The sequence below is a fragment of the Phyllostomus discolor genome, chromosome 2, assembly GCF_004126475.2.
Source record: "Phyllostomus discolor isolate MPI-MPIP mPhyDis1 chromosome 2, mPhyDis1.pri.v3, whole genome shotgun sequence".
Lineage (NCBI taxonomy): Eukaryota > Metazoa > Chordata > Mammalia > Chiroptera > Phyllostomidae > Phyllostomus > Phyllostomus discolor.
In genome coordinates this window covers 7482866-7552421 of record NC_040904.2, presented here as the reverse complement: position 1 = coordinate 7552421, position 69556 = coordinate 7482866, and the positions used below count along the sequence as shown (strand labels likewise).

General features: G+C 56.0%; 1 protein-coding gene across 4 annotated transcripts; it reads left to right on the top strand.

The window, feature by feature from the left end:
- Positions 1 to 18195: 18195 nt before the first annotated feature.
- On the top strand, positions 18196 to 68646 carry TMPRSS2 (transmembrane serine protease 2). Of its 4 annotated transcripts, none has more exons than XM_036017451.1 (14): positions 18196 to 18339; positions 42813 to 42883; positions 45622 to 45844; positions 50276 to 50362; positions 51106 to 51225; positions 55434 to 55560; positions 57081 to 57191; positions 60203 to 60246; positions 61100 to 61271; positions 62535 to 62710; positions 63125 to 63220; positions 65203 to 65345; positions 65864 to 66016; positions 67564 to 68646. In XM_036017451.1, the coding sequence occupies exons 1-14, from the start codon at positions 18282 to 18284 to the stop codon at positions 67573 to 67575; spliced, it is 1593 nt and encodes a 530-aa protein (XP_035873344.1). In that variant the 5' UTR covers positions 18196 to 18281; the 3' UTR covers positions 67576 to 68646. The 4 variants fall into 4 exon arrangements, with proteins under 4 accessions (XP_035873344.1, XP_035873345.1, XP_028360492.1 ...); XM_036017452.1 differs by lacking the exon at positions 18196 to 18339 and adding an exon at positions 32331 to 32420; XM_028504691.2 differs by lacking the exon at positions 18196 to 18339 and adding an exon at positions 33981 to 34175.
- Positions 68647 to 69556: the final 910 nt, after the last annotated feature.

Here is a 69556-nt window from a genome sequence, read left to right as displayed (position 1 = left end):
GGGGCCTAACTTCAAAGATGCGTTGACGGCTGCTTGGGAGACGACCACCAATGTTGAGCAACGAACATCAGTCTGGCTGCGTTTTCGGACCGAACACCGCAGGTCTCAGCAGCGACCTGTGCATCACATTCTGGGGCTGCGGGGTGGGATCTATGGCAGAACCAGGGGGAGAGGAAGGGGGAATGGGGGGATGGACAACAGGTGGGCTTTGCACCGGCGTGCCGGGTGTTAGGGGCCACTGCAGCTGCAGGAAGCCCAGGTACCTTGTTCTAGAGCTGTCAGGATGAGAGGCCCCTGACCCGAGGAAGGCGCGGTGGGAACGCGGTGAGGAAGTTAATGCTACCCTGAGAATCCAGCAAACACCATTTGAAGAGAAAGCTTTAAAACAACACCCCCCCTTGCCCCCAAACCCCAGATTTAACAACCAGGAAGCATGCAGGCATTTGGGGAACCACACTTAGCCCTAGCTTCCAGGAACAAGGGGTTCATAAACACACCAGTCACCCCGGAAACCACTTTGCTGAACCCCGGGGGGAGAAAGCTAGGAAGGCGTCCAGAGGGCAAGTGCATTGTAGGCATTCCGCGATCCTGCAGCTGGGACTCGAGTGTGTTTGGCAAGACACTGGACTGGGAGGGGTGGAGGTGACCAGGGCCAGAGCCCCGCCCCCGCCCAGGTCGGGCTGCAAGCTCCCGCACCCAGTCCCGCCCCGCCACTGCCCGACCGCAGGCCACGAGCTGTGCGCCGGAGACAAGGAAATGGGCACGGTTACGTGTGCCACTTCACAGACGAGCGTACCCTCCTGCTGGAAGCATGTATCAAGTCTAAGCTCAAAGAGAAGATGCATAAAAGTGAAGAATTTTTATTCTGGGAGAGAGAAAGAGGAGGAGGAGCTGAACAAGAAGGAGGTGGAGGAGGAGGAGGGGAGCAGAGGGGGTGGGGGGCACTGTGTGCATCTCCAAGATCTCGGTGCTGCCTGCCCATCTTCCCCCGCCGCCGCCCAGCTCTCCTACCGTCTCAGTGATACTTGCTCACACCCTCTTCCTCCTGCCGCCTCGGTGGACAGTGCCCACCACCTACAGGATTCTCCGTTTTGGAGGCTCTCACCTGTCCCCCTTCCGTGGGCCCTCCTCGTAGCCCTGCGGTTCCCTCCGGTTCTCCCGGGATCTCGCTCCCGCCTTCCCGTCAGCTTCTGGACGCAGCATTGCCGACTGCATCCGCTCGCTGTCCCCTGCTCTTCTTCGTGGTTTGCCGGTTTGGCGTCTGGAGCTCAGCGGAAGCTGCAGGAGAGTGAAAACCTAAGAACGCCTTCCTTCAAGAGCACTTTCTCTCTGCTTATTGGGGTGCCCACAACCCGCCCAGGGCTCATTCTGGCTACCACAAGTGGAGGCCCCCAACCCCAGCCTCTGGCCCTCCCTTATCCACACTGCTTGGGGGACAGTGAGGGGACAGTGCGGTGAGGCTGCTATGGACCTGGGTCACCTTCCTGTCCTCCCCCCAGAACCATAATCCTGGCCAGATAGACCAATGGAAGCCACTGATCTGGGAGAGGTGTGTGTGCGTGTGTGTGCATATGTTTATACATGTGAGAAAGAGAGAGAGAGCGAGCGCTATAAACCCATTACCTTCCTGAGAAACAAGAGGCATGCTTACAGCCCTGCCAAATTCTATTCTAGAAAATTCCTGAGAAGTGTGAGTGGTTCTGCCCCAGGCAAAAGGTCAAGTCCCTTTACCAGCAAGAGGAAATGGGGACTCTCCATGCCTCAGCGGGGCCACACGCCTGGGCTTTGGACACAGGGCGTGGGCTTGTCGGCTCAGGACGTCAGCGCACCGCAGGCCTCCTGTGCTGCTCCCGGCAGCCCCCAGACTGTGTGGGGAGCTGCTCTCGCCTCGCACCCGAGCACGGAGGAGCGTGACCAGCAGAAGTCGGGGAGGAGTGTGGCGGAGCCAAAAGGAAACAGAGTGAAGCCCCCGGACTGAAGGGGAGGGGCTGGTCCTGTCTCAGAGCCGGGCCTGGGCAAGCCAGTGGCCATCGTGTGCCTCAGTTTCCCCACACGCAAAAGGAGGGAGTCAACCCAGTCCAACACTCACGGAGGCACACGAACACGCCGGCTCTCCCTGCGGCGCCCTGCACGCTGCCTCCCCGGCCCGGGGCTGGATGGCCTTTCCCGGTGACAGCCGTCTCCACGGCGAGTGAGTCTGCGCCAGCAGAGCCTCCGCACTCGGGAAGTGTTCCAGGAAAAAAACGGCGCATTACGGTTTCTGGTTCCCTTGGCGGTCATCGGCGGCAGGGCGGATTTCAGCGCGTGGGAGGAGTGGCCCTCGCCCGGCGGACGTCGGTGTCAGGAGACGCCCCCTGCCGGAGGAGCTGGGGGCCTGCAGGAGGCGGGGAGCAGGCCTGCAGGGGGCGGGGCGGTGCTCCTCCCAGTGGGACTCCGGCGCAAAATGCAGATTCCAGGCCCTGCCCCAGACCCACTGGCGCCCTGTGAGGGTGGGCCCGGGGCACCTGCAATTCGCACCGCACACGTGCGGGGTTTTCCGTGCATATGAAGCGTGGAAAACCCCGAGAGGCCGGGCAGCAGTGTCTGGTTTATAAAAGGAGACACCCGAGTCCTTCCAAAGTTGGCCAGCTTTTATTTGAGGGAAGGGTCTCCCCACAGCCCAAAAATGCCCTGGGCGTAGAGGGTGGGCCCTGTGGGTGAACGCCTGGGTTTGAGGGCCCCCATCGACAACCCCTTCCCACGAGCCTGCCTTCCGGGCCGCTCGGTGTCATCGCTGGATTCCTTAGGCAGTGACGTGCGCGGCGCCGGTTCCCAGCAGGGTCACTTGAGTCGGAGTTCGAGTTTCAGCGCAGAAATGCTGCCTTCCTCGTCCCAGTCCCAGACTTGTTTACGTCGGGGCAGGAGGCTGCGGGTGCTCTGCATATGTGTCGAAATACATTAAAATGAAATTTCTTGGACAAAGGCCACTAGACTTCCACGGAAGCCCCAGGCAACCCCCTTATCTTCCGTGACTAAATTAGCGCTGAAGGAAGTAACCCCACCAACTAATAAGCCTATTTGTTCCAAGTCCTCCAACTAAGATAAGGGTTCCGGGCCGCCGCCACCCTCGAGATGTGAAAGCGAAAGTAGACCCCAAGTAAACACAAGTAGGCGATTCTTTAAGTTATCTGCAAATTCTCTAGATATTTCCCACGCATTCAGAAAAGATTCATTTGGCTAATGCGTGAATTCTTTGTCTAACATCGTGGTAAAGACGAGCCCTATTTGTACCTTTTAAAGGCCCCAACCCGTGATGTCTAAGAGGCTCCCAGGACTCTGTCAGGCTCGAGGCTCCTGTCGTGTCTGCTTCTCCTGGTGTCCTTGGCACGGACAACCCCTGACGCCGTGGTTCCCAAGCTGGGCTGCCCCTGGGGAAATCTGAAAGCTCCTGTCACCAAGCACTTCTTCCCTGTGGATTAAAGCAGGACTTCAGGAAGGGAGCCCCGTGGAATGGAGTGAACCAACCAAAATTCAGATTGCCCCGTAAGTCCCTCCCCTGAACCAATAACATTATTGCAGAGGGGTCCCCCCCCAACCCCCGCACCAAACAATGGTTAATGACATGAGCTGCCGTAGGTTGCCGATTTGTGTGCTCTTGGTAAAATCTCCTGGTTCTGTTTTCCATCCACCTGAAGTGATTAGGTAGAAGAGTGATTTCAACTCTGGTCAGGCATCGGAATGACCGAGGGAGACGAGAAAGAATGGACCCTTGGCTCTGGAATGTGGCCTGGGCACTGGTGGTTTAAAACTTTCCCCGGGGCCTTCGCCAGTGTGGCTCCATGGGTTGGGTGTCGTCCTGCAAGGTGAGGGGTCACCAGTCCCGTTCCGGGTCAGAGCACATGCCTGGGGTGTGGGTTCAGGCCCTGGTCAGTTGGGGTACCTGCGGGAGACAAACCATCAATGTTTCTCTTCCACTCTTTCTCCCTTCCTTCCTCTCTCTCTAAAAGTGAGTGAATAAGCCCTGGCTGGCGTAGCTCAGTGGATTGAGTGCGGGCTGCAAACCAAAGTGTCGTAGGTTCGATTCCCAGCCGGGGTACATGCCTGGGTTGCAGGCCATAACCCCCAGCAACCGCACATTGATGTTTCTCTCTCTCTCTATCTCTCTCCCTTCCCTCTCTAAAAAATAAATAAATAAAATATTAAAAAAATAAAAATAAATAAAAATAAAAGTGAGTGAATAAAATATTTGCAAATAAGTAAGCAAATAAATAAAATGTCCCCGGGTGATTTAGTGAGCATCAGGGTTGAGAACCCCTGGTTCTGTGGTTCTTTCATCAAAGTCTGTGTGACGCTCTTCAGTGTTTTTGAGTCCAAAGAGCTTCTCGCGCACTCAATCTTGATCAGAGTCCGGCTGTTGACAGCATTCTGGGCCAAAAGACATGCTCCTCTGCCTTCCTAGAGCTTTCACTCACCACCTTCCGTCGGGGGTTGAGACGCCTAACGATTGTTTCTTTGTGTAGGCTACCTGCCTTCCCTCTCCGGAAGCCTCTAGATTTTCCTTGTTTTGGGGGCTCTGCATTTTTACCGCCAGGCGTCTGACTGTGAGCTTATTTTTAAGTAGATTGCTGGCCCCTCCGTGTTCCTTTCCTATTTGGAAAATCATGTCTTTCTTCAGTTTTGAAAAATCACTTGCTATTATAATTTGGATATTCCCTCCACGTTCCCCTAAGTTCTCCAGCCCTGGAACTCCTGTGAGATGGACGTTGGAGTGTCTCCTTCTATTCTCCGTATTATTGATGTCTCTTTTGTATTTTTCATTTCTTTATCTCTCTGTCCTGTCAGCGCTAATTCTGTGGTACAGTCTCCCATTTCTCTAATTTTCTCTTTAACTGTGTCCACTTGAGGGTGTATCCTGTTTTTTTGAGGTTCTTTATTTCAACATTTACAGGGTTTTTTTTTAATTTCTAGCATTTCCAAGGAGCCATTTTTAATCTACTTCTTGATTCATAGTTGCCTGAGTTGTTCCCCTTCCTATTGTTTGTTTCTATTATCCTTTCCTCTGTAAGCTAAAATCCTTTGTTGATTGCTCTAATGTTTATATTTCCTCAGAAGCAGTCTTCTAATGGTTACACTCGGTGGAAATGTTTTCAAGGCATCTATTTTTATCCTTTGCTTTGAAACATTATTTTGCAACCTCCTCTGGTTTTTGTTTGTTTAGGGATCCTCTTTCTCCTCTCCTACATTAGGGTTAGGGTTCCGGCCTGGAGGCTTATGGTTAATTAACTCCACCCCTGTCCAAGGTCAAGCAAACAGTCTTTAGGGAAAACAGTCCAGCTTTACGTTCTTGGCAGGGAAACCACGCCCCTTCCTTTGTTTCCGACTTGGAGCCGGCTCCAGGCTCCTGCCACACAAGGTGCCCTCGGTACCTCTTTCCACTTAAGAGCTGGCATTCTGATGGCACTACCGCTGTCTGGGCCTGGACACCCGTAGGCCAGTAGCTTGTGCCGTTTCAAAGAGTTTCCTCACTCTCTTTCATGCATTCCCTAACTTTACTTTTGTTTAGAGCATTATGTCTATAAAATATTGTGTGTGTGTGTATTTGGGATGCCAGAAGCAGAGAAATCACCTTAAACCAAGAAGATAACCTGCTGAGTGGGACAAGATATTCGCCAATGGGACAATGATATGTCTAAGAAGGGGTTAATATTCAAAATATATAAGGAACTCATACAAATTAACACTAAAAAAAAAAAGAAACCAAACAAACAATCCAATTAAAAAATGGGCAAAGGGCCGGAAAGGACATTTCCCAAGGAGGACACACAGGTGGCCAATGGACATATGGAAAGATGCTCGACATCACTGATCATCAGAGAGGTGCAAACCAAACCACAGTGAGACATGGCTTCAGGTCTGTCAGACGGCTGTCACCAATACAGCAACGAACGGTGAGTGCTGGGGAGGATGCGGGGAAAGGGAGGCCTCGTGGACTCCTGGTGGGAACGTGAATTGGTGCAGCCGCCGTGGGCAAGAGTCTGGAGTTTTCACAAAAAAAAAAAAAAAAAATGGAACTGCCCTGTGAACCAGCAATTCCACTTTTGGGGTATTTATTTAAAGAAAACAAAACCACTAATTAGAAAAGATATATGCATCCCTATGTCGTGGCCACCGACCAGCAGTGACCGCGGAACGCTGCGGATGGCTCGTCGAAACACGAGAAAAACATGCACAGAGACAACCAGGTCCTGTGGGGAAGTAGGAACGGAGTGGCCACTCTCTCTGGTGGGGAGCACCATGGCCACCCTCCCTAGGGGAGAGCACCCCTAAGGGAGAGCGCCTCATCCTCCTGCCTGAGCAGGCTTTTATTGGGTTCGTTTGCATAAGAATTCAGGTAAAAGCTCATTACTCATTGCTAGGAAGTGAGGATCAAACAATAGATAACAAGGAAGTCTGAGGGCCTATTTTGAGTCAGGGTCAAAGAGCTGTAAAACTTTGAGGAACAAACTTACTTCTTCCTTGGACCCTTATCATTCAACTGAGAGCATTCTAAACAAAGCAGGTTTCACAGGAAACTTTACATGTTCTTTCTTAGGCCTGATCACCAGGGGAACCCGCCCTTTCCAGCACAGGGTGGCACCACCCTCTGCCATTGTTTCAGGCTTAGGTGGAGCAAGGGAAGTAAGGCAGCCAAGAGATTAGGAGATTTTCTCGCAGACGATGAGGACTCAGGCCCTGTCAAAGCCGAGGGGCAAGGGTCCCTCACCCCCTTTTGCTGTAGCCCCCCAAGTCCTTTCTTGGGGGCCTCCCACGTGATCGTGCCTGTCTTAGATCATTCCCCCCTTGGGGAATCTTACCCGTCTTTGGCTAACCGACCAAGCTTTGGGGTTCAGTTATGAATGAAGCAGCAGAAGCAGTGCTCCTGCCAGGGAGATAAACTTTTGTCTCCTTGCTGGCTTACAGTCCAAGGCCACCCCCTCAGCCTTAGCCTTGGCGGGGGTTACAGCTTCTGATACCCGGCAGGGCGGTCCCCAACAGGCTGCTGTAATGGCTGGCAGGAGACGACCACCACTTCTGCTGAGGTTGGAGAGGACAGAGGATGCCATGGTGGACCTCAGGGTGTATTTCCATGACAAATTCCTCTGCCACGTTGCCCGGCAGTCTACAGAATTTTGCAGCACAGAAGACGCTTTTTATGTTATGCCAGGTGGAATAAGGTAGTCACAGAAAGGCAGGCACCAGGTGATGTCACTCAGAGGTGGGGTCTAATGAACAAAATAAACTGACAAACACACTGGAAGTAGACTCCTAGACACAGAGAACAGGCTGACGGCTGTCAGACGGGAGGGGATTATAGGGCTGGGTGAGAAAGGGGAAGGGATTCAGTGAAAAGATGAAAAACAAAAACCAGAACACTCATAGATGCGGACAAGCATGGTGAGTACCAGAGGGAAAGGGGGCTGGGGGAGGTAGGAGGGGGGGACGGGGGGGTGAATGGTGATGGAGGAGATGACTTGGGGTGGCGAACACATAATACAACATACAGAGGATTATGACAGAATTGTACACCTGAAACCTACATAATTTTATTCACCAATGTCACCCCAATAAATCCAATGTAAAAAAACGACACCTGTTATTTGAAAACAAAGGCTCCTAAGATCTTCACAAGTCCCACAATGTAAGAGTCCGACCAAGAGGCGAAAGGCCCTCAGTGTCCATACTGAAACCAGAACGGAGATCCCTGAGCGTCCCTGGAAGACGGGAGGGGGTCTGCGTCTCCCGAGGACGCCCGAGCCTGGTGGGGGCCCCGACCTGGCTGAGGCACAGCTCTGGGACCGGGCCCTGTCCTCCGGCCCTGCACGCGGCAGCCCCCGGCCGCTGTCAGGGGCCTGGGGAGCGCTCACGATGGGCCAGAGGCACGCAGTGTCACGTGCCAAGTTCCACAGCCTCTCTCCTTCTCTGTGGAACTGGACTTTGAGACTGTTTTTAATTTCAGGAGGTGTCATTTAAGGCATTTTCTTTATGAGAAGAGAGATGAGGAGTCCCTCGGACCACCTCAGGTTATTCCACGTAACCTCGGACGGGCGACTGTCTGTGGAGCACACGACACTTGTCATGACCCTTCACACCCTTTCCTGCTCTCCGCCTCCCCGTCCCCTGTCGCCAGGAATGTCCAGCTCACCCACTCCCCCTGGGTGGGCGCTGGCTCAGAGAGCTGTTGAAGAGGAGGCAAGGGATGCTGGGTGTGTGTATGTAAGCGTGTGAGCACACGTGTGTGTGCTATGCTCCAGCACATATACATGTGTGTCCATATACTAGTGGGTGTGCACACGTGAGATTGGTGGGCACACACATGAGTGTGCGTGTGTGCGTGCAAGAGCGTGTGTACACGTGTGTGCGAGACTGTGTGTGTGCGCGCCCACACACACCTAGGCTCTCCACTGTGCGCCTATCTCCTGGGCCCCCAGAAGATATCAATGCTTTCTCGATCCCCGTATGTTTGATTAGAGCCAAGGACAACCTCCGCCCGCTGCTAGCATTTGCATTGGGCAGGGGAACATGACCTGGTGACAGCAACGGCGGCAGCAAAAGTTGGACAGAGTCAATAGTGGACTCGCCCCGGACACGCACGTTCCCGGGGAACAGAGTCTGTCACCCTGAAATACGTCTCTTCCGCAGAAGGGCCATTGTAAGCCGGCTGCTTTAAAGAAACAAGACTCGGAAAGCACCTGTGACCTCCCCTCACTGCCCGAGAGGACTCCCCGGAGGGTCTGCCCCAGGAAGGGAGCTGCCCTGTGGGTAACCACAGCTGGATGTGAACTGCGTGACAGACCGGGGGGGACCCCTGGCCAGGCCTGTTTGACCAAAGTCCTCTCTGTGTCCCTTTGTTAGCTGGCCCAGGAAACGTTAGTCAAACATTTGCTTTTCCATGTAAACGGTCTCCTTCCCCTTCAAAGTCCAAACTTGGCTGCCCCCTCTCTCCTCAGACGAGCGCAGAAACCTGGACTGCCCGATTTGTCCCCGGGCCCGTGCTCTTCTGGAACCACTGCCTGCACGTATGGAATTAAATGTAATTATTTTCTCCTGCTAGTTGGTCCGGTGTCATTTTTTTCTTTCTTTTTTTTATCCTCACCCAAGGACATTTTTTCATTGCTTTCTTTTTTTTTTTTTTTTTTTTTAGAGGGAGAGAGAGAAACATCCATGTAAGAGAGAAGCATCTTGGTTGTCTCCCGTACGTGCCCGGACTGGGAATCGAACCCCCAACCTAGGTATGTGGCCTGACAGACTCAACCCTGCTATCTTTCAGCTAGGAGACGATGCTCCAACCCGTTGAGTCACACCGGTCAGGGCTGTCTGATGAGATTTTAATTATTCAGGTGGCCGGAAGAACTCGGAGGGGAAAGGGGATGTTCCCCACGCCCACATTTAATCGTGCCTCCGTTGGGGAAAAGCACCAACCTCTGTGTGCCACTCGGCATTGTGAACAGTGCTCTGGGGCCCGTCCAACAACCTGTCACGTCCGTCTACTTTCCTGGAGAAAACATGTGACTACTTGAACCTGCGTCACCAGGGCCCCGGCAGGCGGCTGTGCGGGAGCCACCCCTCCAGGAACAAGGGGACGGGCCTGGGGACCACCCTGAACGCCAGTGGGACAGGCTGTCGTTGTTAGAAAATACTACTTCAAAGATTCTACAGGTGCATTACTCCTTAAATAACCAGACAACCCAAAACAAATTCAGTGGATACTAACATAACTAACAAAAGAGTAATTCATAAATAGCATGAAACCAGCTCCTGAAGCCCACAGCCAACCCCAAACAGCACAGACGGTGCCATGAAATCCAAATCCTCAGGGGTCCCCATCACTGCATATATCTCTGAATAAAGTGTCCCCCCCTGCAAAATCGTCCCCCAGAGAAGATTAGCTTGCCGTCTAGTATTTAAGTTCTTATAAACGTTCTCATATAGTAGGTAGGGCTCTCACATTTGTTTGTTCACATTCATGTTTTTATTGTGAAATACAACACCAGCTGCTCCCCTCACTGCCTCTGCCCTGCCCCCCCTACCCTCCCCCCCCCACCCCCAAAAGCAAGGTTCTTTTTCCTGGAAGCACAGGGTCCTGAAATGACCCCCGGTCGGCGCTGGGTTGGGATGCTGAGGGTAGCCACCTGGTTGGCTCACTGGCAGAAGATAAAGAAGAAAAGATATGTAACTTGATTGGAGTATTACTCCAGGCTGTTGGATCTCACATTCGGAGGATTAGGGTGTTAAAAACCAGGTTTTAAAAGGCCGCCTTAACAGCAATCCGGTGCCCGTGTTACATAAATTCGCCCACACAAGGAATGCAAAAGACACAATGTTCTCGTGTTATGTAAAGAGATACTTAACAGTCTGGGATCAAGTTTCCAGTGACAACACCCTGCTCGAGTGAGTCGGTTTGCCGGGGCCCAAAGGAACTGGACAAAACCGAAGGCCATTAACGGGCTCAACTATGAGCTCCAAAGCGGCAGCTGTCGCGCCAAGGACACGGGGTGACCACTGTGGTGGTGGAGCTCGGACACAGCGGCTTCGTCGGACGGCAATACGGAACCAGGAACCTTTCTACGTGGCGTCGGATTTTTTTACTGCGTGCAGTAAAATAAACACATTTTACACCTTTAAGTGCAGATTGGACAGTTTAATCCGAGTCATTAAATCTTTTATAGCTTTTTCTTATATGAAAATGCCTTTGACGGCCACTGTCCATGATCTTCAGGGACACACAGCATTGTCGTGAGTGGAGGCAAGTCACAGGCACTCTGGGCCTCAGGGGTTTGGAACGAGTCACCCCGCGTGCCTAGGTGGGGTACAGATTGTTTTGAGCTACAGGCGATGTTAGCTTCCGGCTCAGGAGGAACGTCTGCCCCTCCCTCTATTTCTTTTTAAAAAATTTTTTTAAAGGAAAGCATTTTTTTAAAAGATTTTATTTATGTTTGGAGAGGGAAAGGAGGGAGAAAGAGAGAGAGAAACATCAATGTGCGGTTGCTGGGGGTCATGGCCTGCAACCCAGGCATGTACCCTGACTGGGAATCGAACCTGGGACACTTTGGTTCGCAAGCCCGCGCTCAATCCACTGAGCCACGCCAGCCAGGGCCTTTTTAAATTTTTTAAAACTGAATGTATCTAGGTGACATCAGATAATCGGGTCATGCAGGATTCGAGTGTCCATGCCTGAGATACAGGGTCTGTGCATTGCGCCGTGTGCCCACCGCCCCGAGGCCTGTGATGGCCTGGGGGCAGGAGCCCTTGTTATACGCAGCCTGTGGCGCCAGGGCCCACTCGGCGCGGCCCACCCACCCCTCTGCTCCACGTCTGCCCCACGGAGGCCGTGCGAGGGTCTGTCTTCAGCCCGCATCTTTCTGTTCTCTCTTTGCACGTGGGGTGGGGCGTCGCTGTGTGTTTCCAGACAATGAAAAATTTCAAGCTACCGCACCTTGCAGCAACCTCTATGTTCCTCTTTATGTTTTCTGCAACATTCGAACTCCTTATATATGTGCTGTTTATTGCCAGAAGAAGATCTCAGAACACAGATCGGGAAGGAGGGACATTGTCTGCTGTCGTCTGACGCGACCCGTAGAGGCAGCGGGCACAATGATCATGATGGACCCCGGGCACTGTCCGGGATGCACCCTTTCTCCTGGGCTCCCAGCACCGCCCCTGTCACGGGCTGCTCAGGCTGCTGTGACCCAGAGCCGCAGACCGAGCCTCTGAACAACGGAACCGTGCTCTGTCGCAGCCCTGGAGGCTGGGAGTCAGAGGTGGGGGTGTCAGCCAAGTTAGTTCTCCTGCAGCCTCTCTCCGTGTCGGGCCGATGGCCACCCTGTCCCCATATATGGGGTGGGTACAGGGTCTGTGCACGGGCAACCCGGGGGTCCCTCTCTTGGGTCCACCTCTCCTCTTCTTATCAGGACACCAGTAGGTAGGACTAGGGCCTGCGGCCCAGAGCTCCCTCCCTGCTCCAGACCCTACTGTCCCCTCCCGGGTGCCGGGCACGCACCGCAGATCTAACTGGTCCACAGCTGAGCTGATGCTCTCCCCCCGAGACCTGCCACGTCTCACCTCAGTGGAGGACAGCGCCATCCTTCTGCCCGGTCAGGCCGAAACCCCGGAGCATAGCCCCGTGCACTGTCCCTGTGCAGTAATAAGGGGAGACTTTCCTCTAAGCAACCGAGCCAGGTGGCGGGTAAATCAAGGCACCTGTAATCCTGTAAGGTGCTGGGCGGACTGCGGGTCTGTTCCTGGTCCTGGCTCCTCTGACTCCGGCAGCAGCAGAGGCCGGAGGGCTTGGCGGGGTCCAGGTGACGCCTTCCCAGCAGGTTCCTGATGGCTCGGTGGGCAGCCGAGTGGGTCCCAGCAGCAGCCCTGCAGGGGTTCCGGCGCCTGCCGAGGAGCACAGAGCGGGGTTTACTCGGAAGCCAAGGCAGCAGCGGCAGCCTTGGAGCCCTAGGAGGGCGCTCCCATGACGTAACGTTTGCAAATGCTGCAAAAGGAGGATGCTATTTCAGCTGCAGTCGTAAGAACCGCTGTCTTTCAGCTGGTGCGCTCCCTCTACTCCGGCCCTGCTGGTGATGCCGCAGTCACCGCGGGCCTATTTGGGTGGGTGCTAAGCAGGGCTGAGATGGGGATACCTGTCGGTTGGAATGACTAAGTTTCTGTTGTCTGCTGTCGTGCACAGGTAATTTGTTGTTTACTGTGAGCTGTGGACATGACTTCCAGAATGTTCCTACCACCCCCTGCCAGCAAAGGTGGAAGGGTGCAGGCCAGGCGTCTCCCCATGGTGCCCAGCACCCTACCTTGGTGGGGAGGGGAGGGGAGAATGTGTGGCGGTGGAAGCTACCACGTTCTCCATATTATCCTCTGGACAGAAAATGCTGTTTGAGAATTGTTGTTATAAGAAGTAAAAAGCATGCACCCCGAAAGGGTAGTTACAGAGTTGTTACACAGTTAGTAAAACCCTTATCTTATTTTCCCTGGATTTGTGATATTGTGATCCTGTGAGTGTGTTACAATTCGTCATTTTTTCGTGGTGGCTTTTCTCGTTCTGAACAGCTGTCTGCTTTCGATGTGCTCTGGTATGTGCAATTCTGTATCCTGCTTCTTCGAGAAGGTTCCCCCAAACCATAGACGCTCCAGCCCCCACCCGGGGCAGGTCTGGCTCCTGGCACCGTGCGCAGGTCTCGTGTGAACAGCCGGTCTGTTTGGCCGCTGTTGACCCAGGGAAGGGCTGGACGGAGCCGGTTCCAAGGAAGCCCGTCCCCACCGCCGGCCCCCGGTTCCCCGTCCCTGCGGGCTGGGGCTGTGGTTTCAGGTTTGGGTCTGCGCATTGTTCAGGGCTTTCTTCTCTTCTCAGCGCCCCCCAAGAGGCCTCGTGGGTGAGGACACGTCACCAAGTGCCTGCACGGAGAGGAGGAGGCCACCAGCCAAGGCCGGGGCCACATCCTTGGCAGGTGGACCTCCTGCTAGAGACTGGGGGGCTGGAACCCAAACCCAGGTTTCCTGGACACGTCAGTCCTTGCCCGCGTGCAGATGGGTCTGGAGAGGGAGGAATTCTGAAATCTCCCCTGTGAACCCCAGGGGTGAACGCGCCTCTGCCCACATTTCTGGTCCAACCGGAAAAACCGGCCGGCGGGGCTCTGGGCAACTACAGGCTGCCAGGGGGGAAAGGAGAGAAGTGTCCTGAGGGAAGCAGTGAGAAAAGGAAAGGAAAGAAGTGGAATCGTTCATATACGTAAACACAGACCACCCAGATTCCCTCCCGCAGGTGTGGGGTGCAGCGGGGTGCCCCTGCATCCAGCATCCGGACTGCGGCCAGCCGCAGCTGCACAGGCCTCGGTCAGGAAGGGCCCGGGCTCACTTTGAGTTTCTGCCTCTCTGCTCCCTCGCCGAGTCCCTGATTTCTGCCAGCTCCCCGTCTCCTCCCTCCGCCGTCTCCCAGCTTCCAGCAAGCTCCTAGACAGGACAGGCGGCCGTGCGCACCTTCCAAGGCCCTGACCCGTGTGGCCTGTGTCTCCACGGCCTGGACATCACCTGGGAACCGCAAGAGCCCGATCGCCCTCCACGCTGGGCCACGTGGGTGCAGAGGGACGGCCTCTGAGAGTCCTGCCTGGATGTGACTTCCCTGCCGCCACTTCCAGGTCACGGGGGGCCGGCCTGGAGACCTCCCCAGTCCCCCTCACCTGGAGAGGGGGGAGCACAGCCCCCTGGCCATGTGGGTGCTCACCCCGACTCCCCAGCTACGCTGAAGGACATGCGGTGGGCATGGGCCCCGTGCCCTTCCCCTCGCACGAATCCTGGGCCCGCCTAGACCGCTGTGCAACTCTGAACAACACACGCAAACTCCACCTCATCCATAAAACAGGGCTGATGACACCTCACTCTCAGCACCGTTCCCCAAATCCAAGGAGACCACATTCGGGAAGCACGATTCGAGTACCGAGCCCGTGGCAGAGACCCTCTTCAAGCTGGAAAAAAAAAGAAAAGAAAATTAGATCGATATATTCTTAGTCCATTCCAGCTGCTATAACAAAGATACCACAGCCTGGGGGGTCAAACAGCAAACATTTCGCTCCTGCAGCCCTGGAGGCTGGAAGTCCAAGGTCAGGGGGCAGGCAGACTCCCTGTCTGGTGAGGCCCTGCCTCCTGGTTCACAGGTGGATGCCTGTTCCCTGCGACCTCACGGGGTGGAAAGGAGGAGGCAGTCCTCTGGGGTCCCCTTCGTGAAGACACCAACCCCGTCCTTGAGGGCTCCACTCTCACGACCTAGTCACCTCCCGAAGGCTTCCTTGCAAACACGGGCGCCTTAGGAGTCACGATTTCAATATACAAGACTGGGGGGGGGGGCAAACACTCAGCAGCACCTATTTAATTATAATTCCATCACAAATAACACGAATTTTAAATTTAAGTGTTTGTTGTAATTACACAGTATAATTGGCACAAAGATTGTATGTTCTGAAAGTGTTGACCGTGAACTCTTCTTTCTGCAATGTCTTCCTTCAGTTGCTTTGGGCGCCATGTGCTGCCCCTGGGCGAGAACCAGCGCAGCACCATGGAGTCCCTCTACCCTCCCCACCCCTTCCCGATGCCGGGTGCTCGGTTGGTCTCTTCCTACAGGAAGTGACGTCAGGCCGGGATCTGTGAAACCCAGGGAGGCGTGTGGTTTCCTCTCCCCGCCTCTTCGTTACAGGTCAGGAGGAGGGAAGGCATGTGCACAGAGAGGTCAAGCTACCATCGGGTAGGGGTCAAGCTCTAGGTCAACATCGCCAGTGCCACAGACAGAAGTGTGAGTCTGGGGTGTACAGACAACCGGACCAGAACGCCCAGGTTCTTCGAACCGGTCCACAGGCTTCTTTCCCGGGACCTGGCCCTCGGGGGTTCCATCCCTTGGGCTGGTTCCCCTGGATATTCCCTTCGCTTCTGCGTCCAGCTGTCCCCACCGTTCTCCTCGTAAAGCAGGAAGACTCCTTGCCTCCCCACCTTCCTGGGTGGCTTGGGGCCTGGAGAGCACCTGTTGACGAGTCTTGACAATTGTCAGGTGCTGTCCAAGGAGGATGACAGCAGGCTGCCCGTGTTCAGCACCTAGCAGGCACGGCGCTGTAGTCCTTACACACCCTGCGTCCTTTCGTCTTCCCAGCAGCCTGTGGGGCGACGCTCTTTGTCCCCCATTGTGGAGGACGGTTAGAGAATGTACATAACAGTGCCAGGGCTGGACTTGAAAGATCAATATTTGACCAGCTTGACGTGCCCACGCTGGTTGGCCAGGCCCTCCTTAGTGGGCACCCACCCCTTGTTTCAGTACGGAGGTGACTGTGGGGTCAGAGGTGTCCAGGGGGCATGTCCTCACGGAGGGAGCTCCAGCAAAGCCACCTTCTGAGTTAAGAGTATTGTGGTGAACGGCCGGGAATCATCGTGATCATTTGCTTCTCTCTCTGCCCCTCTTCCCGCCTCATGCTCTTCTAGCCAACACGCCCTCCTGCTCCTGCGTTGGGAGGCTCCGAGACTTGGGTTCTGCTCCCTTCCCTCCCCCAGATGCTCTCCCCTGCCCACCACCTGCCAGTCCCCTTAAGCTTGCTGCCCCTTCCCCTGACATGCCACCCCAGCCACCTGGCCCAGGTGAGCCCTCTCGGACTCCCCACTCAATGGTTCTGTTGCCCATCCACCACATGTAGAAGGAGAGTCCAGCTGGCTTTCGCCACGACTTGGAAAATACAGATGTGACCCTTTGACCACTGGTCACAGGACGGAACTTAAGTCTACTCCTCCCTTCATCTCCACGCCGAGGGCACTGCAGGGACGGCAGGCTGAAGGCCAAGTGGGGAGCTTTGTCACAACACTGTGTCACCACTCCAACTTCAAACTCACCGTCACAGCGTCAGGGTCACCGCCAAACTGCAAATGAATGGCTGTGAATATGTCACTTCTTTCCCGAGGGTTTTAAAATGTGAATCAGTAAAAGGCAGCCAGCAAGATGGCGAGCTCTGGAGCATGGATTATCCAGGGGCGGCCCCCAGAGGCCAGGGGGACACCCCTGGTGAAGTCGCCTTGCAGAGCTGACCCTGTCCCTACAGATGGGGCCCCACTAGAGGTGACCCCCTCTCAAGGGGGTCCCCATGCCCAGAGACTACTGGAGGGAGGGGCAGATGTGTCTTGGGACCACCGAAGCAGGCTCTCTGAGGCAGGGCCCAGGAACGTGAGAATGACTGGAGACGTCACACACACACACACACACACACACACTCACGTGAGCACGTGCATGAGAGGTCTGTCCAGAAGGCATCCAGTCATGTACTATGAAAAATAGAGACATTTATTAAAGAAGACACAAGATATAAGACACCTTGTACATGGGACAATGATGCCTCAGTCCCCTTCAAAGTAGGCCCCTTGTCACCTCACACTGTTCTCCCAATCGCTGTCAGCTGCCCCGTCATATTTTCCTGAATCTTATCGATGGTCTGAAATCTCTGCCTTTTCAAAGGTGATTTCGGTTTTGGGGAACAGCCAGAAGTCACAGGGTACCAAATCTGGGCTGTCATGGGGCTGAGTCACCTGGGTGATTTGATGTTTCAACAAAAAACTCTGCACGAGACCTGATGCATGAGCGGGCACGTTATTGTGATGAAGCTGCCAATCACCAGTTGCCCATAGCTGCGGCCTTCCAAATTACTCGAATAGTATCCATGGAGGAATGTTCAAGCTTAACACTAAATTTGATACGGATTCATTGCTGTACTTGCTCATTTTGAATGCGATGGCCACACAATGCACATGCTCACTCAACAGCATCTACCGCCCCCACACACTGGTACAGTGAAGTCGTCATTGTCCAAGCATGCGCATTCCAGTCCACTCTCCTTGGTTGCCAGGTTACCTTGATGTCGTACAAACCGTTCTTTTTGTAGTAACAATGGCTGGAATTTTTCCAGCCCGACCTCATACGCGTGCATATGACCTCTGTGAAGGCATTTTTTCTAATCCTCCGGGGCGGCCCGACCCCTCCTCCGAGTGGCGCATTCTCCTGTTCTGTGTATGTCAGCTGTTTTCCCGTGTTCCGTCGGACGAAGGTGAGGTCTTGCTGGTGCCGAACTGTCTTCTCTGCAAACGTGGCGCTGAGTTCCTGTGCTCCGGTGCGTTGTGAATCGACTTCCACCGTTTCCCTGTCACAAAGCAATTGTGTCATGGCTCTCACATTCTCGGGTCACCTCCCTGTCATTCCCGGTGAGGCTACAAATGCTTTCACCGTTAGAATTCCGATGTCTCCCTCGGTCTCACTGACCTGAGCACGTCGGCACGGCCACCTACTCCCGTGCGGTGGTGGGATTCACGGCTTCTTGCGTGGCTGGACAGTTAGATACGGATCCGTATATTGTCTTACAGTTTCATGGCCCCTCCCTCGTTCCGAGGGGAGCTGGCCATGGAGGTGACACGTGGAGGGAACTGACCGGAAGTGGCTCTCTGTGGCTTCGTTTATCCGCCAGCTCTAGAAGAGCCTTTTAGACAGTACCGTGTATTTGTAAAGGCCAAGCAGTGAAGGGAGGGAAGAATCTGCTCAGAGGGCAGGGACCTTCCCTTTTCAGGGAGACAGGGAAGAGAGAGGGCGGGAGAGGTGGCCGCGAGGGTTTGCTGTGCATGCTTAGTGGAGACTAATTAGTTTCAACTTCCTCTTGTAGAGACAGCTGATCGCCCACACCCAAGGGGATGTAAGTCCGCTGGGCACATGGCCACCTCACCGGTGTCCTGCGTGGTGAGACCCCTCTATCAGCATGTGGTGTCCTCTGTCACAGCTCGGCCCACGGACGCAGCTTCCGCCCCATCCGAATGGTGAGCCCGTGGTCAGCCCCGTCTCCCAGGTTTTCCAGAGAAGCTGGAAAGCTGGATTTTACATGAAATCTCCCAATTGTGAAATGTCAGTTTCGATGTGTTTAGAATTCGCTGCGTTTCTGTAGTAAGATACGTCATGCCTGGTTTGGCCCACGGCGACCGGTGAGATCAATCTGACGTTGCCCGACACATTTTTGGAAAGGGACCCATGCTCTTTCTTCCGACCTCTGGTCATGCATGTAAGTCGAAGAACAATTAAAGTCCAAAACTGTGACTGAACTCCACACACCGTCTCCAGGAGAGTGCTGCATTAGGGTTAGTCCCTCCCCTTTTACACGTGGGCGGGACGGTGCCTGCACGAGGAGTCTCCGTGTGAGCTCGTTTGGTGGTTCCGCCTGAATTAGAATAAATCACCTTTTCCCCACCGCATTGGCTGGCATCTGCTGGGAAACCGTCAGGGAAGAATCCACATCCCTGGTGACAACCCGAGTGGAAAGCATCCCCTCGGGGTGGGTGGTTCCCAGCCCGCACGGCACACGGGACGGCTCTGGTGCAGCTGCACCTCCCCAGCCCCAGCCCCGGGTTGGTCTGATCTGCCTCAATCCCTGCCTGAATAGGTTGGCGTGGTCTGTCTCCGCTCGCTGCGACAGATGAATACCTCGTGTTTGCCCAGCTCTCCACGTTCACAGAGTCTCCTCACGTGCTGGCCAATCTAACCCGCCGTGGCCCGGAAATCTGTGGTTTCGCCGAATTCTCGGAGGACCCGATTCTCAGAGGAGTTCAGCTCTCCGCCTGGGAGAGTTAACCCCTTCCTGAACTCCAAGACTCTGACCTCAGGGCGCCCTGGAGGTCGGGGGTCTCACCCCGTGTGACTCTGGCCGTCTGCCCCCTTTCCCTCTCCACAGGTGGGCACCCTCACGCCCACCCCAGCACCCACAGCCCACGCCGCGGCCCATCTCCAGCCTCTCCCACAACATCGCCAGCGGGTCCCTGGTGGAGGGGTTCAGAATGAGTCACCTCAAAGTGCGCCTCCTCCGTGGTATGTGGAATAGTTCAAGGTAAAAGCAACAGAGACCCTGCAGGCTCGAGAGGAATTTCTGCTGCCCCCTCTGCTCTAAATACTAGAAGAATTTAAATGAGGGGCCTGGCCCATGATACACGTATCCACAGAAAGGACTTTCTACCTATCTACGTGGCGGGGGCTCCCCCTGCAGCGACCTCCCGATGCCCCAGGTGCCTTCCCTCATCCTTAGCTCAGCACGCCCCCCATCCCCCGTCCCCACGCCCCCTTCCGTCTCCGACTCTCTCCTGCACGCGGGGCTCCAGGCACGTGCATGTGGTTAAGTCGGCCCATTTTCTCTTGCCCATCTGTCTCCTGTCTTTCTGATGGTTGATTAGAGCAGCCGGAAGAACCCAGAGGGTGGAGGAACCGCCTCCCCAACCCTGGGGGCCACGGCTCCCCCCCACATGCAGTCCTTTCCCGAGGCCGTGGCCGGTGGAGGAGAAAGTGGATTTTTGTGCTCTTCCTTCCTGACCGCAGAATGACCTACTGTTTCACCACAGACGTGTTGTACCCAGCGCCGCAGGCATTACCAACGGGAACGTGGCCACTGTTTAATTTCTTCATTAGCTCTGTTGAGTGATGGGTCACTGTCTAGCTACACGACGACACGGGTGCGTTATTGCCAGGAGCAGGCTCTGCGGTGAACAACCGAGACAAGACCAAGCCCAGGTCTTTAGTCACGGTGACAAGGCAGAGCCTGTAGTGATGGGGCAGGGAAGGCAGGTGGGGCCTTCGGAGAACTGGGGTTCAGGTGAAGTCACGGCTTGCGGGGTGGAGGAAGGGCAGGGCAGGCTGCGGTGGTGCTGCGACAGCCGAACGTGGTGGGAACAGCCAGGCTCGGAGTCTGAGGCGGTGATTCAGAGACTCTTCACGCCCTGACTCGTGTGGCTCCGTGGGCTGGGCATCGTCCTGCAGACAGAAAGGTCACTGGTTTGATTCCCGGTCAGGGCACGTGCCTGGGTTGTGGGTTGGGTCCCCGGTTGGGGCACGTACAAGAGGCAGCTGGGCCACGTTTCTCTCGCACATCGATGTTTCTCTTCCTCTCTTTCTCCCTCCCTTCCCTTCTCTCTAAAAATTAAAAATAAAAAAGACAGTGTCTGGCAGAAGTAAGGCCTGCTTGAGTGTGGTTGGTAGGGTGTAATGATTTATAGTTTAACATTTCACCTAAAATGTCGTATGGGGTACTTGAGTGTCATATTGTGTTACAGAATTACATGCTTTTGATTTTGCAATAAAAGAGTTTGTAATAAGCCCTGACTGGTATGGCTCAGTGGATTGAGCACCAACCTGCGAACCAAAGGTCACAGGTTCAATTCCCAGTCAGGGCACGTGCCTGGGTTGCAGAACACGTCCCCAGTAGGGGGTGTTTGAGACGCAGCCACACATTGATGCTTCCCTCCCTTCCCCTCTCTAAAAATAAAGAAATACAATCTTAAAAAGAAAAGAGTTTGTAATAAAAAAAAAAGAGGGGTGTTATTTGTGCCGGACTCTGTATACACATACACATATCATATGCATGGGGCGGGGCAAAAGTAGGTATGCAGTTGTGAGCATGCAAAACACTGAGTTTATTCTTGTATTATTATTTAATTATTGAGTTATTTTCCATATGAACAACTGTGAACCCACACTTGCCCCACCCTGTGTGTATACATGTGTGTATGTGTATATATACACACATGAAAATGTGCGTGTGCACACACATAACATATATATCATGCAAATGTGTGCATATACATGCACACATGTATACACATGTATTTATATTTAAACTGCGCTTTGCATGTCACATATTCAAAATCAAACTAGAGGCATTCGAGTCAAAACGAACTGTGCCACTTTTTGATCAGGTATGGTTTGTTTCTATCGCCATTCATTTGTCTCCCTCCGCTCATAAATGGTGACAGCTGAGGACGGTTGCCACCGGCACATCCTCAGGCCCCGGGACATGGAAGGAGGGCTAGGGGGTCACTGCAAGCTGGCGGCCACCCAGACAGTCCGGTCAGCTCTGGGCACACGGCCCCCACCCCGAAGGCCACCCCGAAGGCCTCACGTCCACCTCGCACCGGCCCTCACGGGCGGGATGTGGTGTGTCTCTGGGCGACAGGGACTCGAGGGTTTTCTGAACCTGGCCGTGACCACGAAAACAAGGATGACGACGGAAAACAGGTGCAGCTCCCTGAACTGCCTTCCGGGCTCAGAGCAGCAGCGGTGGGTGGGAGGGGCCTGGTGAGGGCTGATACATTCGACGGCGGCGACTAGAATGACCCTGGCTGGCTTAATTGTTTTTCAAAGTTATCTGTGTGCTCTTTAGCCAGAATAAAGAAATCATACGTAAGCAGAAAAATAAGCATGTTTGACGATGAGAGAAACTTGTGTGGGGGGGGGAACTTTAAGTTTTAGAGTTTTAAGAACTTGTTATGAATGAAAAAATTATTTTTAATATTTCTCTTTTCAAAGAAAGCAATGATTCAGGTCATTGGTATGACGGAAAAAACTGGGCTGTGTCGGGTGGGCGGGGGAGGGTGCAGGAGGGTGCAGACCCGGGACTCACAGCCGGGGCCCCGTGTGGCCCATCTCATGAATGAATTTTCTGGAAATACAGTTGCATTTGATACTACATTTTAATTTCACTCAAAAGACCTAAGTGATATATATTCTTAAATGAATAACAAAAACTGCACTCTTATTTAGAAACACATTTTCATAGAATTCTTTTTAAAAAGGAGGGTGGAAGATGATTTTTGGTGCAACTAAAGCTTAAAACTCCTCCCCTGGGCTTCAGTGAGCCCCCACACAGCACGCCCTCCCTCCCCCGCCCCCCCCCCCCCCCCCCCCCCGCCGCCACACACACTCACAGAGACCCTCACAGGCCCTTCCCCTTGCCCTGGGTGGGTGGGTCGGGGCAAGCAGGCGAGCCACGCAGGTGTGAAGTCACCTTATCTCCACTCTGACACCCTCACAGATGCCCCTGCTCCGGGGTCGAGCCAGCCCTTTGGATGGATGGCTCCGGGAAGCCCCAAAGTCTGACCCAGGCTCCCAGGTTTTCCAGCCGCCGCACAGGTTCTTCAGGGGAAATCTGGCACCTGCTCTGCAAAGTAGCCCCATGCAGAGGGGGACAAGGATGGCGCTCAGACCCGGGGTGCCCTCCCCACCGTGGTCCCCACCCCAAGCATCCACTCCATGGCCCTGTGGCACCCGCCCTGCCCCAGACATCTCCGAGCACCTGTAGAATTAGCTTGTGTGGGGGGGGGTTCACGGGGGGACAGGAGGGAGACGCGGCTCCTTCTGTCCACCCCGCGGCCACCCACGGCCGCCCTCTCCCCTGCCCCCTCACCGAGACCGCCAGCGGGGCCTCAGTCTTCGGCCTTCCCCCCTCCCCCCCGGAAATCACGCCTAAACTGCCTAAAAGAAAAGGATCCCTATCAGCGGTCTCCCCTTCACGCCTCGCCCGCCCTGGCTTATCTGACTTGGCACTCGAGGCAGCGCTTTTCAGAGAGCCCAGGATGTGGGCTTGAAATAACACGGCCGAGGCTGACCTTTAACGAAGTTTGCCTAACAATCGGCCGTGGCTGCTAGAGCCGGCGCCGCCGCCTCTGCGGCAGCGCCGAGAAGGGCGCACCAGGCACCCAGGCTCCGGCGCTGTGCCTGGGCGTGTGTGCGCTTACCCCAGCGACTGCCCAGAATGCCGGCATGCAACAGCGTGATGAGAATATTCGTCTTGACATGATTAAAAAAAACTTTTTTACTGCACAAGGCAGAGGGAACAGACTCCGAGGCTTGCCGAGGGCGGGGAGGTGCGGGGGTCTGGCGGCCACAGAGCCTGCGAGGGTCCCGGGTGGAAACGATGTTGGAGACCACACACAGAGCTGGACACGCCCCAGGCTGAGGCCGATGGGTCCTCCATCGGGGGGTCATTCCAGAACAGGGTCGTGAAGAATGGATGCATGCACATGATTGAAGGAAGTGAATCCCTTTGATTTATGCCTCTTAGAGCCGAGGGAGCCATCTTGACAGTCTAGACTACGTCACAGGAAGGAAGCGGGTCCCAGGAAGGGAGGCGCTTTGCTTAAAGCCACCACCGGTCGTGTTTTACAGGACGGTGATGCGCCCTGGGTACTAGCAGCAGCAGCAGCAGCAGCACCAGTAGCAGTAGGAACAGCACTCCGAGTAGGAACAGCAGCAGCAGGAGCTGTAGCAGCAGTAATAGCAGCGGCGGCAGCCGTAGCAGCCACGGTAACAATAGTAGTGGTGGTGGTAACAGTCCTACGAGTAGCAGCAGCAGCAGTAATTATAGCAGTAGCATTAGTAGCAGCAGCATCGATTGTAGTAACAGTAGCAACAATGCTACTAGTGGTAACAGTAGCAGTAGCAGTAATGGCAGCCGTAGCGGAGGCAGTAACTGGGTGTTTAGGAGGTGCCAGCTACCCTTTTAAGCCTTTTAGATATTGTCACTCATGTCACCCTAACTACATGGCTATGAGGAGGAAACTGAGGCACCAAGAGGTTCTGTCCTGTGCTCAGATTCCTGGGAAGCAGGAAGTTTCCTGAGAGGGGGGGTGTTGGGGGCACCTCTCTGGGGACTGAAGGAAGCGGAGTTGGGCAGAGGAAAGCGTTGCACTGGGGTGTAGGCCCTCAGCCACCACCTGGGGGGCGTGGGGGTCCCGGTCTGCCGCCACTGGGTGCAGACCGCCTGCAGAGAGGGGCAGCGGTCCCCGGCTAGGTGGTGGCTCTCTGCGGGGCAGTGTGTGTGTAGGGTGGGGTGGGAGAGGGTGGGGATGGGATTAGGGTATGGGTGGGTGCTGGCGATGGGCATTTGGGCACAGGCAGCCAGGAGCCACCCAGCATAGAATCCAAGAGTTTGTACCCTTGGAGGTGCCAGACTGTGTCACTTGTCCCCACATCCGGAGCAGGCCTGTTAGCTCAGGAACTTACTTTCCGTAGAAGAGAAACCGCACAGCACCATGCAAGGAGAGAGTCACAAAGTCACGTGAGAGGCCAGAGCGTGGTGTGTCAGTCCACCTGGTCCCCTGCTGGGACAGGGGAGGTCTAGAGGAGGGCGGTGGGACCTCCACCCAAAACCTTTTGCTCTGTCACAGGACACCAGCCAGTGAGGGCCAGCCAGGCCAAGCCTGAGTCCAGCTCCGAGGAGCTCGTCCAACCAGAACTCTGGTGGATGGGAACCAACCCCCTGGGAAGCCTGCCACCGGCCCACGGCCAGAGAAGCCAGTTCTGGCCGAGGGAAGCCTGTGACCTCGTGGCAGCCCTGGGTTGCTGCCGGGCACAGCGGGGATTGCCCTCCCACCTGAGGAAGTCCCCCAGGGGCAGAGCTGGGCCACCAGGATGTCTCAGGACCCTTCCTGCTGGACCAGGGGTACAAAAGGGCAGGTGGCCACCAAATGCCACCTCTCCTCCTCTTTCTGAGTGGAATTTTTTTGTTTGTTTTGCAATGATCCCATTTTTTCCTTCATCTTTAGGAATTGGGTGTGCTGGGGACTAAGTTATAACTTGGCCCCCAGAGCCAGGCTTAAGGGGACCTGCCAATCTCAGTGAGTGCCTATTAGCTAGCACCCTGATGTGGGGAGTCTCCCTGTGGAGGAGAGGGCACTAGGGCATCAGAGGGGACCAAGGTCAGACACTGGGACTCCGGGCACTGGAGGAGGCCGTGGAAAAGGGGGTGGCGGCTGCCGTTGGCCCTCCCCACACCTGTGCACACCCTTTCCCCTACGACTGCCTCCCTCTGGCTCTGCAGCCAAGGGGCCTCTGGGGGGCAGGGGCCCTTCCCAAGTCTTGGTGACAAGAGTCCAGGCCCCGGACAGTCACCATGAGCCAGTGGTTCCCACCGACCCACCCCTGGCCTCAGCCCAGCCCACCTGTGGGACAGGTGCAGGTCAGGCGCTGTCCCCGAGCCCGTGTCCTCAGCTGCAGAGCGAAGAAGTCAAAGTACCTCTCTCTCCACGAGTGTGGGAACGGGCGTGGTAAATGTTTAATAAAAGGTAATTGTTCTTTTATAGGCCGGAGGCCCAGGACGTGCTGAGCCTGGGGCCAAGCCTTAGAATATGCTTCAACCATGACGAACGGCAAATACCAAAACCTGTTCTTGTCTGAACTGCTGGGATCTGCATTCCTCCCGAGAACCTGCCAAAAGCACGCGGCTGTGCCCATAGGCCCCCGGGGAGGGGGAGTGGGCACGGGGCCTCCACCCCCTCTTAGGGGCACGCCGGAGGGCCCGGGCTCACCTAGAGGTGGCTCCACGGGGCTTCTGAAAACAAAGTTGGAACCTCCTGTTACATCGTTGTCCCTAGGAGCACATTCTCTGGGTCCTGTGCCCTGTATCTCAAGGGACTAGTTAATTCTTTTTTGCTCGTCCAACCATGGGCTCCTACGAGACTCTTGGAGCCGGTTAACTTCCGACCTCACAGAATTATTGTCCCTGTCTTAAGTAGCATGGGACCAGAGAACAATAGTTCCATTGTTCCTACCCCGGGATTCATTTCCTGGCACAGCCCCTTTAAAAACAGTTCGTCCATGATTATGCATACATCGTTTGTAAAACAATGAAACGGTCCATACGCACGGCAGAATATGGTTCATGCAAAGAGGCATAAAAAAAATAAAGCGACCACCTACGGCGTCCCTGTGCAGGCTGAGAAACGGATCGTCGCCAATACCATCACGCCCAGAACCCAGTTTCCAGCCCCGTCCGCTCCCGCGAGGGGAACCCGCTACGCTGAATCGCGTGTTCATCCGTTTCTTTCTCTTTCAGTTTCACCGTGTAGGCGTGTGCCTCTGAACACGTCGTCATGGGGTGGTGAACGTTTACAGGGAGGCTCAGTGTTGGTGGGACTGTCTGTGGCGGGGACAGCTCAGGCACCCGTCTTCCTTGCCGCACGGAACCCCGCTGTGTGAATGCACCACCGATGCCTGTCGGTATTTGGGTGGTTTCCAGGTTTTTTTTTGCAAGAGAAACGGTGTTTCTGCGAGCATTCCCGCGGAAGTTCCTGAGCACGCTGCAAGAATCTTCAGCGCACGGACTTAGCAGGGGAATTTCTGGGAGAAATTTTGCGTCTCCTCGACACGACTGCATGAGACTGGGCAGTTTTCCACGGCGTCTGGGCCAGTCCAGACCCTCCTCCTTTCTCTTGCCTGTCCCCCCCCCCCCCGACTAAATTTTAGCCATACACAGTGTGGAGTAACTTTACTTATTTTCACCAGTTTAGCCCTTCTTTGTGCTTGGAGTGAAGCAGACACTATGTGAAGTTTACTATTCCGACCATTTCTAAGTGCACAGCTCAGCGGCATTAACCACATTCCCTGTGCAACCATCAACACCGCCCGAGTCCAGAACTTTCCACCCTCCCGAAGTGAAACGCTGTCCCCAGTGAACGCTCACTCCCCATCCCCCGGCCCCAGCCCGGGCACCACCACCTGCTTTCTGGCTCCGCGGGGTTGACTGCTCGGGACCTCGCCTAAGCGGAACGGCGGTGTCTGCCCTTCCTCGTCTGCCTCGTCTGGACGCGGGAAACATCCCCCGTCCCGCGTACTGTGATGAGGTGTGTCCGGGTGTCGTTAGAAGGAGTTGGCTGGAGGATCTGACCTCTTGCCGTGGAGGGAGCTGCCTAGCCAGTCTCCGTAGGATTCTGAGGCCGATGCGTGAAGGTCGCAGGGCAGGGGAAGAGGCTGTCTCAGGCGGCTCAGGCTGGCTGGCGAAATGCCACGGGGTGGGTGGGCGAACCAACGGACACTTATTTTCTTGCAGGTCTGGAGGCTGGAAGTCCGAGGTCAGGGGGCCAGCCCGTTCCATACCTGGTGAGGGGGCTCTTCCTGGCTTGTAGGTGGATGTCTCCTTGTGGTGTCCTCACATGGCCTTTCCTCGGGGTGTGGACGTGGAGAGAGAGGCACACACACACACACACACACACCGAGAGAGAGAGAAAGAGAGAGAGAGAGAGAGAGAGAGAGAGAGATCTATTTTTCCTATAAGGGCCATCAACCCTATCGTATCACCTACCAACCCACCCTAGGACCTTGTTGAACCTTAATTACCTAAAAGCTCTATCACTATATAGATCCCTATATAGTGATACCTTAGGGCTAGGACTTCAACATATGACCTGGGGCGGGGGGTAATTATTCAGTCCACAGCACATGTAAAATCAGGGAGACCAGACAAGCTGGGACCCATATACATGAGCTGAAGCCCACAAGGCCAGGCTGTAGCCTTGACCTTGAGGGTTTCCTGCAGAAGCGGGGGTGGGGGGTGGGGGCAGGGTGGTGGCGGGCTTATCATCAAAAGAGCTAAACACACAGCCGGCCCAGGAGCTGGGCAAGCTGGGGATCTGGGGGAAAGGGGGCCGTGCAGGCCTGACCACAGCCTTGTGGGAGGAGGTGAGCCTGCTGACCGGCATCAGGGTGTGGGAGCGAAAACTGGCCCTGCTTCATTTCTGCCCTCCAAATCTCCCAGGATCTCTCGCGGTCCAGCCTGACCAGAAATGCGTCCTGGTGAAGCCATCGCCGCGCAAAACCACCGCATCTCCTAAAAGTTCTGACACTACTTTCACATACGGTCTTCCACTCACCCGCACCGATTTACACGTGTGATGGGACGTAGGATGCTGACTCCGTGTTTTCCCATTTGGATGACGGGTTCTCCCATGAGACCTCTGCACTGATCTGCATGCCCCGCCCCCCGCCCCAAGCCCTGCAGGTCTCCACAGACTCCTGAGTCTGTTTCTGGGTGCTCTGTCCGTTCCCACCGCTGCTCTTCGCCCTACGTGAACACCCTTTCATAGTCTCCACAACATTATCACACTCGGTCTCTTACATTCGATTTTCTGAATGGGATGGCTCAGTTGGGAATAATCCCACCAAGTCTTTGCTGCTCTTCCACTGTGTCTTGGTGATTCTTGGCCCTTTATTTTGTCTCGCTCTTGCACATTTATTTTAGGCGAAGCTCATCAATGCGCTCCAAGACGCACGTATTTGGTTGTAATTGTATTAACCCCATTATGTCCGTGTAGAGAGACAGTTGCTACAACATTGTAGGTTCTATAACATTGTATCTTCTACACACGATTGCCTATCTCTCCATTTATTCAGTCTTCGATGCCTCTCAGTGAAGGCTTATACTTTGCTCCATAGTAGTGTTCACGTATTTTGGTAGATCTACTGAATTAAGTTAACACATTTCCTGTTGCCATTTAAGTGGTGTACCTTTGCAGTTTTTCTCAGTTTTTTTTATGACACATTTGAAAGATGCAGACAATGAGGAGATTGGTACAGGGAAAACGTGTACCCTCTCCTCCCAGACCCAACAGTTATCAGCATTTTTGCACATGTGGCTTTTTCTTTTTCTTCTTCTTTTTTTTTTAGATTTTATTTATTTACTTTTAGAGAGGGGAAGGGAGGGAGAAAGAGAGAGAGAGAGAATCAATGTATGGTTGCCTCTCACATGGCCCCCACTGGGGACCTGGCCTGCAACCCAGGCATGTACTGACTGGGAATCGAACCTGCGATGCTTTGGTTCGCAGCCCGCGTTCAATCCACTGAGCTACGCCAGCCAGGGCTACACATGCAGCTTTTTCTTGATGAACCATTTGAGGTTAAGAGGCAGACAGTGTGACGTGCCTCTTCAGAGCGGCATTCTCCTACCAGCTCACACAGCCATTTGCACAGTGAGCGGTACATTTACTGGTTGCATTCCCAACGCTTCGTCGGTGGTATGGAAGCGTGCAGGCTATTTTTGTGTGCTTCCTCGGTACTCATCCGATACGGGCAGCTAAACTTTCCTAATGCTCAGGATTTCCTCTTCATTCTTTGAGGTTTGTGTGGGTATACAATCATATCTTCAAATAATGACAGAATTGTCTCTTCTTTTGTAATTCTCACTAGTTTAACTTCTTTTCCTCATTGGCTACCTAGGCTTAAACCTTTGGTACAATGCTGAGCTGAGTGTTTCTAGAAGTAATCTTTTTCTTTTTTTAAAGATTTTGTTTATTTTTAGAGGGGGGACGGAGGGAGGGAGAAAGAGAGGGAAACATCAGTGTGTGGTTGCCTTTCAAGCGCCCCCTACTGGGGACCTGGCCCACAACCCAAGTGTGTGCCCTGACTGGGAATCGAACCCACAGCCCTTTGGTTGGCAGGCCAGTGCTCAATCCACTGAGCCAAACCAGCCAGGGCATAATCTCTTTCATTTTATCATTAAGGGTATTTTGTGGGATTTTATAGATGTCTTTCATCAGGTAAAAATTTTTCTTTTACTTCACTTTTGCAAAGGACTTTTTGCAAAGTCCTTCTGGACATGTGTTGAATCTTATTAAATGTTCATTCTAAATATGTTAAGATAACTTTATAATTTTCCTGTTTGAATGTGTTACTGTGTCGGGCTATACTGAAAGCTGCTTTTCTTTTTTTTTTTATTTTAATCATTGTTCAAGTACAGTTTTCTTCCCCCTACTCCCGTTCCAGCCCCTCCACCCAACCCTCCCCCCTTCCCCCCATTACCCCCCACCCCTAGTTTTTGTCCATGTGTCCTCCAAATTTGTTCCTGTAATCCCTACCCATTCCCCCCTGAAATTCCCTCTTCTCTCTCCCCTGGCCACTGTGAGACTATCCCCTATTTCAGTGTCTTTGGTTATATTTTGCTAGTTTTTTGTTTTGTTTTGTTTTGTTGTTTAGATTCCTGTTAAAGGTGATATCATGTGGTATTTGTCCCTCACTGCCCGGCTTGTTTCACTTAGCATAATGCTCTCCAGCTCCATCCATGCTGTGAAAGCTGTTTTTCTAAGTTAAAGCAATAGCAGGTTCCTAGGATAATCCAACTTGGTCATAATCTTTTTAAGGCTTTGTTAGATGCATTTTCCTACTATTCGTTTGGGATTTTACATTTATATTTATGAATTAGGTTGGCTTGTAATTTTCCTTGAACTATCCTCCCTGGTTGAGGCATTGATGAGTTGAACAGTATTTTTGATATTTCTATTCCTTTGAAGAATTTTTGAAACCCTGCAATAGCGTGGTTCTCAACTGTTTCTGAAAAGTAACCTGGAAAACCAGCTGGCTGATTATTTCATGAAGGAGCCCACCACTAAACGTGTTCATTGTGTTCTTCAAATCTTCTACATTTTTACTGTCTTGTTCTGTTTGTTTTGGTGGTTGGTTGGTTGACGTGACCTTTCATGGCCACGAGGGAGGACGGTGAATTTGTGAAGGTCTTGTCGTTCTAGACATTTTTTCTTCAAATAGTTTGGAGACTACGTTATCAGGTATGCGCAAGCTCATGACTGTTACCTTGCCCCAGTGATATTTGTTTGTCTTATCATTGCAAAGTGATTCTCCTTATTCTCAGTGCAACTTTTTATTCTAAAGTCTGTTTTGTCTACTATGAGCAGGGCCAAACCAGCTTTCTTTTACCTGTGCCCCTTCTACCTGTGTCTCATAAACTTACAGCTGTCTTAACAAGTAGGCACTCTGATAATTTATGTTTTAACAAAATTCTGTTCATATAAACTGGGCCGTCTGGAGCACTTGCATGTATTCTGATCACCGATGTGTTTGCATACAGTTCCATATCAACTTTTGCCTCCTTTTCCTGGGTTCCGTTTCACCCCTCCTCCCCCGCCCCATCGGTCTCCCTTGCTTTACTGCCCTTGGTATCATCAACTTTTCCCCCTTATCCCATTGTTTCTGCGTTAGGTTTAGACACAATCAATACGCACTCTATTTTCATCCTTTCGTAGTTATCCTTTCAACAAAACACTCAACAAAGTCTAAAGTTAACCAGTATGTTTCTTCTTCTCCAGAACAATACAACCGTTGAAATGCTTTCATTTTGTTCATCCGGCTAGGGGTGATACTACGTTTTCATGCTGTTATCTTCCAGCGTTTCACTTCTACTTTCTGTTGCTGTCATTGTCTCCTTACCTTTACAAATTAAACATCTTCGACGGTGTTAGTTTATACTGTCCATATTTGGTTAGACTTACCCACCTTTTTACCATTTTCTTGGTCACGGTTTCCTCTGGCATTCCCTCCTGGGATTATTTCATGTTTTACTGAGCTTTTCAGGTTTCTTTATTGTGGTCAACACTGTCTCGATTTGTCTGGAAATGTCTCTTCCCTCCTTCCTGAAGGATACCTGTTGTACAGGATGTAAAATTCTAGGCTGACAATCACTTTTCCCCAACAGCTTAAATATCTTATTCTACCATATTCTGCCTTCTTTGGGGGGATATTTTGTTTCAGGAGTTGTTTAGATGTTGTCTTTATTTTGGGGTTCTGCAATTTCTCTATGTTATGTTTAACTGTGGATTCCTCTTTTTTTCTGCTTGGGATTTGTTTTGTCTGAATAATCTAAAAATTCATGACTTTCATCAATTTTAGAAAGTTCTCAATCATTATTACTTCAAATATTGTTTCTACCTTGTTCAGTTTATTATCACATTTGGAGACCTAATTACACATATTTTAGATCATCACACTCTATTCTCCATACCACTTAGCTTCTATGACTTAGTCCCTGTACATGAGTATCTTGGGATTTATATTTCATGTCATTGATTCCTTCTTCAGCTATTGAAAATTTGCATATTTTAATTTCTAGAAGTTCTCCTTAGTATTCTCTCCCCATTTCTGCCAGGTAATTTTAAACAATCTTTTCTTCATATTCATTTTTTAGAGTCTCCCTTTTACTTTATTTAAATAGCAAACATGCTTACTTTCTCATCTGTGTCTAACAATGGCAACATCTATGATTACATTGCTTGCTGTTTTCACCTACTTTTATGTCTCACTTTAATTGCTTTTAATTAAATCTCACTGCGATTGTGGCTGGTGTGGGGATTTCTCCTGGGTGAAGGGGTGTATTCGTTAGGGTTCTCCAAAGGAAGCAGAACTGATGGGTGTGTGTGTGTGTGTGTGTGTGTTGCAGGGATTGATGCATGTGACTGTGAAAACCCAGAAGGCCCATGACCTGTGACCCGCAAGCTGGAGAACCAGGAAGCTGGTGGTGTCATTCAGTGTGAGCCCAAAGACCTGAGGACCAGGGGTACCGATGGCCAAGGGCAGAGACAGCAAATGCCCCCTTCCTCTGCCCCTTTGTTCTATGTAGCCCCTCAAAGGACTGGGTGACGCCCACCCCACTGGGGAGGATGGATCTTCCTCACTCAGTGTGCTGACTCCAATGTTAACCCCCTTCCTAACACAACCTCGCAGTCACACCTGGAAAGGACAGTGGACCAGCTGTCTGGCCGTCTCTTAGAGCAGCTGATTGGCACGTGAAGTTAGCCATGGCCGGCAGCGTTCCACTAGAGAGGACACCAGTTTGCTTCTGCCGTTTGCCCTGGGCACCGCCAGTCTAGGACCACTGGGTGGGTGGAGGTGGCTCCCCGGGCTGGTGTTCTGCTCCTGGGGGCCTGTGTGAACCCCAGCAAAAATTACAGAATGTTGCCAGAAGAAACAACCACTGCAAGAGGGCTGGATAGAGAGACCCATAGAGACTCCCCGGTGTGTAGCAGGCTTGGGGGCTTTGGGGAACAATGGTGTCCTTCACTCCTAAGGAGGCTCCAAGGCCACTAGTCAAAACGGATGAGAGAACTGCCACCATAAGAGGGTATGACCTGTTTGGTCTTGGAGGGTCTTCTACTTGGGACAAGCTGGACACCGGTGAAGTAGGAGAGGAGGGTAGGACTGGTGGAACGCAGGACAATCCCCTATTGTGCATCTCCAGGGGAGGGCCAAGGGGCCGGGTGGAAGAACTCACTAGCGAAGTCCCACTCGCAGGGAGGCCAGGCCCGGAAGGAGCGCGCTGAGCCAAGGCAGCACGTGACTTGGAAAGAGGTCGGTTTTCTTGTGTTTCCGCCTTATTCTGAAGCAACCCACATTATTTGGCGTATGGCAAACAGTATTGGAAGGAGTCTTTTAGTGGGGGCCGCTGGGTGGCCGGCAGCCAGGCCTTCTGGGCTAAGGTTGATCTCTCTCGCTCCCTTTCCTCACCCGCTGTCCCCTTGTCCTTGGTGGGCGGGAAGTCCTATAGCCACTTCTGGGGACGTTCCGAGGTCGAGGGGAAGGGTCTTAAGACGTGAGGGCAGAGGAAAGCGGCTCAAGAGGACCGCAGAGGGTCCTGCGCACGCGGCGCGGCGCCCTCCGGCGCTAGTGCCCGGGTCGGCGGTCCCCAGCGGCCGACTCCTGGGTCCTCGCCGCCGGCACAGAGGCCAGGCGGGGCTCGGGGAGGAGCTGGAGAAGCAGCAGCTCCTGGTTTCACCAGGGGTCTGGCCCGCGCTCGCCGGAACCCCTTTCCTTCCTCAACCCAAAGGGAGTCCTCGGGCTGGAAGCGCCCGCGACAGGCTAGGTCCTACGGCCTTGGAGAGGGACACGCGCTCCTCTCCAGCCCTAAACCGCGGGCGGGGAAACGAGGCCCAGGGGGCGTCCCGGAGCTCCCTCTAGGTCCCGCCGCAGGCCAGGGCCAGGAGCCCGTCCCGGGCTTTCCCTAGGGGAACGCCTCCTCCCGCCGCCGCCGCCGCCGCCGCCGCCCCCCGCCCCGCCCGGACCGGCCCAGCGGGAGCCGCAGCTCCGGCCCGCCCCTCCCTGCGCCAGAGGTGACCGGTACCTGCACGGGGGTGTCGCCCTGGGCACTCGGACACCGCCTCCTGGGATTAAAGCGAGAGCCGGGGAGGGTCGGAGACTCCCTCGCGGGACCGAGGAGGCCAGGAGCTCCGTAGGAGGCGGAGGAGGAGGAAGGACGAGGGGCGGGAGTGCCGCGTCCGGGGAGCCGCAGGTAAGCGTCTCTGCGTCGGGTGCGGGGTGAGGGCTCCCGGGGGCAGGAGGAGGACCTGGGCGCTGAGCGTGACCCGGTACTCCGTGGGGGTGTGGGAGGGGAGGCCAGGTGTGCGCAGCGCGCGCGCGGCAGGTGCCGGACGCGAGGAGCTGAGCGGGGCAAGGCGCCCTCCGTGGGGCCTGGGAGGGCTGCCGCGTGCCTGGGCCCCCTTGGCGCGCCGCTCGGAGGCCCGTGGCATCACGCGTCCGGGGCAGGTGGTTCTGTGAGTCCCTGGCCAACTGGTCGAAGGAGAGGGTGCCTCGGGGGTCCCTTGGGCGGATCGTTTGGGTCCGGACCGGCTGCTGCGCCACTTGCTCTCTGTGGCCCCTAGATGGGGACCAGGGGTGCACACTTCTCCTTCGGGAACGAGGAAGAGGAGGGGATTGTGGATCCTTTTCTTTGTTTCGGGGAAAATCTCAGCAGCCCTGGAGTGTTACCTGAACTCCTGCTTCTCGGTTCCCTCCCGAGGTGGGGAGAAACTGGAAACCCGCAGAGATGCCCCGAGCGATACGGCCGGCGCGGCGCGGGACGGTGGGGAAAGGCTCCCGGAGGGTTCCCGCGCGAGACGCAAACGGCTCGGCGGCCCCCGGGGAGGGACTGCCCTTAGTCCGAGCCCATGGCCGCGCCCCGGCAGCGGCGGTCACAGCCGTCTACCTGGCACCGGGCGCCCGCCGGAACCGGTCGGGCGGAGCAGTCCTGGACTTGAGGCGCGCGCTCCCTGCCCGGGAAGTTGGGGCACAGGGGGGCGTCGGTGCACCGCCTGTGGGACTCCGGACAGTGGCCCCGCAGCCAAGCGCACCAGCCAGGCAGTGGGCACCTCGCTCGCGGCCCCGCGGTCCCTGCGGGAGAATTATTGCTTTACAGCCTAAAAGTCTGGGCGTCCGCTCCAAGGGGCCCTGTTTGCGGGTGGCCCCCGGCACTGGCTCCTGCCCAGGCATTTGCGTGTTCGAAGCCACGAGAGGGTGGGGCACCGGGCTGCCCCGCCTGAGGGCGCGACGCCGTGGTCCCGAATCCGGTTTGGGATGCACGGACGACAGACCTGGTGGGGGTTGGGGTGCCCGAGGTCGGCCTGCTCGGCTTGGTTCCCCAGGGCTCTGCCTCCAGGCTGCGTTTGAACCCCTCGATTCAAACGCGCCCGGTATTCCTGGGGCTAAGGTCAGGGGCGCCCAGAGGCGTTGCTGAACCGTGTGTTCCTGGCGCTGGCAGCTGTGGAGAGCCACTCAGAGAATGGAAAATTACAGAGACAGCAAAGAGGAGCTCCAAGACGTTTAGAAAGCCTGAAGTGAGGGGAGGGTTGTTGACTTTGCCTGGGAGGTGGGAGCCTTCACCAGGAAGTGAGAATGAAGCCAACCTCCCCCACCTCGGACTAAGGGTGAGGACAGGGAATGTGGCTCCGAGTTCCAAGGACAGGGGACCTGAGTGTGCAGGCACTGAAGTAGCCCAGGCTCCTGGACCACCCCTGCTGCTGAGGTGAGGGGGTGGGGGGCTCCTGGTAGGCCAGGGGATGGGGAGCCCCCCCCCCCAGGGATTCACCAGAGGTTGGGCCCTGCTCCTCCAGCTTTCCCACAGGTGAGGTCTGCCTCCACCCCCAGCCCCCACCCCAGCAGACCCTACTGGGCAGGCGAGGTTAGAGCCAGAGGCAAGGGCCCCGCTGAGCGAGCAAACACTCAGTGCCGGGCCCCCTGCAGATGGGCCATTGAAAACTCTTTCTGTTTGTCCGAAATAGCAACAGGTGAGCAGCATGGTCCTTGGCTCTGGGTCTGCACATTTGTTTTGTTCCCGGGCAACTTCCTTTGTGTGGGTGCCCCCAAGGTCAGCCTTGTAATGACGCCGGGCTGTGTTGTTCCTGGAGTGCCTTGGAGCTTGGCCCCTCACGCCCTGGCTGCTCTGGCTGCCCTGGCTGCCCTGCCCCGCCCTGCCCCGCCCCGGGGGGGGGGGGCACCTTGTTGTAGGAGCAAATTGGGCCGCGCTGATATGAGGATAACAGCCCATATGGATGCGGCACTTTCTTTCAGGCGGGTGTTGTCCCTTCCCTATGTAATGCCGTGGAGAGGAAGCTGGCAGAGAGGCCGGCCGACGTGTCCAAGCTCCCCTAGGGCACCTGGGGATGAGGGCTGGCCATCTGGCTCTCGCCTCCCTTAAGGAAGGGAGGGGGGTGAGTGCATGAGAGCCAGTGGAGAGGAGGAGGACGGGATGCTGAGAACAAGGCCTGGGGATCCTCACCGGAAAGGGGCTCGCTTGTGGGCTGGGCTAATGTCCCCCTAATCCCGAGACCAGCCCCCCCTAGGCCGTGTGCTGCCCCCTTCCAGTGTCTCCCGGCGGTGTGCCTTGGGCTCCTCAGGGGGCCCGACCATCCTGGGGGAGGAGGCACCCGGGACAAGATGCTGGTGACGTGTCTTGTAGAGGGAGAAACCTAGACGCCCACAGGACATCGTGCCAGGAACAGTCGTCATCTTATAAGTGTGCTGCCTGTCCTGCTGGGTCCAGCCTGGGGGTGACGGGCAGTCCGCCAGGAAGCACAGACCAGCACCTGGCTGGCTGGTGATTCTGACTCTTTTCCTCCTAAACCTGCTGCAGGGGTCCTGGGGGCCAGGGGGCGGGGGTGGGGGTGGGGGTAGGGCTTTGCAATAAGGTGGGGTCGTTGTCCTGGTTGCTGCAGACTCTGGGAGGGAGGAGTCTATTCTTCTAAATCTTCCGGAAACTCCCCCTCCTCTCTAAGCCTGGGGTGTGGCAGCACAAAGGGAAGACAATTCATCGACGGGTTGCTTTGGGTTACTGAAGGATGGGAAGCTGCCCCAGCTGGGGAGGGGTGCGGAGGAGGGCCTGGAGGGGGCATAGCTCACTGCCGTTCTCTCCCACTGCTCTGGGTTCCTCCAGGGCGGCCCCACCTCCCACAGTTGCTGAGCCACTGGCGCTCTGCATGGCCCTTCCCTGCTTTCCAGGGGCCTGCCAGGGACCCCTGGGATTGAGTGTGGCCCGGGACCAGTTAGGTGGCTGCTGGGCACGGGCCTAAGAGAGGAGCTATGTACTGGGCTTGCTGAGCTCTCCTGTCCTGACTTGGGGTTGGGGAGCCCCAGAGGCTATCTTGGGGAGCTCTGGCTGGCAAGTCCTCAGGGCAAGTGGGCGCTGGTATAAGGTGAGGGGACACACGGTGCCCCTGTGACCCCCACTGCAGGGGAAGCCCCCGGGACTAGCAGAGGGCTGGGCTGCTTGCGCAGGTGGCTCGGGGCCGTTTGGAGCAGGAGTCTGAGGTCGGGAGGAAGGAGACCCCAGCCGGCCTGGGACCCGGCTTGTCCCGGCCACCAGGCAGTGGTCAGGAGAAGAGGAACTGGGACGTGGGCTGGGGGGGGGTGTCGTGGGCAGCCGCAGAAGCACTTCGGGAGGGAGGAGGACACCAATATTCAGGAAGGGGAGCGTGAAGAAGGGAGGTGACCCCCAGACATGCTTTGCTCTTACTAGAGGTGAGTCAGGGAGGAGCAGGAGGAGGAGGAAAGGACTTGTTCCAGGGGACAGTGGCAGGTGTGTGTGGTTTCAGCGTCCGGACGGAGGTAAGGCCTCAGACATCAATGCGGTGGCGGGGGCAGCGTTGGGCGGGATGGAAGAGGGGGTGTGGGCGCAGAGATGTGGCGAGGAAGACAGAATGTTCGGAGGCACCAGGTGCGTGCAGGTGCGCCTGCTGCAGCCTGGAAGGGCACGCAAGGGCAGAGCCGGCGGAAGAAGGAGGGCACGTGGGCAGGCCGAGAAGACGGGGCGTGGGGCCAGTGGTTTTGGGGGACGCTGGCTGGAAATGGGTTTCCAGGTGAGAGCCGGACTTGGAGGCGAAACAAAGCCCGGTCTTCATTGTCGCCGGTTCGCTCGCGGCGCGAGACCCAGTGTCGGGTTCCCTTCGGGTCACTGCCGTCCAAGGGGCCTTCCTGGCCGGGCGCCGCCCCTGACCTCATTTCAGCCGGCGGCCTGAGTTTTCTAGGGCCGGCGGGCTTCGCTCTGCGAGTTTCTGACCACGCAGAAGGCCAGGGCGTCCCGTCCGGCCTCCCAGCGGAAGCCCCGTTCTGTTCTAGCATATTCTTGAGAAGTGATCGTTCCAATATGAAATCAGACGTTTTTCGGATCGATAAGGTGACATTTGAACTTTCTCCTGGTTGAAACGTGGTTTCCCTGGACTGAGCTCAGCCCGCCTTCCTGATACTTCTGATCATTTTGGTCCTGGCTTTGTCCTGTGGGTTCACACGGAGTCAGTGGGGCCCCTCAGGTACAGGGAGGTGGGTCCCAGTGGCCGACACCGTGTCGGGACCGAGCGCTCCCCCTGTGTGGGGCGTGTCCTTGTTTGTGATATGATCCCATTTCCCATACCGATGGGGGCGAGGTCGTTAGCCAGTGGCCTTTGCATACCGTCCCCCCCCAGAGACCCGGGGCTCCATCGCGTCAGGTGGGCGCCTGGGGCTCCGTCGAGTCAGGGGCGCACTCCGTTCTGGGCCCCTGGACCTGTGGGCTTTGTCCAGGTGCGGAGGCTTGCCGGCTCTGCCACTCTTACGTGGCATCTGACTCATCTCGCCTTTACAAAACACACACACACAAAAAAAACAAAAACAAAACACTGGAACCGTTTCTTTGTAGGATACCAGCTAGATTTAAAACAAATAAAAATAAAAAGGGACCGCACCCAGTGCCTGCCCTAAAGCGTGTGCGGGGACAGTGAGGCCCTCATCAGAAAAGGCCTTGGGAGGTTGCAGGCAGTCCTCTCCCGGGGTGACATCCGTCCGCGTCTCTCGTCACTGTGTCTGTGCCACTTGCCGACGTCCCCTGCACGTGTGGGGGGGGGGGGGCTGTTACATAAACCCGCCGCTGCTGCTACCTTGAACCCTGCGTGACGTCCCCACAGGCCCGAGAGCGTCGCTTTGGGGAATGTGGTTTTTGTTCCACACTGGAGACCTAGGGGACCCTCGTGGGCCATTTGCTCACTGGGTAGGGGGGGACCTGCTGCGGTCGCTGGCTCTGGAGTTTGAAGAAGGGACATAGACTCTGAGGCCTGGGAAGGTGGGGCTTGTTGGCCTGTCACCCTTTGTCACCCCTTGTCACTCCGGCCGCCCCTTGAAGGTGCCCAATGGGGCTCTGTGCCGGAGCGGATGCATGCATGGGGGTGAGTGGTGACGCCGGCACAGCCTGGGTCATAGGGAACGCCCCCGAGCCCCTGTGTGGGAACCAGCATCTGGGAGGCCGGGTTCGCTTGTATCAGTTCGGGGGTTCCCAGAGGAGGCTCTAGCAGACGTGTGCTGGGCTGTCCAGAGCGAAGACACCCCGAGAAGAGACTGCTCTCGTTTGGCAACAGCTCTGTCGGGTCACGGGGTGCAGCTGGTGGGAGTCCACGGCACGATCGCAGGTGACTCAGGCGTGACTCGGCTCCCGGGAAGGGAGGCCCACAGTGGACCGAAACGAGACCAGTTCTGGGGTGTGACTCACGTGGAGGACGGTGGAGCTGGCCGACAACAAGGTGCGGTTGGGACCTTCGAGGCACGTTTGCTTTTCTTTGTCACTTAAAGGAGAAGTGCTTTATTGTGGCTGGCATTTGGAAGGAAGAACCATCACCCGTGTCCTTTAAATGGCAGCAAAGCACAATCGTGGCTCACTGTTCTCTGTCTCCCCCTCCCACCCTCCTGCGTCCAGGTGGCCTGGCTCCTTGCAGGCACCAGTCGGAGATTTGCTGTCTTGTGTGGGCGTGGACATGCCCTTTGGAGAGAGGAGCCGGACCCCAGGGGCTCTCTCTCCGGGTCTTCTGTCCGACCCAGTCCCATTGTGAGAACCGCCCCCGTGCCTGCTGCTTGGCCTGAGAACGTTATAGGCAGCTGAGTCTGGAGCCTCCTCGCCTTCTATCCCACAGTCCGGGGAGCTTCACTGGGCACGCTCCAGGTTTGGGGTTCTAAGTTCCGTGGGCCGTGGGATCTCGGGGTGAGACAGAGCGTCCTGCCGTCCCTCCGGGTCCCCGGGATTTCACCTGACAATTCGTGGCCGTGGCTCCATGGGTGCCTTCCTCTCCACTCCGGCTTCCTCGTCCCACCATTAGGGATCCTGAATGAATAGGAAGCCTGGATTTGGAGCAGCGATTCCTTTCAGAGGGCTCCTCACCTGGGAAAGCCGCCAGCGGGATCGAATTTTCGTTTCCTGAAACTTCATCCAGACCTGTAGCGGGTGAGACAGCTCAGAGGGCCCGGCGGTGACTGCCACCCGAGAGCAGGCGAACCAGAGGGGCGAGAACGTGTGCTCGGCCAGGGCTCTTTTGAAAGTAATGCTAGGAAGGTGACGCGTTTATTCCTGCTCAGACCAGAGGGGAGTGGAGCTGCTGCGTGGGTGTGGAGTCTTAGCAGGCTCATCTCCTCAAGGGGCAGAGGCCGGACAGGTGTATTCCTGCGTGATAGTCACGCCATTGAGAGGCTTACGTGTTCGATGTGTATTCTAAATGGGGACCCCTCCCTCTGGCCTACTGATCAGTCCTCTTCCCTCTCACTCAGAAAGCCACTGACTAAAAAAAAACCTTCCAAGACCCCAGCGCTGTCCATATGCCTTCGTTCTTATGTTTTATCTGCGTGAAGAGTAAATCAGTGATCTGGTGCATTTGGGGGGATCCGTTCAGCAAGATTTCCCAAAATGGAAAAAAACCATTCTCGTATTTTTTTTCACGTTATTTTTAGATTAATGAATCAGATGATAAGTTTGCTAAGGAGATGGCAAGGCAAGCTGTTGCCTTGGGCTTGGCTGGGTTCTCATAGCTGGTTGACGACACCGGTAGCTCTGGAGCGCTTACCAGATGCAAATCTTCAAATGCCACGATCAATAGGCCCCCTCCCCTCCCCCTGCCCCTAGCAGGCTGCAACGTCATCAGCCTTTCAGTCACTTTTGTTTAGAAGAGAAACTGTCCTGGCTGGTGTGGCTCAGTGGACTGAGTGCCCCGCTCTGAACCAAAGGGTTGCCGGTTCAATCCCGAGTCAGGGCACATGCCTGGGTTGCGGGCCACTCGCGAGGCAACCACACACTGATGTTTCTCTCCCTCTCTTTGTCCCTCCCTTCCCCTCTCTTAAACAAATAAGTAAATAAATGCAATCTTAATAACTCAGTAAAAAAAAAGTATTTCATTGTGTGCCAGGCAGTGAGAGCTGCACCAGCACCCATCCATCTCCCGACACCCACCAACGCCTCCATAGTGGGTGTCACTATTACTGCCTTTTGCCGGTGAGGTAACGGAGGCCGAGAAACGTTCCCTGACTTGCCCACCCAGGTCACAGCTAGTGAGGGACTGAGCTGGGGTCTGGATCCAGAGGCCAGTAGTCCCGGAGGTCGTGGGCTTAACCACACGCTGCGCTGCCGCCTGCTGCTGTCTGAGCACCTACTGTGCGCCAGGCACGTCACAGGCGGAAACTAGTCAGACCTGGTCTGGCCAGCTTCCCAGTCCGGCACGCTCTCATTGGAACGCCACGGTCTTGTGGACGTGGACGGGCAGTCGGTTGCCGAGGCCCTTCCTGGAAACGTTCTTCGGCCGTGGCCGGAAAGCAGGGAAGGGGCCCCGTTTGGTCCTGGGAGGGAGAGGGACATCTGGGGGGGTGGGGGGCTTTCCTGTAGGGCTGCGCGCCTTGGAGGTCTTTCCAGGTGCCACTGCGAACTATTCACAGACATCGGCACGCAGGCGGCCCAGGGCTCTCTCTGCCTTCGAACCCATCCCAGGGGCTGGTTCTGAATTTCTTTCGATTCTGGATTTAGGCCAGTAGATGGAGGAGTGGGTGGGTGTGGATGTGTTTTATCTTATTTTTTAAGTGTGTTTATTAAGAAACGGAAGATTCGTATGGCTTCTTTAAAAAATAGCCCTGGCTGGCATAGCTCAGTGGATTGAGCGCGGGCTGGGAAAAGTGTTGCAGGTTCGATTCCCAGTCAGGGCACATGCCTTGGGTTGCAAGCCACAGCCCCCAGCAACTGCACATTGATGTTTCTCTCTCTCTCTCTATCTCCCTCCCTTCCCTCTCTAAAAAATAAATAAATAAAATCTTTAAAAAGTTTTTTTTAAAAAAGTCAGGTGTGGCCTCTACCTGGTCCTAAGTCCTAGACCACCTGTTCAGGGTGCATGGCCCCTTCCTCACCTCGCGCCCATGGGTGCTCTCTGTGCATCCGATGGCACCCGCTGTCACTCGGCGCCCGGCACTGCCTGCACGCGCTCGCTGAATCCTCAACGGCACACGACAGTGCCGGTGACTACATCCATCCTGTCCGAGACTCAGAGGGGTTCAGCCACTGCCCAGTGGCACCTCCAGGAAGTGGCCCTACCAGGAGTCGGCCCCAGGTGTTTGCCTCCCAGGTGCAGCTTCTGCGGAGCCTGAGGCTTTGAGTCACCTACTGTGTGCATCACCTACTGTGTGCGTCTAGTCCCCAGCTTCTCCTTTAGGCAGAGGTCACCCACGGGAGGGTGTGGCCGCACCCCCAGACTTCTGCAGCGACTAGCTGTTGGGAGAACCAGGCTTGTTTGTTCTGGACAGAGGTAACTCTCACCTAGGCAGTCTGCTAGTTCTTTCTAGACGGAAACTGGTATGGAAATTACAGTCTTATCATTCTTCCTTCTAGGTCATCTTGAACGTTCCAAATACCTACCCGTACCTGATGCTGCTGATAAAGTCGGAATGGCTTTAAACTCAGTAAGTGATTAACTGCTATCTTCCTGCACTTTTCTTTGTTCTCCTCTGTTATTTCCCGGGACGTGTGTTGCTCCGCCCGTTCAGAGCTGTTTGCTGGGCCTGCGCGTGATCTGGGCTGTCGGGGAAGGTTGTCTGTGTGTCACGGGCATGTGCAGGAGCCAGGCTGCGGCCACACAGCGGCTGCACGGGTGGGAGTCTCAACGCCGTGGGCGGGTGTGGGGAGGTGCAGGTCCTCTCCTCGGCCAGTCGCCTCCCTGCTCTGACGTGGGGATGGGATGGAGGACTGTGTTGGCGTGGGGACAGATGGGGCAGGACGGTGCTGAGAGCAGGTAAGTGCATGGGCAGGAAGCACGCAGGGTGCAGGGGCAGGCAAGACGGACTGGGGTGTCGGGCTCGCTCTCTCTCCCTGCACCCCGCCCCGCATTGGAGACAAGGGCCCTCTCCTTGTGCACCGTCTGATTTCACCTGTTCGTTTTACCGCTCGTGTGCCTGGGAATAAGCACACTTAGTAAAGAGATGTGGTGGACAACAATTTTCTGGATCCTGTAGCTGGAAAATACACCCACCATCCCCCCTGCCGACCTCACACAAACCACTTTACGTGTTACTGGTATATCTATTCCCTGGGCCCATTTTAAATGTCCAATCCGCTGCTCGGGAATCCGCCAGGACGAAAACCGCGCTTGCTGCTCACAGCAGCCTTTCCTGGGTGGACGGCGTGTTCTCAGATGCTGCCGCTAGAGGCCGAGCACGCGTACCGCCTGTTTTTGCCTCCGGCGCCCCAGTGAGACGGGAGATTGCATCTCCGGTTCTCTTCCAGTCTGCGCTCTGGCGGAGACGCATAGTATTGGGACTTCTGAAGGGGAGCGTGGGTGAGCTACTCAGCTGGGAGCCTGCACGTGGCTCGTTTCTTTACAATCGCCCTTCCCCCGAGGCTCCGTTTAAAATTCTCAGCGCTGGGACCCGGAGCTTCTACTGGGAGAAATGCTAGGGGGCCTTCTCGGTCTCCCCGGAAACCCTCCCGGAAAATGACTGACACCACCTCCATTTTAACCGGGGGACCCAGAAACAGTAGAAAATAGGAAGCAGAAGGCATTTAATTTGTTCGAGTTAAGGGATCAGGAAGCTGGGTGTAATTGCCTTAAAAGGGACCTCGGGTCACCGAGGACATGCTTATTGATGTTAGAGGGTAAGGGGGAGAGAGAGAGAGCAAGGGAGAGAAACACTGATGTAAGACAGAAACATGGATTGGTCGCCCTTTGTACATTCCTGTGGACCACGGACTGAACAATGACTGAGGATGCACCTTGACCAACCAACAGGGAATCAAACCCGAGAACTTTCAGTTTGCAGGATGCTGCCCAACCAACTAAGCCACACCAGATAGGGTGGCACGTCCTTTTAATGTCATATTGGAACAGTGCCTAATATTTGTTTTGAAAATAAAGATTATTTGACTATTTATAAAAAACAAATTCTTAGCGCTGTGTTGCCTCTGTTCAGAGTAACCCGTCCTCTCTGAGATCGCGATCAATCAGCAAGAAATAAGTGGAGAAATTAGTGAGTGGGAAGGAGGTCTGCGTGGGGACCTCGGACGCTGATAGAGGGGCCAATGTGGCCTCCCAGCCGGCGGGTGACGGAGGGGGTCTGACACGGGGTAGGTGGAAGGCCGGTGGGGTCTATACTTGGGGACCCAGAGATTCCACCCGCAGCAGGGAGAGAGCTGCGGGAGTCCACATACTCTCCAAGCATGAGCTGCACAAGGGGATTGTGTTAGGCAGAACTGCTGAGCGGCCCCAGCTGTGAACAAGGTGCACGCCCACTAAGAGATGGTGAGGAAGCAGGATACGTTTTCATGAGACAAGAGGAGCTAGAAAAGGGACTCGCAGATAACACGCATAGGTAAATGTCTTAGCCTCCGTCACTCACGCGTCTCTCTGCAAAATGGGCGCGTTGATAACTCTGGCATCGCTAGCTGGTAACTCGCACCCCATTCTCCAGGTGTTGACTCATTCCCAGACGTCCACGCTTTTTCTTAAAACCTGGGTGTATGGAATGGGTGAAGAGGGCCCAAAAGGTCCACGCTGCCCGTTGTACGATACACAGACTGGGGCGCCGACGTACAGGGCGGTGACTGTCGTTAACGACACTGGATCCCGAGTTTGAAAGCCGCTAAGGAAACAGATCTTTAAAAGGTCTCGTCGCAAGAGAAACAGTTGTAACTGTGTGTGGTGATGAAAGCTAACTAGATTGATTGTGGCAGTCATTTCCTAAGTTGTTGAGACATCGAATTATTGTGCCGCACACCAGAAACTCATACATTACATGTCCATTATACCTCCATACGGAAATGACTAGTGAACAAAGAAAACTAAAACCCATTGACAATGCACTAAAACTTCTGGTTAGCTTTTATGCGAGGTAAGTTTAGCTTTCGGCATCACTATTGATGCCCTAAAAGAGTCTGCTGACCGAGTCCAGTGTGCAACGGGACATACGGGGTCCGGCGGAAGCAACGCCTGCCCGAGTGTGGTTGGTTGGGAGGGTAATAACGTGGGTGTAATAGTTGACAGTTTTAATTTGAACCGGTCACCTAAAATGTCACAGGGTGTGCCTGAGTGTGATATGGTAAGAAAAGATTTTGTAATAAAAAAGGGACGTTATTTGTGCTAGACCCTGTGTTTAACCTTTAGGGTCATTGGAGTTTCATATTACTCATCTTCTTTTCCATTGTCTAGGGACTACCACCTGGCGTGGGACCGTACTACGAAAACCATGGCTACCAGCCCGAGAGCCTGTACCCGCCGCAGCCCGCCAGGGCCCCCAGCGCCTTCTCGGTGTACCCCGCTCACTACTACCCCCCCGCGGTGCCTCACTACACCGTGCGGGTGCTGACCAACGCGTCGACACCCGCCGTGCGCACGCAGCCCAAGTCTTCCTCGGGGACACCGTGCACCTCAAGTAGGACCGTGTTTGCGTTTCTTTCCTGTACCGGAGCCCAAATCTGGGGTCCCTCGTCTTCTCTGGTGGGCTCGCCGCTCCCCCCAGCTCTAGGGCCAGCTCTCCTGCGCTGCTGGGGCTGGTCTGTTTAATGTGCTTTTCGCCTCTCTTCCCCGCCCCCTCTCGGCCGTGTCAAGGCTGTCTGCTGCCAGGTGCCCCACCCCCACCCCGGGGCCTTCCTCGGGAGTCTCTGCGCTGCAGAGATCTTGGCGCTCCCGGAACTCCCCTGTCCCAGCTTTGCCTCCCAGGATGGTCTTTCAGGGTGCGCCTCTCTCACTGCTCCCCACCTGGGTGGTTTATCTTAAATAAATACGTGGTGATCTCGGGACGCGGGGATCCACTCTCTAGCCTTTCCTCGTGGCGCAGTTCCCTACGTACAGCCCGCGGTGGCGGAGATGCGCGATAAGGATTTTGTGTTTAGGGAGTGAAGGGGCTGGTGTGGTCATCGTGACGGGAGGCCGTGTGGGCTTTAACAACCCGGGACGGACGGACGGACCGACGGACCGGCGAGGGCTGCAGGGACGAGCGCGGAGGGATCCACCGCTCTGTGCCCTCGGCTCATCGCTGGGTCGAGCGCCTCTTGTGCCCTCGCATTCATCTCCCTGCTTCGCGTTAGACTTTGTGTCCTTCCTCCCCGGGCCCCTTTCTCTTCTTCGCTTCCGCGCAGAGAGGCCCAGGGCGGCCGTGGACCGGAACAGCCCGTCCCCTCCTGGAGCCAGTCCAGTGGCTGTCCGGACTAGCGCTGGCACTGGTGGTGTTTTTGTCTGGGGAGATGTGCGCGCGGGTGCGTGCAGCGCGTGCTGTTCCCGGTGAGCGGTAAAGCAGGTCTCCGTGGGCTCACCGCAGCATGGGTCGTTGCAATGCACACTGCCTGTGTTCCTGGGGGCCCGTATCCCTTGCCTGACCAGCCAGCACTGGCCCTCACTCCGGTGTTTCTGCTTCCCTCCCCTCCCCATGGGGCTCATTCCAGCCTTTGCTACCCCCTCCCTGGTTGCTCCCCTCAGTCGTCCCTTCTCCTTGCCTGGGAGCTTCTCGGTCTCTGCTCAAGGAAGTGCTGTCTCCGCGCTGATGTCTTTCTGGTGGTCAGGGTAGGTTGAGACCCGAGGTTCTCAATCAGGGGTGCTTCGGACCCCCAGGGATATTTGTCTGGAGACAGTGTTGGTTGTTGGAACTGGGGTGGGGCCCTGTTGCTGCTGGCCTGTCCCGAGTGGGTACCAGGGATGCTACTAAACATCCTACTGTGCACAGGATGCCCCCAAATCGAGCAGGGTCCTGCTGAGATGCCAGTTGGAGAGCTTCGCGGTCAGGGTGGTGGGAAGGAAGGTGCGAGGGGGCGGGGGGGGGGGGGTAAGGAAGCCCTCACAGCAGTGCCTGCCTCCCGGAGAGAGAGGACAGGGCTGGGAAACCAGGGGTCCCTCGCTGAGGTCAGCACCTGTAGCCGGCGGTGGTCATACCAGTGACCGAACCCCAGGCCCACTAGGAGAGCCCACGCCTGTTCTCACTTTTCTGGGGTGGGGGCGGGGAAGCTTGGTAGCGGAGGGCAGCTGGATAGGGATGTGAACGTGCTGTCAGTTCCTGTGGTAAGAGAGGACGATGAGCCTACACGTTAAGACTTCTGCATTCCAAAGTTGTCCTTTAAACTCTAAAATAGCTTACTGAACTTACCTGGGCATTATTTTTTAGAACACCGTTGGGTTATAGCATATAAAACCTGCAGGGTTTGGCACCAGTAACACCCTGTTTTTATGACAAAATTTTCTATTATAAAATCACGAGCATGTAATTCTGTAACATGACACTATCACCCTCAAGCACACCATGCGGCATTTTAGGTGACAGGTTCAAATTAAAACTATCAACCTATTACACCCTTATTATTACCCTGCCAACCACACTCCAGCAGGCCTTACTTCGGCCGGACCCTGTATATTCTATAAGTGGAATGTTTGGCCTTGGAAGTATTTGTTCAATAATACACTGTCACTGTTAGTGCAGTTGCAGGCATACAGAGAAACTGAGTGTAGACAGAGAGTTACACTTGACCCCGGGGGCCAGTCTCACGGTGTGGGTTTGGAGAAGGAGGCTCAACCAGCCTGTGCTGCTATTTCTCGTGAACCCTAGAAACCGTGGGGCCGAATCAACGGTAGGCTCAATGGATAACGACGAAGGTGAATGAACAGTAAGTCATCATGAAACTCAGCAGCAGACGCAGCTGCAAGCCAGCCCTGAGGCAAGTCTGGGCTGAGCGGACACAGAGGGTGCAATGCTTGTCCACCGGAAGTAGCCAGGGGGTGCCCGCTGCCCACTGCTCCTCGTGGGAGCTGGGCGGGTTGCCTGCCCAACACCTGAGAGGGTACGCCCACCTAATTTAAGATCCCTCAACTCTCCAGGCAAGCTGGGGGTTTTTTCCCCCCTTAAATAAAATGGCATACACGGAAGTTGTACAAAGGAAACGACCATCCTTGGCCAATGGGTAGCAGAGGGCGGCCCCTTTGACTCCACTCCGCCGGCCTAAGACGGAGTCACGGTAGGCCGAGTTCTCATCATGTGGCAGGGTGGCACTTGGCATTCCTCAGACCAGTGGCCTTGACCTCACCTGTGAGCCTGGCAGAGCCGCAGGTTCATGCCTCCCTCGCCCCCATCTGAATCCGAATCTCTGGTTGTGGGCCCCAGCCAGGAAACTGGGCAGCCGGCTCCCCAGGTGTGCCGGAGCCTGCTGCAGGCCGAGAACAGACTGGAATTCGGAGAATGTGATAGCGTCCAGAGGCGTGGCTTTGAGCCCCAACCACGTGGGTCAGCTCTGGCCTCTCCACTCCGCAGGCTAGCTAGCCCTGACTGACTCCCAGCAGCACAAGTGTGTACTCACTTGTGTGTGTGCCAGGCCTCCCCACGCCGACTTCCTCTTCCGTCTGGTGTCCTCCTGTGTAAACTGAGGCAGCTGGAGGGTCTGTTTACATGCCTTCTCCCCTGTCTCCCCTGTACCTCTCGACCTTCCTTCCCAGGAAGGCTGCTGGGAGGACCTGGGCCTGGGGGGCCGCCCTCCACGGGGGAACAGCTGGGCGTGAGGGCGCCTGGCGCTGCCCTCTGAACCCTGATACAGGCTTTTGGCTTGTGTTCTGACCCACGACGGCATGTCAGTTAGTTTCGACTAGCGGACGCTCGTTACCTTTTCCAGAGTCTTCGCTCTTAGCAGAAAGCGTTCCTGCGTTCAGACCAAAGCGCTGGTGTCAGCGCTGCCTGGCAGAGCTTGCCCCAGCGGCAGCATGGTATCCAATGGCCGCAGCGACCCCTGAGCACCTGAATTTACGGAACTCTGTGGTCACGGAGCCGCTAGTAGTGGAAGTGCAAACACCCACCCGTGGCTCGTGGCTGGAGCAGGCCGGGGTGGGTCTGCAGCATCCTTCACCCACAGCCCTGGGGGAGGCGGCTCTTCACATGGACTACCACTGCCCGGGGCGGGGGGTAGTTTTGGGGACTTTATTATTATTTTGCTTATGCTTCTTGTAATTACTGAAACAAGGTACTTTTCCTCTTTCAGGCAATTTTTTACATTAATCGGTAACAATTTTACGACCATACTTTTTTTTTCTTTAAAAAAAATTTTTTTTAGTTGTTGTTCAGTTACAGTTGTCCCCATTTCCCCCTGCCCTTGCTCTCCTCTGCCCTGCCCATCCCCCCCTCACATTCAGTCCCGTTTTCCTTGTCCTTGGGTCCTTTATATGCATGTTCCTCTACTTGGCCCTTTTCCTTCTTTCCCCTGTTAAAGGCCACACTTTAAAATGGTAAAAAAAAAATTATTGATTGATCTGAGAGAGAGAGACACTGATTTTGTTGTTCCACGTGTTGATGTATTCATTCGTTGATCCTTGCATGTGCCCCGATCAGGGATTGAACCCGCAACCTTGGCACATGCAGACGACACTGTCTTCAGTTGAGATACCCGGCCAGGGCGTGACCCTACTTTTTAAAAGAGCCTAACTTTATTTCACGCTGCTTCATATCGTGGCTTCCTGCTTTTAGTCTCCAAAAAGCATTAAGTTTACTTTAATGGAACAACAAAGACCTCCTAGGTTATGTCCTTAAAAGTCACATTTGTAGGTACATAAGAAATGATTATTTCTTGATATGCTATAGGATAAAAGGAGTGGATAAAATTTGAGAGTGTGACTTCAGAAAAAACTTTGCGGAACATCTATAAAGGACACATGGACAAAACCCAAGGGGGTGGGATCAAGGGTGGGAAGTGGGGATGGCTGGGGTGGGGGGATTGGTAGGGAGGAAATGGAGACAATGGTGCTTGAACAACAATAAAAAATGTGGAAAAAATAAAAATAATTTATGAAGCACCCACAGAACTTTGCAGTGAATTGTAAGCTTGTGTCTTTTCCTCAGAGACCAAGAAGGCGCTGTGCATCACCTTCTCCCTGGTGACCGTCCTCGCGGGAGCCGTGGTGGCCTCGGTCTTGCTCTGGAAGTTCAGTGAGTGTGGGGCCGCGCTGAAGCTGCAGAGGGCGCGACTCCGGGCTGGGGATGGGTGCTCAGGCTGCCGCAGGGTGCCGACCCTTCCGTGGTCCTGCTCTCTGGGCTGGGGTCCCTCCCACAGCCCTTCCTGATGTTTCTCTCGCTGCCTTCCCTTTGCTTCTGTTTAGCCACGGCGATACATGAGTAGCCACTCTTGGAAGCTGGCAAACCTTTGCCCGGGTCACATGCTTCTTCCTCATCCTGTGCCTTTTGTGGGGTGTTGACACACGGGGGGAGAAGTATTTCAAGTTTACCCAGCGCTTTGGGGCACTCGGTGCCACCTGGCACTCTGAGTGCAGGCTCCTCGCCTTGGGGCCACACCTGGTCCCCTGCACCCCAGTGTGCGGCAGTAGCTACCGCTGGCCCGGCGTGCCCTCCCCCTGCCACCAGCCCTTTTCCATCAGCCTAGGGCCACGCAGACCCCCAGGGATCCCCGTGGGGCAGAGAAGAGGAGGAGCCTGTCCAAGGCCAGGGTCCTTCCTTTGCCCTGAAAGGGGGGCACCCTCAGGGCTCTGCCCCGTTGGCCTGTGGCCCCGTTTCCTTCATTATACAGCAGCGAGGACATGTCCCTCCTTGTTCAAGTTCAGGAGGAAGTTTCTTCCCCCTTGTTTCGTGGGGTGGATGACAGAACTCTGGTGGGCGTGGGGCAGTTTCCTTGGTTTCTGAGCCTGATGGGTGTCTCCCTCCCATCTCTCTGCCAGCGGAGAGCAAGTGCACAGTGTCGGGGATGGAGTGTGGCTCCTCGGGGACCTGTGTCAGTGCCTTTCAGTGGTGTGACGGGATCCTTCACTGTCCCAGCGGGGAGGATGAGAACCAGTGCGGTGAGTGGGGGAGCACATGCAGCGGGGCGGGGGGGGGGTTCAGGGGCAGGGGGCTGGGGACTGGGGGCCGCCCCGACCGGCACTTGATGGTGCAGGCCCATATCCTGCACGTCAGCCCATTCCGTCATGAGTCCCTGCCTGGAGCCTTGGGTTAGCCCCGATTTTCAGAGGAGGAGATAGGCTCAGAGAGGGTGTGCTCCTCGCCCTGCATCACACAGCAGTGGGAGGGACAAGACAGGGCCAGTCCCTGGGACATGCCCGCTCCCGTCTGCCACAGGACAGACAACGAGCAGCCAGTGTGAGGTGTGAAGTGGGGAGCACACCAGGTGTTTGTGGCTGTAACAGGGGAGGTGATGCTTGTGGGCTGGGGTTGGGCTGCTGCCACCCACACCACACCTGTGAGCTGATAGTGCCTCCCACAGTGGGCGCTGGGGAAAGACTGTCCACTGCGTGGTCATCGTCCTTCCCCTGTGGTCGTCCTCGGCGAGCTTCCCCTTCCTGCACATGCTCGCTTCCGGGTCGGACACCTGTATGGGGTGCACCATCTGTCCTGGCTTGTGGATTCCTCCCTCAGGAGCCTGTGCCCCAGGTGGGCCTCTGCCGCCTGCGTGGCCACCTGTGTCCCCAGTGAATGCCTCGGGCTCTGTGCCAAGAGCTCCCGGTTGGGAGTGTTTGCATTTGCAAGTGACTCACTCTTCAAACTTTCGGCACACTTTATTTTAGTGATGATAGGTAATATCTGTCTCCCTTTTCTTACATAGAGTGGGGAGTTTCTGAGGCCATACACAAACACACATGTAAAGTACATACTCATACACACACTCACACAGACACACCACATGTACAAACACACACTGTCATGTCCACATAGCATGTATACAAACACATTCTTTTGCGGACACACCAGGTGTGTACACACACACACACGCACACACACACACACACGCCTGTTCACCAGCCACTAACGGTTTATCTTCGAGGCAACTAACAGGAGTTTTTGCTTCTCGTTCAAGCGAAATTTTGTACAAAAAAGCAAATATTGTTTGCTTGTTAAGGCCATTTCCCAACGGTGACCATCCAGCTGCCTCCGCAGCACATGCCAACGAGCATCTGGGAATCGGGACAGGAGCTCCTCTCCCTTTCCCTCTGCTGCCCGAGCTCTGCGTGTGGACACGCCCCCCTCACCGTTCCCTTCCGGCGGGGGGTGGGGGGTGGGGTGGGGTTCAGTTCTGCCCTCATTCCCTGGCACACGGTCGCGCTGCGTCCCCGAGCGCGTGGCAGGAAACGTTCCCGGAAGTGAGCCGCCGCGTCGGAGGGTCGTGCACGTGTGATGCGCCAGGTCCTCCTCACGGGGGCGCTAGTTTCCCTGTCGATCATTCGTGTGAAACAAAGTGGACGAATGTGACGTGGGCGATCTCTAGTAGCACAGGCCGTGCGTGTGACGTGCCTCCAGTCTGTGCCGTAGAGCGGAAACACTTTTCCACGGGGCGTTCGTCTTCAGACATTGAAGAACGCCACCCAGCCCGTGGAGAACATTCCAGCATGTGCAGAGATTTCTTCCCAAGGGCCTGTATGTGTAAATATATAGTAGATATATGTTCTTAATGTGAATTCCACTTTCTACGTCTATCGCTGTGCTTTCTGGGAGTGTTGAAGTGTCAGCAGAGGATGGAAGGACCCTCGAGGTGACACAGCTAACGTGCTGTGTGGGCGCCTGAGGTCTGCCAAAGGGCAGATCTGAGTGCTCTCCCTGGGAAGGCAGGCAGGCAGGCGGGAGGGGAGGAAACAAAGAAATGAGTTGAAGTGATACGTATGTTAATTAGCTAGACTCTGGAGATTATTTCACAATGCGTATGTCCATCGAAACACCAAGTTGGACACCTCAAATATCTACAGATTGTATTTGTCCATTATATGTCAGTAAAACTGAAAAAAATCATGATAATTAAAAAAAAAATCCTGCCTGAGACCAGCACAGGCTCTCCGGCCCATCAGCTGTCCTAGTTCGCATTGGAATGCATATAGTTGGAAGGGGGGCGGAATCTCCCAAATTATCCCCAAGTCAAAAACGAAATGTCTCCTCGACTTTCTTCTTCTAAAGAATATTTTATTTATTTATTTATTTTTAGAGAGAGAGGAAGGGAGGGAGAGAATCATCAATGTGTGGTTGCCTCTTGTGCTCCCCCTACTGGGGACCTGGCCTGCAATGCAGGCATGTGCCCCAGACTGGGAATCGAACCAGGGACCCGTTGGTTCGCAGTCTGGCACCAAATCCACAGAGCCACACCAGCCAGGGCTGTCTCCCTTACTGCCTACCATGCCGGTTTAAGTTTTATTTTCAATTTTGGAAGTTATATTTAATTCTGGTTACTTTCAAAAAGTGTGTAGACTTTATTTTATTTTCCAGAGCAGTGTTAGTTGTACAGAAGTTGAGCTGAGTACAGAGTTCCCTCGTGCCCTCACAGCTGCCTTGATTTCTGATACCTTGTGTCGGTGTGGTCCATGCCTTACAATTGATGAGCCAATTTTGAAATATTGATATTTGCCAATATCGATACATTATTATTGACTCAAGTCCTTCAGTCACAGTAGGGCTCACTCTTGACATTGTGGACAAATGTATTATGACACGTCCCCATTTTCGTAGTGTCATGCAGAGTAGTTTCACTGCCCTAAACATCCCCTGTGCGCCACCTGTTCACCCCCCACCCCCCAGCCCTGCCCCCAGGCAACCACTGATCTTTTCACTGTCTCCACAGGTTTGCATCTTCCAGAATGTCTCAGAGTTGGAATCCCACAGTATCTGGCCTTTTCAGACTGGCTTCCTTCCCTTAGTAACACGCATGGCTTGTGTCCCCCTTTTCATGGGTGGATTGCTCATCTCTTTGTCAGCCCTGAGTCCTGTCCTGTTGTCTGGGTCCAGTAGCTTTGTCTACCCACCCCACCCCCCCAACACATGGCTAGCTCACACGTAGCCCGAGGAATCACGCATCCTGCAAGCGATGGGAAATCATTAGACGGAGGCCCGTATCTCACGGAGGAGTGTCAGCCACACAGTCCAGCCAGTGAGGGGCCACAGATGGGCGGCGACGCTGAGGGTCCCACAGTGGACACTTCCAGTGGCCCACACACGTTCCCCCCCCCAAGCCGAGGATCCGGGTTCACACGACCCTCTGGTCATCCAGGTCGGGCGCACTTGTTCTCCATGAATCCCCGCCTGACTCCTCCCCCACAGGACGGACCGTTCTCGGAATTCTGGGCGCGGCCGCTTCTAGGGGGAGGAAGGAGTGGAATTGGGAGGGGCTCACACTGCATTTATAAAGTTTGGTCTCTTTCAAAAGCTGCGGTTTTGGCAAAATGTGGGTGAATTTCGAGGCAGAGCCTCACGTGAGGTGCTGGGCACACCCCTGGGTGCTCTGCCCGGGTCCAGGGTGTGGGTGAGAGACAGCCAACCTGCTGCTCGGCGCGATTGTTGCAAGAGCACCTTTCAAAGCCCATGTATCTCATTCATTTATTCCTCGAAAGCAGTTTCATTGAGATGTAATTCACACACCGTAAGATCCATCCACGTATACAGGACAAGTCAGTGGGTTTTACATACTCAGATATGTGCCGCTGTCACTGTGATCGATTGTAGAATACTTTTTGTGGCTTCAGAAGGAATCCTTGAGCTGGCACCCCCTCATCGCCCCTCCCAGCCCCTAAGCCCTGAGCAACCACCGACCCCCTTCGGGTCTCTGTCCAGGTCCTGCTCCAGCCAGACAGTGCCCAGCAGTGGGGCCCGCTCCTTGCGTCTGGCTTCTGTCACTCGGCAGTGTCTTGGGGGCTCTCAGATGTTTCTCGAGTGTCGGCGCCTCTTTCCCCTTTGTGGCCGAGGGGCATTCCATTGCACTTGTGGACCGTCCAGGGTACGTCCACCCCTCGGTGGACGCTCGGGTTGTCTTGGCTGTTTGGCTGTGCGACTGTGTTGCTGGGGACACCTGTGGTCAAAGTTTTGTCTGAATCGCTGTTTTCGATTCTTTTGGGTAAAGGGCCCCTTTTCAGGAGGAGAGAAGAGTTTTACAGCATTCCTCCTGGGTGGTCAGCCAGCGTGGGACGGGGGAGAGGGGACTGGCCATCTCCGAGCCCTCGTGTCCTGGGTAAGGGTGGGGCTCACGCGGCAGTTGGGACCGTCGCCTGGCACTCACGGGCCCTCTCTCCCCTCGCAGTTCGTCTCTACGGCCCGAACTTCATCCTGCAGGTGTACTCGCCCCAGAGGAAGTCCTGGCATCCCGTGTGCCGGGACGACTGGAGCGAGAGCTACGGGAAGGCGGCGTGCCAGGACATGGGCTACCGGTGAGTACGGAGCCCCGCAGCTTCACGGGGGGGGGGGGGCACTGGGGCTCCCCAAGGACAGCGGCAGGCAGCACAACCCCAGGGAAGGCTGGTGATTCTCGCCACCCCTCCCTGGAAGTCCCAGCTCGGACTGTCGTCTCCATCCCAGAGCTGATCTGTCCGGTGGGCGTGGCGCCCTGCCTGGACCTCCACCCAGTGCTGTGGTGCCCAGGGTCCAGGATGCTGATGGAGGGCCTTCTGGGGCGGGGGCGGGGGGTGGTGGGTGAACGGGGAGGGTCGGCAAGAACAGACCCTGCGCAACCCTCACAGCGCGCACGTGGGGGGCAATGAAGGCTATGGAGTGGGCGAGAACTGACCATCGGATTGATACAGGAGGGAACTGTATCAATCCTGCACATGGCCACAGGGAGGGTGGGGGAGGAGCACACGGTGCCCCCTCCCAGAGGGTCCCAGCCGAGTCTCCCCAGAGCATGTCCGGGAGGTGCCTCACGAGGGAAGGCTGTGGGATTTTACGACCAGCGTCCCTTCCTTGGAGTGTTCCTGCGTGACCGCTTGACCAGAACATTGGCATCTTAGCTAATGAAACACTTGGAAATGCCACCCCAGCCTTGGCTGGCGTAGCTCAGTGGATTGAGCGTGGGCTGTGAACCAAAGTGTCACAGGTTCCATTCCCAGTCAGGGTACATTCCTGGGTTGCAGGCCATGACCCCCAGCAACCGCACATTCATGTTTCTGTCTGTCTCTCTATCTCCCTCCCTTCCCTCTCTATAAATAAATAAAAATCTTTTTTTTAATTTGTATTTTTTAAATATATTTTTAGAGATTTTATTTATTTATTTTTAGAGAGGGAGACAGACCAACCAATAAATAAAAATCTTAAAAAAACAAAGTCACTTTAACATATATTTAAAAAGAAATTAAAAAAAAAAGAAATGCCACCCCCACTGCAGGGCTGAGTGAGGTGGTGAAGCCCCCATCCAGGACCCTCGCTGACAACAGGGTGTATCTCCGGGTCTGTGTGTCCTGTCAGATCATAGCACACACACATCCTTGTTCCAGTTTCTCGTTTTCTTTCTCTTTATTTCCCCCCACTACCATTTAGTCCCCTCACATGCCCCGCTCCCCCCCTCCCGCCCCCCAATCCCCATGCTCTTGCCCATGTCCAGGAGTCCTTTTTCCCTTTTGCTCGGTGCCTCCACCCACTCACCTCCCCCCCTCCCGCCTGAGCTGTGCCCCTGCTCTCCATCTGTGAGTCTGTCCCCATGTTCATTTCTTTGTCCTCACCCAAACCAGATGAGAACCTTGACCGGGGGAGGGGTCAACCTGATGCTTCGGGTGTATCAGGTGGAGACGGTCCTCACACGGTCCCCTCTTTAAACCGTCTGATCTTGTTTTCCAAGGCGCTAAGGCGTTTTTCTGCCCCTGAATCTCATGCGGGAGGAGTCTTGTGACACAGCACAGGAATTGGGGTCGCTTACGACTTCTCCGTTCTTGTAAATGTGATTTTCCGTCCTTTTTAGGAACAGTTTTTATTCTAGCCAAGGGATAGCAGATGACAGCGGAGCCACCAGCTTCATGAAGCTGAACCTCAGCGCCAGCCACAGCGACCTGTATCAGAAACTCTACCACAGGTGCTGTTCCCGTCTCCTTTGAACAGTTTGCAATGAGACTGGCAGGGGTGGGTGCCACAGGGCCTCGGGGTGCCACGGGGCCTTGCGGTCCCCAGCCTGGCCTTTCCTAGCTGCGACGCCAGGTTTGGCTGGGTTCTCTCGGCGAGGGGCCAGGCTCACGCGCCATTTCGATGTGCCCTCTGCCCTCCGTGATATTGGGTGACGTTGCAAAATCGAGAGTCCACGCTACTCTCGTCACTATCTGGACGTTAGAGCGCCCCTGCTGTGTGTTGGGAGGGTCTCCAGAACTGAGAGTACCTCCGGGTCACAACAGGGTGGCCCGCCCACCCTGCCTGCCAGGGACTGGGCTGGATTTAGCACGGAAAGTCCTGCTTCCCGGGAACGCCCCCTGTCCCAGGCAGCAGGGACTGTGGGTCTCCCAGCCCCAAGCCTAGTGTCAGGTGATGCCCTGGGGGGTGCAGGGAGGGGGCATCTAGTTCCGTTCAGCCAGCGCCTCCCGGACCTCCCAGCTGACGAGCGAGCTCGGTCCCAGTGGCTCTGGGTGGGCCGCCGTGTGTGCCCTGTGGGTGGGAGTCAACCCAAACATCCATCCGGTCACGTGGTTCGTAGCTTAACCTGTTAGGAGGGTGGGGGAGGGGTGGACTTCAGCGGCTCGATTTGTTTTGCACCTGTTAAAAATGTCCACCGTCTCCTCAGGGTCACTATTAGCGGAGGCTGTGTTCTTGAATGTAAAAGACACAGTGTCCATTGTGAAGGAGCCTTCCTCAGCTCCCAGGTCCCTGTCACTCCCCCCAGGTGGTTGGTCAGGCTGTTTGCCACAGGCCAGGTGCTGTTTTTGGGAAGGGTGAGTTAATCACTCTGCCCCTCCTTTCCCCTGAGTGGGAGGCTGGGGGCAGGTTTGCATTCCTGGGGACAGATGGCTGGCTGAAGTGTCTGGGGGGCTGGCTTCCTCCCGAGGTTGGCTGTCCCGGGGAATGTGACGGGGCGAGCCCCGGAGGAGGGGCGTGCACAACCAGGTGTGCCCAGGAGAGGCGCGGACACAGCAGCCTGGGCTCTCTCTCTGAGGGCTGAGTGTCCCTCTGTCTTGCTGGGCTGAGTGGGGCGGGACGGCTGTGGTCTCCCAGTGGGCACTCACTCAGGGGCCCCGGCCTTTGGGGGAAAGGGGAGACAGCCATCGCCTGGCACGTGGTGTCTCCTGACTGTGGCTGGGGTGGCGAAGACTTTGCTTTGGTTCCCAGAAGTTGCTCTTAGATAGTGTGGATGGAAAAGGGGCCATGTACGAAGCCCGAGGAGCTCGGGGGAGGCCTGCGTAGCGGCCTTACGAACTCAGAGATGGAAAGGAAGCACATAGGATGGCTTGGAAGTAGAACTTCCCGCTGAAAAGGAGCTCAGGGCAGGCGGTCCTGTCCGCGGGCACTGTGTGTCTCCGACAAAGGCCAGTCTTTCCCCTAACTGAGTCTGTCTGTTACCTTTCTGCATCTCAGAGAGCATACCGTGTAACACACCTGTGGGATGTCACAGTGATTTGCTGCTTCCCCACCCCGCCCCGGACCCCTCAAAACACAATCAGCACAGAGTAGCATGTTAATTGTTAACTGTTAAATATCCTTGCCAACATAAGCAAGTGTGTCTCTGTTTTCTCGGTCTCATTCCAGAGATTTCTCCCCTTTGCTTCCTCCCACCTCCCTACTCTGCCATCAGTAAAAGTCACGGAGCCCCTCCCGCCGGCTCCTTGGACCCGGATGCCCACAGTGAGGCGCAGAGCTGCCCTCTCCGCATCCTCTTCTCAGTCCGCAGAGATTTTGCCTCCTGGCCACTGTGGTCAGTTGGGCTCAAATAAACTCCCGAGAAACTCTTTCCGGTTTGGACATTCCTTGCATTGACAGCATCTGAGTCCCTCGCCTCCTAGAGTAGAGGGGTTCACCCGAGGGGCCGCTCGGCTGTGTTGCCTCGTCGAGGGGGATGAACCGCAGGATTCTTAGACAACGCCTTGTCCTGGGAGTGCGTTCCCTTGGCATGGCCAGGGTCCCACGGCCAAGGAGCACCAGGACTCCCCTGAAGTCCGAGGGGACCACGGAGCGTCTCCATTGGGAGGTGTTGTAAAGAAAGGACTTGGAGGGTTTGGGCTCTGTTTGGGTCATTGGGGGAAGGGTCCAAGAAGCAGGGGTTCGCTTCGGATGGGCCGCTGTCAGGAATCAAGGGTGATTCTGCAGGCGGCATCTTTGGGTTTCTCTTCTCAGAAGGGGTGGCTGGAAGCCAGGCTGCCCCCGGGACTGGTGGACGGTCGCCGGTGCAGACCAGGCTCCCAGTGCAGTGTGTCTGTTCTGGCGGGAGCTTGCAGCGGGCGCGCCTGTGGTGCGCAGGGGGGCGTGGCCAGCCGTGCGTGCTGGAGGCGGGGCGTTCTCTCCGCCTCGGCACCGGATGCGCGTGACTGCTCTCTCCTCCAACGCCTTGAATGTTTACTGAACCAGTGCCTTTCTTTTCTTCCGTTCCCGGGCAAGTAATTGATAGTGTTGTTTTCTGTGCCAGAGGTGTAAAGCAGTCATAAAAAAAACCCAAAGTTGATCGATGGTTCCCTTAAAAAATTAGAGGATGATTTTAAATTCCAGATTAAAAATAACATCTTTGCGCTCTCTCTTCCCCCCTTCTCTCTCTCTCTCTAAAAAGGCAATGAAAAAATGTCTTGGGGAGGATAAAATAATAATAATAATAATAATAATAATAACTGACGTTGCGTGCTTACCCTCACAACCACCCTATGAGCTGGTGCTGTAATTGGCCCATGCTGCATACGGGAAACTGAGGCACGGAGGTTCAGTAACTTGCCCACGGACACACGAACCCACGCTCCGTGTCTGCCCTTCACCCCTGCCCGCTGCGAGGCTTTGCTCTCCCGATCCAGCCCCCAACCACGGGTCCTTCCGCGTCTCGGGAGGCGGGGGGTGGGGACGTGGGAAGAACACGCCCGTTCCTGCGCGTCCGCGGCCAACGTTCTCGTCCTTCTTTTGCAGTGACGTCTGTTCTTCGAAAACGGTGGTTTCTTTGCGCTGCATAGGTAAGGGGGTCCTGCTTCCCCTTTCCGTGTTTAGAGAAGGGGCATGCTCTGTACCTTCGGACACGTAACCCTGTGTCTTTGGGGAGGTGGAGGGAGAAGGGGCCACACTCCTGCGCCACCCTGAGGTGGGACCGGAGGCATGGGGGTGCCCCCCCCCGGGTCTGGTCACTCAGAGTTTCCGAACCCACTGGTGGCAGGGAAGGCTCTGCCCCTGTGCGCCCTCTCTGGGATGGCCTTGTCCCATCCTATTAGGGGCTCTTGGCCCCGCAGCCCGGCTTTTCTGATTGGAGGGGTGAGACTAGCAGACACTCCCAGGGGCCGCATGTCCCAGCGGTCCTGGCGGAGGCTCCCCAGCCAGGATGGGCTCAAGCTCCTTTAGGCACCAGGAGAGCCTGGTGCCCGTCCCGCCCTGGGGTCTCACCAGCCACCCGCCTGCTGGGGAACGTGACCCGCACGCAGGAGGAAAGGCCTCCTTCCCTTTGTTCAGGGACCTTGAGCATTCAGTGGCTCCAGGTGATCCCGGGGTCGTGGTCATCCAGGAGCGCCCCCTGCTGGGCGTCTGGAATCGCAGTGGCAGCAGAAGTGGTACTTCCCGGGGTGGGGGTGGGGGTCCCAGGGGGCTGGAGCAGTGTCCCGTCGTCCCTCTAACCAGAAAGAAACCAGGACACGTCCTCTGCAAGTCAGGCCTGAATCCAGCTGAATGAGAGGGGGCGGCCGCTGTCCGCCAGCCCGGCGGGACCTCCGGGACGGGAGCCATCGGGGCGCACCCTGCACCGGTGGGGGTCTGGGTAGGGCCGGGGGTGCCCCCCCGGTTCTGCTCCCCGGCCAGCTGCGTTGTGCTTGTCGCCTGCAGAGTGCGGGGTCAACAGGAAGATGGGCCGGCAGAGCCGCATCGTGGGCGGGGCGAGCGCGGCGCCCGGGGACTGGCCCTGGCAGGTCAGCCTGCACGTGCAGAACGTCCACGTCTGCGGAGGCTCCATCATCACCCCCGAGTGGGTCGTGACGGCCGCCCACTGCGTGGAAGAGTACGTGCGCGGCGGGGGGAGGGCTCCGGGGTCAGAGGTGACTGTGGTCGCCGCCTGCCCCTGGGCGAAGAGGTCTTTTTTTTTTTTTAAGATTTTATTTATTTTTAGAGAGGGAAGGGAGGGAGAGAGAGAGAGAGAGAGAAACATCAATGTGTGGTTGCTGGGGACCGTGGCCTGCAACCTCCAGGCATGTGCCCTGACTGGGAATCGAACCTGCAACTTTTTGGTTCGCAGCCACGCTCAATCCACTGAGCTACGCCAGCCAGGGAAGAAGTCTTTTGACCTTTTAAGCTCTGGTTTCCTTGTGTATACTTGGGGGTCCTGTCGGTGCCCCCTTTGTGGCGTTGCCGGGACGGTCGGATGGGCTGCTGCAGGTGAAACCTGGGGCCCGGCCCAGACCTCAGCCAGCAGGCCCGCGGCGCCCGCTGCAGGCAGGGCTCTGGGGGGCAGGGGTGCAGGGAGCGGCTGGGAGCTCGCTGTCCTTTCCTGCCGTCTCAGAGAGAGCCACTCAGACACGCTCAGAATTTGGGGGTCACATGTCAAGTTTTGAGGAAACCTCACTCACCAGAGCTGTTTTCCTGGTTCAGAGTATGGCTGGGCCGGCTCGGCCACGTGGCCCCAGGCAGCTCACTCCCGGTGTCTGAGCGCAGTGTCGGCGCCCGTAAGGCAGGCGCACCTGCTCCCCGCAACCCCCGAGGGCTGTGGGCAAGGCTGGAGGGAGGAGCCGTGCTCATTCCCTAAGCTTACCCCCTCCTTCCCTCCCCCGGACTCGGATGGCTCGCTAGGGCTTGGGGTGGTGCTCTTCATGGGAAGCACCCAGACAAAGGTAATGCCTGGATGGCTGTAGACCTAGAGTCTCTCCGTCACCATACATTTATTAAGCACCTACTGTATGTCAGGACATGCCGTAGCCTATATAGGTAGGGACGACCCGGTCTTGCGGGAAATGAGGTTTAAACCTCAGGAGGGGCATTTAGGTCCAAGAAAAAACGTCCTTGGAATGGCTGCGGCCAAAGCTCTGAAGAGGTACAGGGTCCGCCCAGGAGGTGGAGTGGGGGCTAGAAGGAGGGAAGGTGTGTGTGGGGGTGGCTGTGCTGAGGTGGGGGTGGGGAGAGCCCAAGGCCTCTTCGCCTGTCCCTCTGGCTTGGGCGGGGGACGGGCCGTGTGGGTCCTGGGACCCTTGGCTGCAGCGGGCGATCCCCGGGCGAGAGCGTCATGTGTGCGGCCCCCAGGCACTGAGTGGCGCCCGTGTCTGTCTCCCAGGCCGCTGAGCCACCCCCGGTACTGGACGGCCTTTGCGGGGACTCTGAGGCAGTCCTCCATGTTCTACGGCGACGGCTACCGGGTGGAAAAGGTGATCTCTCACCCGGACTACGACTCCAAGACCAAGAACAACGACGTGGCTCTCATGAAGCTGCAGACACCGCTGCCTTTTAACGGTGCGTTCCCTCGCGAGTGGGGCCCGGGGTGTGTGCGCGGTTCTGACCGACTCGGAACGAGAGGCTGATTGGAAAGAAACATGTGCGCTGTGATATGCGGGAGGAAGGAATTGGGGTCGAGTTGGGGCGGGTGTGTGTGCAGGAGGGCTGGCAGGCAGAAGTGCGCTCCCCAGAAGCCAGATTGCCCGAAAACGTGCCCCTGTGTGTAGGGGAAGCAGCGACCGGCACGCTCTCCTCCACGGCAGGTGGTGGTTTAATCGATGCAGGAGCTACAGTAAAGGGTTCCCACCACCACGCCCTGCTGCCCGGGGCTGGCCGGTGCTCTGTGGGGGGCGGTCCTGTGCACCGCAGGGCGATCGGCAGGGTCCCTGGCCCCCGCCCACCAGCTCATGGTGCGTTTTCCTCTTGAGACAGACAGAGTGAAACCTGTGTGCCTGCCCAACCCAGGCATGATGCTGGAGCCAAAACAACCCTGCTGGATTTCCGGGTGGGGGGCCACCTCCGAGAAAGGTGAGGCTCCCGGCACGTGAGTCTGCAGGTCCTGTGACACGTGGCGGTGGGTGTGGGTGTGGGAGCGGGAGGCCCGGGTTTCCATCCTGGTGCTACTTCCGAATGATGTGGGTTGGCTTGGGGCATTCCTCCGTCTCCCCACCTGCTGATGGGGAAGCATCCTTCCCGCCCTACTTCACACACTGTGTTTGCAGTCGGGTCCAGTGGAACACTGCGGAGACTGCTTTTCACGGGGTAAAGGCTTTGCAAGTGTGCGAAGTGTCATATCTCCCCGTGGTCGTGTTTTGTGGTTGCCGATGGGCCGCCCTGGAAACCAGCTGCCCTCTGATGGCTGAGGGGTGATGGACTCGGTGGGGGTGGGCATGCGTGGCCCGCGGTGGCCTGTGTCCTGACCCCCCAGAGAGGGAGAAGGAACTAGACCCTGGCCCCCAGCGTAGGCCGGTCCCACGCCCTTCAGTTATAATTTCCTCTTATCTCAGACAATGTTCAAAGGCCGGGGTTCCGGCTGTTTCCTGTCTGTGGAGCAAGGAAGTGCCCCGTGGAGCAGGGCAGCATTCATATATGGTTGACACCCTTCTTCCTAGAGGCATCCATGGCACACATACCACGAGTCCTTAGAACAAGGTGCAGAGGACGAGGGCTGGGTGACGTGCGGGCTTTTTGGGAGACAGTGGGGGTGGGTGCCTCTTCTAAAGGAAGTGACTACGGCCGAGCCTCCGGGCTGCAAGCCGGGCCGCACGGCAGCCGAGGCGCAAAGGAGACGCAGCAGACCGTTCCGTTCGTGGAGCGCCCGCTGCGGTGGGAATGCATGGTGGGCAGGACGAGACAGAAATCTCTGCCCTCAGAAACTTACTTCACTTCCCCACACGGGTGTCTGAGACAGGATGTGGTCGGACAAACCAGAAACCTAACTGTGGCTGCTTTGAGGAGGGCAGGGGCGGTGTGGTCACAGAAGGCTCCTTGGAAGAGGTGACATTTGAGCTGACATTCTAACGACAAGAATGTGTAAGGAGCGGAAGGGCCAGTGTGTCTGGAGCAGGACAACCCACCCAGGGGTGAGGGGCGGGCTTGTGTCAGGCCATGTAGGTTATGCTCAGGACACCAGCTTGTGTCCCCTGCAAGATGAGGAGCCCTCGGCAGTGTTAAGCAAGGGCGTGACATAGTCTGATGGCTGTCCCAGAAAGGACGTGGGCAGGGGACAATGGTGAGGGGACCCCCGCTGTGGTCCTTCACGGTGAGCTGGCCGCTCAGACCTGGGTTTGGGCGCAGAGGAGGCGACTGTGGAGATTTGGGGCAGAGCCACAGGGTCTGCTGGTGGAGGGAATTGCAGCAGGGGCAGGAGCACCGAGTCAAGGGAGGACGGCTTCCCGTTTTGTGGCGGGAGCCCCAGGGCAGCGGCGAGCCCTGTCCGAGCCGGGTGGGGGGGTGCCGGTGGGAAGGATGGCTGGCGGTGGGGGACGGGCAATGTGAGGTTTGCTTTCAGCTCCGTGAGCTTGCGGTGCCCAGAAGACAGACACCCTGTGGGGGTGGCAAGGTGGGAAGGGAGGAGTGGGGACAGCGGGTGCCGACGATCGTTGGGAGAAGCTGGAGAAGCGGGACAGCCTGTGGAGGAGGCTGTGGGACGGAGAAAGGCCGGCTCGCTGATGGTCCAGGGAAGGGGCAGCCGTGAGGGGGGCAGGTCGCTCCCCCAGAACCCAGTCCTTGAGTGACGGCCAGGGGTGCTCCCGGAGCACGGGTGGAGTTCTACAGCCCAAGGCAGGACGTCTTCTGCCAGAAACCAGAACCTGGAGCCGCATTCGGCTCAGGCCCAGCAGCCTGGGGGATGGCCCGGGCTCCCCAGCAGATGGCTTGGAAGGCGGAAGGAGGGAGGGGCAGGGACAGGGCCCCCCCACCCTTTCCAGGGTCTGCCGTGCATGTCCCCGGGGGGGGGGGGGGGTCCACTCTTCCCGAGATTCCGCCCCAGCACGGTCTGTCTGTCTCAGGAAAAACGTCGGACCTGCTGAATGCCGCGATGGTGCCCCTGATCGAGCCCGTGCTGTGCAACAGCAGATACGTCTACAACAGCCTCATCACGCCCAGCATGTTCTGCGCCGGCTACCTGCAGGGGAACGTGGATTCCTGCCAGGTGACTGCGGCCTTCCTTCTGCTCCACCTGTGGGCCTCGCCCACCCCACTGAGCGGACGAGCTCCTCTCTGCCCCCACGAGAGAGAGGGCTCTGTGTCCCCGGGGCACAGAGTCCGCTCTGGGGCGGCTGGGGGACATCGTGGCAGCCAGTGGTCACGGCGTGAAAGGCTCTGTACTATCAGCCACCCCACACGCCCCTGCGTCCTCCGGGAGGGTTTTTAACTGTCCAAGTGTTAGTGGAAGAGAGAGAAGTTTTTGACTCTTTTTAAAATACAGACACCGCCTGATGTAGTAACTGTCGGCTGACATAGACTGCAGTTCATTGCTGTGGTATAGTCTCTTTGGGGGCTTGTATTGTATCCTGTGACCTGTTGGGGGAGATATGAAACCCACACACCCACACGGATGTCCTGCTGGGAACCCCACCTGACCCCCCCGGCCCACGCTTGCACCAGGTCAGTGGTGCGTGCGCCGTTGTGCATTGGAACGTCTGTTCTGTCTCTTGCTCCATCCCCTAGGGTGACAGTGGCGGTCCTCTGGTCACTTTGAAGAACAGCGTCTGGTGGTTGATTGGGGAGACGAGCTGGGGATCTGGCTGTGCCAAGGCCAATAGACCAGGAGTGTATGGGAACGTGACAGTATTCACAGACTGGATTCATCGACAGATGCGGGTAAGTGTCCTGTCCTCCGGACTGAGACGTGGTGTCAAAGCCCCGGTGTCCATGAGCTGTGGCCCCACTGCGGGGGGGCTGACCGCTGCCCACCCGTCGACATGACGCAAACAGCACCTCTCTTGACAACAATTTGCATTTAGCATCGCCCACCCCCCTACCTGCCCCTGCCAGTGCCCCCTGTCACTACCAGTTGGCCTCCCTTACGTGCTGCCCGATGGTGTTTGGACGAAAAAAACTGGGGGCTCAGCCTGGCAGGGGGAGCTTCACACGTGGGCTTATGCTCTGTTCTGTGTGCCCCGCCGGCCTGCATTGTGCTGGCTCAGCGGGCTCCCCCGCACCTCCTCGTGTGCAGATTTCGGTGAGGGCCGGAAAGCACAGGGTCGCGGATCAGCCAGTCGAGTTGTGGCTTTGCCCTGTCCTTCTTTGGACTGTTGAGTGCGCCCTGGGTGGGTCCCATAGTTTGGGGGTGGGGAGCAGTGGGGTTCTCCTGTGCACATGGAGGTGGTGGAGGTGGGAGGTCCCAGGGGCTGCCTGAGACCCTGCCCTCTGGGACTCCTGGCCGGACCGTGCTGCTCAGCAGAGGCCTTTTCCCCGGCACTGCCCGAGTCCTGGGCCAGAGCCAGGCGCCGTCCACCCCAGGTGTCCACGACCAGCAGTCTACACTGGTTTCTGCCCCTGCCAGGGTCGGGCTGCTGGGGAAAGGAAAACTTCTATTTTGTATCCTCTTGAGTCTCCAGTCTGGGGAGGGAAGGACAGGAGCTGATCTGGCCCTCAAATAAAACCATGGGACCTAATACCTTCTAGTGACCACACCTGTGGCTGGCCTGTCCGCACCTGGTGAAGGGTCACGTGCTGGGAATAGACAACCCAGCTGTCCTGTTGGGGGCTGCGTGGCGGCGGAGGGAAGCGGGTAGGGCTGGGTGGGCCAGGGTGGTGAGCCAGGCCAAGGGGTAGACTGCTGTCCAGTATGTGAGAGGGCAAACTGCGTGGTGTGTTGAGGGCACGGCCAGAGCACCCAGTGAAAGGCTGGACGGCAGGAGAGACCGTGGGCCAGGGGCCAGGCTTGTGAAACACCTGCTGTCTCTCAGTGGCCAAGTCAAGCCTGGTGTTCCCGGCAGAGGCCCATGCCCAGCTGTGCTAAGACGTGTGCCTCCCCCCCCACACCCTGCGCCCTCCTCCCTTGACTGTCAGCCCACCTCCAGGGCCTTCGTGCTGTAGGGCAGGGGTGTCGAACTCATGTTCACCGGCAGCCACATCCGCCTCGCGGTTGCCTTCAGAGGGCCAAAATAATTTTAGGACTGAATAAATGTAACTACTCCTTAACCGTTCAAATTACATTCGGCCCTCTGAAGGCAACCTCAAGGCCTGTGTGGCCCCCGGTGAACATGAGTTCGACACCCCTGCCGTAGGGAAGTCCTTTCCTGTTGGCCCATCAAGCTTGCACACGTGGTGTGTGAGTGCCGCGCCAATCGAAGGGGGGAAAATCATTTTCTACTTTTGTTTATCCTAAGACAATAACATCGTTCTTTCTTCCTTTTGAACAGGCGAACAGCTAATGTGTCCGGCCCTGTCCTTGACACCATTCCACGAGAAAATGAAGGGGCTAACGTTTAATTCCTTGTGCATAATCATGTATTTTTAGAAATGATTCAGAGGTCCTTTTGTTTTGATTAAATAGTGAACTTGTCTGTTTCTGGCACTCTTCACAGTTCTGTGCAGAACCACGGTGGCTGCTCCCTGGGCCTTGGTCCCCGACCCCTAGTCCAAAAGGGGTGACAGGTCAGGCTGGGTGTGGGTGCCCAGGGCCAACGAAGGGTGGAAGGACGGAGCTTGCCACAGGCGTCTTGCTTCCGAGCCTGCCCAGGGGATGCCTTTGGGGCTGGGGACCTCTCAGCCACTGTGGCATGGCTTGAGACAGAGCCAGGTGGGACAGCCACCTTCTGGAGGGCCCTGCTACAGAGGGCCACTTGGGGAAGCCCCAGCGCCTGTCCCCACCCCACAAACGTTTTTTGCTGATCATTTTTTAAGTGCCTTCTTAGCAGCCCAGGATGGTGGCTGGAAATAAAGGGACCAGCCCTTCATGGGTGATGACTTGATTGTCACTTGAAAGGGTATCAGAAACCTTTTCTTCTTGGGGCATGGTGGTGAGTGTCCAGACAGAGCCCCTGGAGCAAGGACCACCATTGCCCACCGTCACTGCTGAGCACTTCGGGGCGGGTGGCCACCGCCGGGTGCATACAGCTCCACCCTGGTGCACCAGCCTTACCAGCCCCTGCCCTCCTCCCTGGCCCACCTCCCGGCTGCCTGGGAGATGCGCACGCCCTGCGGTCCTCCCAGCGGGGCCGAGTGCACAGCTTGCTGACCCTCTTCTGTCCGCTAGCCACAGGCACCTGCGGTCACCTGGGGAAATCAGGGATGTGTGATTCAAGGTACGCTGTTCCCACGGAACGTTTCCACACGTTACTACCTCAGCGCGCACAGAATCTGGGCTGCGATGCCTCTCAGTAGTTGCTACCTTTGGTTCTTTGAAATTATTGCCCTTGCCAATTCGAGCTGCTTTCACGAGCGACTGGCTCCTAATTTCATGTTCTGGAAATGAGTTTGCTAAAGGACAGCACCGTGCTTGCGACGAAGAAGACAGAGGTGTATTTTGGACTCTGTGCGGCCCCTCCCGGGCCCCTAGGTTCCCCTGGAGAGAAGGGGTCCTGCATGACTTGCAGGGGGCGGGTCCATGGTTTCCCAGGACTACTTCCCCCGAGGTTCCGCTTCCGGTTCCGCTTCCGGTCCTGCGCACTGCTTTCCAAGAATGAAACGATCCTCCCGCTAGGAGTCAGAATGGGAGGTTTCACAGCCCCGTTCTCAGGACCCTCCGTTCCTCGGGCCTCGGGGGGCAGCGGCGTTCCCAGAGGTCTCCCCGACACGCGGCACTGAGGGGCCCGCCCCCCGCGCCGGTTACTGAACGAGCCCGGTCACGGTGAGAATGTGTTCCTCCGCTAGTGCGGCTTTTTATTTATGTGGCCCCCGCCTGTCTGCTGTTTGTGTATCTTTTTGAAACTGTAAAATTGGAATTGCGAAATGTTGTACAAATAAATTATACTTTTTTTTTTCCAAATGTCTAGCGAGTCCTTGGAGCCCCCCCCCCCCCCCCCCACCTTGGCAGTGGAGGTGCGCGTGCAGATTTGCGCCGCAGTCCCAGCGGCATTGCTAGTATAGAGCTGCGCGTTAGGACTGAATTTTAGTGAGGGGGCAGGCTCACAAGTAAGAGACCGTGAACGATGGTGGAGTATGTATCTAAAAATGCCCACGTGGGCACTGGACCGTCTTTTCCGTTCCGTTTTTCACTTCGGATTCCTCTTGTGGATGGCTTTCCCTTAGGACGGGACTGGCTTCACTCAAAAGACCTAGCCAGAACGCTGAGACCAGGGAAACACTGATAGGTTTGTATTTGAAGCTTTCTAAAAAAAAAAAACAAGTGAATCTGCTTGCTATAAAATGACCCGAGATACTAATAGTGAAGTGCCAACATGAGAATTACCG

What these genes read in the sequence shown, in the direction of transcription:
- TMPRSS2 (XM_036017451.1), top strand. Translation starts at nt 18,282, where the DNA reads ATGTGGTGTCCTCTGTCACAGCTCGGCCCACGGACGCAGCTTCCGCCC. An exon ending in GGGGACACCGTGCACCTCAA is followed by an intron (nt 45,845 to 50,275) that starts GTAGGACCGTGT and finishes TCTTTTCCTCAG; the next exon opens with AGACCAAGAAGGCGCTGTGC. An exon ending in TATCAGAAACTCTACCACAG is followed by an intron (nt 57,192 to 60,202) that starts GTGCTGTTCCCG and finishes CTTCTTTTGCAG; the next exon opens with TGACGTCTGTTCTTCGAAAA.